The sequence below is a fragment of the Gossypium arboreum genome, chromosome 12 (genome assembly GCF_025698485.1).
Source record: "Gossypium arboreum isolate Shixiya-1 chromosome 12, ASM2569848v2, whole genome shotgun sequence".
Taxonomy (NCBI): domain Eukaryota; kingdom Viridiplantae; phylum Streptophyta; class Magnoliopsida; order Malvales; family Malvaceae; genus Gossypium; species Gossypium arboreum.
Window position 1 is genome coordinate 96184254 of NC_069081.1, and position 72089 is coordinate 96256342.

Here is a 72089-nt window from a genome sequence, read left to right on the forward strand (position 1 = left end):
TAAAAAAAAATAACCAATTTATAAAATTTTCAAAACATCGAGTTAAAGTCATAATGTCAGGGAATTCCTCGTTGTGATGCAACATATTGTCTAGTCTGGTCACAATGACTAAAGTCTTATGTTGCACAGTGCCATGCCATTTAAATCTCGTTGCAATGACGTTTAAACGACATCGTGACATCACATATTGTTTCTACAATTTTTATGCACATCAATCTGCTATTTATTTCAATCAAACTCTAAACACATTCAATTCATATTTAGCTAACATGTGCAACTCTCTAACATTAATTGAAGTACTTTAATGCCTTACTTAACTTTATGTAAATGCTTTGTCAACTATAAGCTTAATACCTATTGAAATACATTCAATTCATAAACATTCACACCTATTTCACCAATGGCATAGATATAACGACATATCATACCATTTCAAACCAAACTTAAATCTTTTTACAAGTCGTATTTAACTAACCAAATTCATATATCAACCTTTTGAACCAAAATGCATGTAAACCAAATGTGACTCAGCTTAGGCATATGCCGTATGACTAATGCAAGGAAATACACAAAAATTATTGAGTTTGGGATCCTTTATTGGATGTTGATTTCGATGCTTGTGATCTTGATATGTACCTAACCTGTACACGAAAAACAAACCATACGCTGAGCTATAAAGCTCAGTGGTATTTTTATATTTCAAATCAATACAACATATGAAATACTCAATTGCATACAAATTCCATGTATATACAACCAATCAATATAAATGAACCATATAACCAATCTTATTCAACACATCTATATATGTATATATCACCATTATGTCCATACTTAAGATGAATTACCTAAACATTTTATGAACTTGTAACCTATATAAATATTTCATACTATTCTTAAAATACTATTTAAATTTGTATAAATTTTCAAGTTGTAACATATAATCATGTTTCATTCCATTACTAAGTTAAAAGAGTCGTTTCTTATCTTGCCGAATCGGCTCTCCTACTTATTAACCAGTTCGCGTGATCTTTTACATACTTTCGACAATTCAATGTCGTATATAAGTGCCTATATTCCAACTTTGTAATATTTAATCTATCTCAATCATCATTTAGTGAATTAGTCTATTAAATCCCCTATTAACATGACTTGCACTCGAACAAATACACAAATCCAACCAACACACAAATTCGATACCCAGTGCCTCATCAGAACGTCTAAAATAAGTAAATTGCGCCTAGTGCTCATTGGTTTAATCAAGGTAGTATTGTGCCTAGCACTCTTCAGAACGTCTGAAGGAAAAATGTGTCCAAAACTCATCGAAATATATTCAAAGAAACTCGTACTCAATCTATCTTATGGCATGCCAATTATATCCGACTCTGTTCGAATAATTAATAGGGTAACCAATTATCCAATTCATCATATAGCTTAAATTATAGTTCATTATTTTCAATTCATTAGCCAAGTCATCATTTCAATTCATAACATAACATGATTCAACCCAATTCAAATCTAATTTCATAATTTCATCAAGTTACACTAATTTCAATTCTATTCAATTTAGTCCTCTATCTCGTTAATCAATCACAATCATACCAATTCAATTTAATTAACCATTTTCAACTTACCTCAATATCATGCCATGTAAACGGTATGATTATGCAACAAATAAAGTGACTTGAATCATAAAAATACAAATCGAAGACTCGAGTTACTCGTCATCGGCTCTCGCCTTTTCTTTCCCTCTCGACGACCATGTATCATCTTTAATAACAAATAATAGCCCAATAATACACAATAATAAATTCCAGCTCAATTCACAATCAATTACAAATTCACATATATTTTTCAATTTATTCAATTTAGTCCTTAAAACTAGGGCAAGCATAATTTTCAATTTAAAGCCTCGAATTAAAATCTGATTTCACTAAAGCTCATTAGGGATCCTCTATTTCCTATTTCTACCAATAATTCATGATAGTTTTTCATTTTATTCAATTTTCAACGTATGAAACTAACAATTAAGTTTTACAATTTAGTCTTTTTCTTATACTAGGCTTAATTTCTAACAATTCAACACCAAAATCGTTCAATTGCCTGCCATGGAAAATTTTTAAAACTTTAAAAGTTTTGCAAATTAGTACATAGGTTAGTTAGACCAAGCTCCCATGACTCAATTTCTATAAAAATCAAAGAAAAATGGCTAGGGACTTACTTGAAATTAAAGCCAAAATGTTCAAAACCCTTGGCTATGGTGTTTTTCAATTCTTCTTGCTTAGAATCAATTTGGGGAAGATGATATTCTCTTTCTTTCTGTAGCGAAGTAAAAAAAAAATTATTTGTTTTGGGGTAGCTAATTGTGGCAATTTATTGAGAACTTTAAAACTGAAGTTTGATTTTTTGAAACATAAACCTGAAAAAAGAAATAAAGATGGGAGTCGCCACCGATCCTTTTTATAGGTATGATCGGACACCTAATAAATTTATTTTTTTTAAAAAGAAGGCCGAGTTTAGGTCTACGTTAAAATCGAGAGAAAAGTAGGGTTCGGAGTCGATTCTGCGAGGAAGGTATGAGCACCCTCGTGACGCCCAAAATTGGTATCTTTTAAACATGTGTTGTCTTAATTTTCAAAAATGCTAGTTCAATTTAAATTCCAATCGTGATCCAATTTAAAAGACGAGAACTTTCAATTTTGATTTTTGAGAAGGATATACCGTTTTAACACGAGCCGACAAATTCCATCCAACATAGCGATGAAATTTACGACTTAACGTTAAATCGTGTATTGCCTCGACTAATAATTAAAACATGAAAACTATTCATGAAATAAGAATTTGAAATAAATCAAATATGCAAACAATGACATTTTCAAATGAAAAATATTAACATAATACTAGAGCAAGAGCAAAACAATAATAATATTTAAAAGAGAAATAAAACCAAACATAAACAAATATAAAGTACATTTAGTAATAGTAATATAAGGTAATATATACATAAGATAATATGCAAAAATATAATATATGACATATATACATGATGTATGAAAATATAATGCCTAATAGACATATATATGCAATATTACTAAATATATAAATACTAGATACAAATACACATAGTATAATTCAACATATACAATAATATTAGGAATACTATGGACAAGGAAAATACATTTATACTAATAATAGTAAAAGATATATATACACCAAATAATAATATAATAAGTAGCAATAGGAAAATAATAAATACAAAATCAATAATGCAACATACACAAATAATATAAATAAAAAAAGGTATATACATACGGATTATAAAATAAATGTATTAAAATTAATAATAAATACAATATGGGTAAAATAAATATATACATGATATATACATAATGTGGTACTAAGAAAAAAATATATATATATATATAAATAATAGTATTAGAAATCATATAGTATATATAACTGATAATATTAAAATATATACATAATATTATATATGAATTATTCATATAATATATATTAAAAAATTGACTATTAATATGTACTAAAAATATATACGGGGTAAGCGGCATACACTAATAAATATAATAATAATAACCATGTAATACGATACCAAAAGGTAAATATAATAAAATGATATTAAAATAAAAGTATTAAAAACAGTAATATACATATGTATACACCTAACAAGGATATATAATAATAATAATAATAATAATAATAATAATAATAATAATAATAATAATAATAATAATAATAATAATATTGAAACACAAAAGCCATTATAATAAAAATATTAAAATAAAGTAATAGAAACATTACTACATATATATATACATACATGAAGATATACACTAATGTATTTCAATAACAATAATAATAATAATAATAATAATAATAATAATAATAATAATAATAATATGAAATGCAAAAATGTAATATTTAATAAAGAAACAAAAATAAATAAAAATGACTAAAATTGAACAAATAACAAAGTTCGGGGCAAATATGAAAAGAAATAAAGAGAAAAGGGCTTATTTGAGCGCACAAAACAAAAGGGGACCAAACAGCAATTATTCCTCCCATTAAAACGCAGACATTAGCGGGACTAAATCGAAAAGCGCAAAAAATTATGGGGCCAAATTGAAAATAGAAAAAATGACTTAATTGCAAAACCTTGAAAAGCGGAAGGACAGCATGCATAAATAACCCATTCAAACAAAACACGCCGATCCTCCCAAGGGTCGGGTCGGATGGGTCGGGCATGGCCAAAACGACGCTGTTTTGGGCTTAGTGTAGCCCCAAAACGACGCTGCTTTGGAGGCTATATAAGGCCTAAAATAACCAAAAAAATCATTTGGGAGAGGAAAGGAAAAAAAGAAGAGAGAGGAAGAGAGAAGGAGGAATCCGGCCAAGGGCGTCACGGACGACCACCGAGGCTCGTTTAAGATTGTGGCCACCCACCGCATGGCCGGAAAAAGGTAAATTTTTTTTGTATATTTTTTGTATATTTTTTATGTTTTAATATATATAGGTTAAAAAAACTTAAAACCGAATTTAAAATAGAAAGAAAAGAAATCACCTTAGGTTTTTTTTTTAAGCTTTCAATCCTTTGATCTTGGTATTTTTATACTTGAATGCTATTTCAGTATTTAAACGCTGATTGAATCACTATATTGAATCGAGATTGGATGTTTCACTTTCTTGTTTTTGTGCTCATTTCTCACTGCAAAAATGAAAGAGAAAAAAAAGAAGAAGAGTCCCCTTACAATCTTTTTCATTCGGCTTTTATACCTTATTTACAAACTATTTTTTTTACTATTTCTACTATTGTTGCATGTTTGCTTCCTTCCTCTGTCTTTGCAAAAGTGCGGTGGGAGTGTGTGATGGTGTTGGTGGCGATGCATGGGAGAATGGGAGTGGTGCTGGTGGCGATGAAGATGGGAGAGTGGGAAGAGGCAAGTGGGAGTCTAGGGTTTTGGGATTGGGCTTGGATGCTGGGCTAGGTTAATTTTAGGTTTTGGGTTTGAGGATGGGTTAAATGGTTTAATGGGCCTGGGTATTTTGTAAACGGGCCAAAATTGGCCTACAACACTTTCCATTGAATTGTTATATATATTAGGATTAAATTGTAAATTAGTTGAATTAATTATGTTTTAACTAAATTAGCCTTAACTAACTTAAGTTAGTAGCTAATTAATTATACCGTCCACTAACTTATAACCTAACATCGTATAATTTTTGTTTTCAACCTTTTTTTAATTGCAATTTAAGTTCCCAAGCCATTTACTAATTAAAAATCTACAGCAATTGGACTTTATAATTTAGTCCTTAGGCCTTAATTAACCATAATTTAGGCTAAATTATCTATCCAAATTTCAATTCATCTAAATATTAACTTCATAAATACCTCTAACTAATACTTACGAACTCAATTTATAGAAACAAGGTCTCAAAACCACATTCTTTGACACCACTGGAAACTGGGTCGTTACATATCCATTAATCTCTTCAATGCAATGATCAAACCATATCAAATCTTCAACAAAATAGTCATGAGTAAAATATGTAGTATTACTCCCCATTATTCTATTCATCCCTAATCAGATTGCTTCAAGTTGTTTAGAGGGGATGAGATTAGAATCTACTATGTTAACAATAAGGGTTGTAGCTCATGGAACAACAATATCCTTTTCCATGAAATCTAGATGGATTATATCTAATCTTCGATATATCTTCAATATGGTCAACATGAGTTGCAATCTCATGCTTCACACGAGTAAGAATTAAACGCTGATCTTTATAACTCAAATATGGTTTATCCTTCCTCACCTAAATATTTCTATGTTGTGGTTTCCTTGTCCCATTCACTATCCTAACAAGTTGTGCATCAAATATGAACTTCTCCTAATCCCACATCATTTTAAAACAATAGGGGCTAATATATCATCCGTTCCCACAATAAAAACATGTAAGTCTTCATTTCATCTTGTTACATTTTTGTTGTTGTCTAGTATTAAATGTTGCAACATGCTTTGCATTTCTCTTTCGATCATTCATCAACTTGTAATAAAGAGATCTAGTATGCCCAGTCTTTCCACAAAGATCCTTTTGTTTGTCTCAATAGAAGAAGAACTCACTTATTTAGTTTTAAGAGAAATTGTAAAAGTTTTAGCCTTTTTACCTAAATTGATGCAACCAAGTCCATTATGGTATGGTTCTAATCATCTTAAAGCCAAAATATCATCAAACTTCTCACTTTGGTCTCCAAACTTCTTCAAGATAGTCTTCGAATTACTTGGCACCTTCTCAATGGTTTCTAAAACATAATCAATTTCTTGAGCCACTGTTTCAAGCCTTTCATTTTCTCCTTTAAGGATGATAACTTTTCCCTCAAGGAATTATTCAATCAGTATAATATTTCCATTTTTTTTATCGTATGGTAATATACATATTCAGTTGATTCATTTGGCTCAACATCATAATTTGATTTCTCTTCAAATCCACAGTCTGTTGGAACATGCGTTAGGGCAAAGGAAGTAAAAGTAATATAGTTGTTGAAATCTTATTCCAAATTAGTAAAATCAGCAAAATCTTCATCACTCCCAACAAGTGACTTTTGCTTCTTCTTAATGGTGTTAGCACATTCGGATTGAATGTGACCAAATCTCTTGTAATCATAACATTTAACCAATTTCTTATCGGGTTCAAAATTATCATCAATCACATGGATCTTCTTGATATGGTTACAGCTCTTTTCAGCATCTGAATTCATTATCTTTTTAGAAAAAAATTTAAATGCCATGGTAAGTGAAGCCAATTGCTCCTATCTTATTGATAGATTCCATGGTTGTGAATCGAACACTAAATCACATTCACATACGTTTGAAGCCTACTCTGATACCAATTGAAAAAAGCCTTTGATTTGCACTACGTTCCAACTATTGTTCAAACATATAACTTCGTTGGCTATAAAACAATTTCTTTCTAACAAAGATTGGAACAGGATTGAATGAAACAATTAAAGGCAGAGTAAAGCAATGAACAAAGTAAGAAGAGAAATAACATGCAAATTTGTTAACGCAATTCGAATTCGCCAATAGTACTCTGCAGAGCCTCGCTCAGAGAATAATTTTATTCCACACTTCGTTCGAATCAACTATTGGCTAGAGTCCAAACTATCCTTACATCGACAGATATTTACAGCCTCAATATCGAACCCAAATTGTTATAAATCACTCACCCAAAAACCTCACAACACATTCAATAAAACTCTTAAAAGAATACCTAAAAGAGTATCATAAATTGACCAATAAAATAGCAAAATACAAATGCTAAAGATACTCAAAAGCTTCACAATAGTGTGCGACACAAACAACCTATTTCTAGGCCTCTTCAATTGATCAACCGGCAGTGTTTTGATAGGTTTAAAACACTCATTTAAAAGTTGATTTTATCCTTTTAATTGTCTTATGTATTTATCACATAAAAACTTTCATAAACAAGCTACTCAACAATTTGAAATACTCTGAAAGATAAGGATAAGGATGAGTATCCACCTAAGTTCATACTCCTTTCCTTCTTCTTTAAAGTTAATTAATTAGATGATGATCATATTATAATTTATCGGAAATTCCCTTATCATTTATTGTTAACTAATATTAAAATACAAGCCATTAAAAATCAAGTATACCATCGCAAAGAAAAAAAAATAAAAATTCTAACTATTATTTGAGCAAGAGAATTGAAGTTTTCAACATGATTAACCCTTATATCCATGACCTCCAACCATACGAAGCTTGTTTTCATTGCCATTATTATTAATTCTTTTACACAATGCCGTAGCTTTTATATTTTGACCAATGACCACCAATGCATGCTCTTTTTGACAAAAATAAAAGCTCCCAATTTCCATAACATCCATACACCGACTACCCCTACTCTATTTTGACTTCACTCTACATACTATGCTATGCTTATCTATCTCTCCTGTTTTATTTATGTCATCATTATTTGCGTCATCTGATGTTTTACGCAATTATACATATATAAACTTCAGCTGCAATTCGTATACCAATTGAGGTAACCAAAGAGTTTCATATATATTTTCAGATTAAGATTGATGGTGACATCTTGAAAATGAAAAAACGAAAAACATATAAAATGGTATTTAAATATTTTGGAAGACGAAACTCGTGCTCTGTGTGCTCTTTGTCTTGCAATTCAAAAGGTAAATTACTATTAGTTAGTCCCTGAACTTTAATGAAAGTTGTGGATTTAGTCCTATACTTTAATCTGCTCTTTTTTAATCCATGTGCTTTTTGAATTATAAAATTCCAGTCCTCATCAAATGTTAATTGTTAAATTTTATTATTTTTAAAATATGATACATAAAACATATTATCGTATGTGTAATGCCATATCGGCTTGTTATTCTCATATATTACTCACTAAAAATTAATTAATGAATTAACCACTATTATTTGTGTCAAAACATAAATTTTAAAATTTGAAAAATATAGAGGCTTAGAATGATTTAATTGAAGAATATTGACTAAATCTACAATTGTACGCATAGTATATGACTTGCAATTGAACTTAACTAAACGGATTTAACTTCTACTATTAGGATCAAGACTAAAATTTCAAAATTCAAAAAGTAAAAAGACTAAAATTAATCAAATTAAAGTATAGGGACTAAATCCTCAACTTTCGTAAAATACAAGACTAATAGTAAAATTTAACCTATATATTATATATACGGACAAATGAGCATCCAATATTTGAGTTTAGACTAAATTTAATATCTTTATTTTAAAAAAATATTGATTTGTTTAATTTGTCTAAATTTTGAATTCGTTTATTATTTTATTACCATCTAAAATTGCATTTTATTTAATTATCAACATCCATGGTCAAGTTTGTGGAGTATATGGAATTATAAAATTAATTAAATATGTAAATAGACATTGAATTTGTTTTCTTTACAAATAAGGTAATCCGATGGTACTGATTTTAGCAGCACCTTTTTTTAAACTTTGCTGATCAGTTGAGATTTGACAGTTGTATGCTTTTACCAAATTAGTGAAAGTGTTAAAAGGTTTGGGCAATTTTAATGTGGAAATTTGCCTCTGCTCTCAACCACTTGTAGACACTAAGTTGGATCCAAACCCAAGTCATTATATTGAATGCCACGAGCACTTCTAACCTTTAATCATGGTTTCACCAGTATGGCTTTTTCTGTATAAGCATATCTATAATTGTGTTGACAGTTTTTTTTACTAAATGCAATTACTTGATGTGGCCCTCAGTAAAATTTTCATACATACTTTGACTATGATTGTTTTACCTTCGGCCTTTTATCTACGACATTATCTCAAAATCAATATCTTAATTGGACCTCAACCAATGAGGTCTAAGGTGGGGAATTCGTTGTCCAGTTACCTAGGTTAGCCTAAGCTCATAATTCAGCATAAAAAAAATACAGTAAATACTTTTCTTTGTATTTAATTACTCAATGAATGATGATACAAAAGAGATTGGGGAAATATTCTATTTATAGTTATAGCTGAATCCCCAACAACACATGAAATTTAAAGATTCAAGTCCATCTATAAGATAGGTTCTGATAGAATTATGAATAAATTATACTTGAGGTCACTAACTATTAGTAAGTTTACGTCTTGATCATTTAACTTCAAAAAGTTACTAAATAATCACTGAATTATTAACAAATTTTCATTTGATTCATCGGGATGTTAAAATCGTTGCTTTATCGCTTTCACTGTTCATACCGCTTACTCCAATTAGAAGTTCTCATTCCCTTTCTCATTTACAGTTCGAGTATTTTTCATGAAACATCTTTGAAAATCATGAATTTGTGAAGCAAAATCCAAACAACTTTCTACTCATTGATGGGTACTAGGCTATCATACCGATTGTCAAATCGTCGTTTGAAGCTTGCTAGTTGGACTTTTTAAAAAAAAAACATAATAGTCTAGTGACTTGAAAACTTTTAAATAGTTCAGCGGCTTAAATGAAAAGTTTTGAATAATTTAGTGTAATTTATCCTAAATTTAAATTGTTTATCAAGCTGATTTCCGGAAGTAATGGTAACTATAAGTTACTGGAGCATTTATTGAACGTTCAAGCTTCCTGTAGATGACTTTATAGAATATTTTAGGATTAAATCACTATTTGGGGTATGAATTTTGCAACAATTCTAATTTTGGAGTTTCAATTATGTTTTGGTCTAAGTTAGTTCTTAAACTTGGTAATTACTCTTATATTAGGGCCGGAACTAGATAAATTTTCCTATATTGGGGCTTGAATTTTTTTTAACTTATTCTCTAAACTTAGCAACTGTTCCCTAATTGGGGATGAACTTAGCTAATATTTCCACATCAGGCTTTGAATTTTAAGGTTTTAAGAAAATGTTAAGGATTAACTTGAAAGAAAAAACTTAAGCCCCAATGTGAAACCTTAATAAGACGGGAACAATTATTAAATTCAATGACTAACTAGAATCAAAAATAATTTAAACCTTAATATATGAATAATTACCAAATTCGAATAAAAAATATTTAATCTAATTATCTAATAATTAAATATATTTTAAAAAAATTAAAGGCTTTTTTAATGCATTTTAAAAATTTAAGTATCTAATTGAGTGAAAAGATATAAGGACTTAATTACATTTTCTGAAAAAAATTAAAGATTTTTTACGCCTTATACCATTTTTATTTTATGTGGAACTTGGTTTTGGGTGTATAAAAGTTTGTAAATCTACAAAGAATAGTTGGGCTTCATTTTCTTTTTAGCCCAAAACTCAAAGCCTAAAATTGAAACCCTCAAAAACCCTAAAATGAGAAATCAGTATATTTATTAGGTTAGACTGGCGGACTCCTAATTTTACCATCCTCACCGAAACAGAGCTCGGGTACTCTCATCTTCAGCCGCAGCCATGGTACTTCCCCGGGTTTGTTTTCCTTTATCTTCTGGGAATCCATTTTGGATCTACTTTTTCTTTCCATAAAAGTGTTTCAAAATGGAGTTTATCAAATAGGATAAAGATTCTATAAGAACATTTGGGTTGGGAGAATTGGGATGAAAAGTTTGGGATTTCGTTTTCATTTTCATTTTCCTTTTTCTGAGAAAATTTATGGTGAAATTATGTCTATTTGGCATTTAGCGTAGTCTTTCCCATCGATATGGTACTTAAGTTATTAGTTTTGTATTGTTTCCAAGACATCTCTTTTAAATATCTGTATTTTATACTATTTTGGTTAATCAATGATAACTTTAGGATGTTTCAAATCTGTTAGTTAATAAGGACTTCAGCATTGGGTTTCTCTTAGAAATCCTAATATGAAATTTGTCGATGAGGTTGCAAAGTTAGGGTAAATGTTGTTCGTGGCTGAGCTGTTTTTTTCTTTGTTGTCAATGAAGTGTAATCTATGTATTTATTGCAGAAAGGAGTTGATAAATTTATTACATTTGGATTTTATTTTGAGAATACGTGTGGCTTTGTATTATTTTAGGTGAACGTACCTAAGACGAAGAAGACCTACTGCAAGAGCAAGGAGTGCAGGAAGCACACTTTGCACAAGGTTACACAGTACAAGAAGGGCAAAGATAGTTTGGCTGCTCAAGGGAAGCGCCGTTACGATCGCAAACAATCAGGTTATGGTGGTCAGACCAAACCAGTGTTCCACAAGAAGGTAATTCCTCTTCCCTTGTCTTTTGTCTCTTGCTTGGTGATTAGTTATATAACCAAAATATCTAGAATTCTTATGCTGCATCTTCTGATACTAGTTAGTAAAGGATGTTTAGTTATTGCTATTTCTCGATACGCTGAGAGAGGATCTAATATCTTATTCTGCATCTTCTGGTACTAGTTAGTAAGGAGTGTTTAGTTAACTCATTTTGTCATTCTGATCATTGCTATTTCTCAAGACTCCTAGCATGTTATATAATATTAATGGCATTGTATGGTTTGAATAGGCCAAGACCACCAAGAAGATTGTGCTGAGGCTGCAATGCCAGGGTTGCAAGCATGTATCCCAACATCCAATCAAGGTTTGTGCATTGAGAAAAACCCTTTGTTGACCAATGTGTTTGCTTGATGAGCTAATGTGTTGGTGTTTGTGTCTTGTGTTGTTGCAGAGGTGCAAGCATTTTGAAATTGGTGGCGACAAGAAGGGGAAGGGAACATCTCTTTTCTAAATGGTGTTTATTTATTTCATGTCATGTCATGTTGTTGGGAACCTTTTAAGACAGTATGGAATTTTTGTTTTTCTAATGTAATGTTTTCCGAGGGATATGGTGTTCTTTAAGCACTTAATAGTTAATGGCATCGTTTGATCTCATTGTCGCCATTTGTTTTAAATACTGTATTTTAATTTAATTGTTTTTGGAACTTCAATAATCTTTGCTATATTTTTCATGAACGAGGAATTGAATTTAGCACTCTTGATCCATTTTAGCTCTGGAAATTGAAAGATAAATAAGATCTCAACGCAAAACAATCTGATTAATTAAGTAAAACAGTTGGATATTTTATTTCTTTTTGCGGAGTTAGATCTTTTTGGAATTTTTTCACATTAAAGTTTGATTATTTTTCGGTTTAATTAAATTTGACAATTTTTCTTGCATTAAAAGTTTGAACTTTTTTCTTTATCTTGAAAATTTTTCGGATTTGTACCATAATATTTTTAAAAATTTAAACTTTAATATGAAAATAACTATTAAGTTTATGATTTAGTATGAAAATAATTGACAAATTGAAGGATTAATTTGAATAAATAAAATTTAAGCCTCAAAACAGTTAAAGTTTCGCTTTTTTAATACTAGGATAGATTTATCCTTGGCATAGGGTTTTTGAGGGATCATCATAGATATTTAGTTTAGTTTTTATTTATTTATTTATTTAACCACAACTGTTGTTGTTGTTTATTTTTGGGTTTGAGATTAACTGGATTGGAATTGGTGAAGCTGTTTGAATAGTAAGTTGGAATTGGGTAATATTCAAGCATTGAGTAAATTATCCAGATATAAATACGCATATAATCCATTTATGAGCTGCTGGCTGCTGCAGTAGCATTCTTCTGATAAACAAAAACTGAGTGAATAGTTTGGTTGTGCTTACTATAGCAAGAGAAACCTATCTTAATTTGGGCATCGGTCCTTTGGCGTTTTCTAAAATCCCTAGCCCGATCTCCTGTGGAGGCAGCCATGAGGACCCTATTTTCAACCACCAAACGCCTCATTTCTTGCACTAGCGCCACCGCCGTGGCCACCCATTCCCGTTCCTTCAGCTTGATACCCATGGTGATCGAGCACTCTTCCCGCGGCGAGAGGGCTTACGACATTTTCTCTCGTCTCCTCAAGGAAAGGATCGTCTGCATCAATGGACCCATCAACGACGACACCGCCCACGTCGTTGTGGCTCAGCTCCTCTTCCTCGAATCCGAAAACCCATCCAAGCCTATCAACATGTACCTCAACTCCCCTGGCGGTCAAGTCACTGCAGGTCTTTCCTTTTTTCTCACTTTCCAATCTCCAATAATACCCATTTCTATCACAATTCTCCATAATATTTTTAGTGTTGTTCTTGGTACAGGTCTTGCAATTTATGATACGATGCAGTACATTAAGTCTCCAATCAACACAATCTGTTTGGGGCAAGCTGCATCCATGGCTTCTCTCCTTTTAGCTGCTGGAGCAAAGGGTGAAAGGCGGTCCCTCCCCAATGCCACCATCATGATTCACCAGCCTTCTGGTGGATACAGTGGGCAGGCTAAAGATATGACCATTCACACTAAGCAGATTGTTCGCGTTTGGGATTCATTGAATGCTTTGTATTGCAAGCATACAGGGCAATCAATTGATATAATTCAGAAGAATATGGATAGGGATTATTTTATGACCCCTGAAGAGGCTAAAGAGTTTGGGTTGATTGATGAAGTAATTGATCAAAGGCCAATGGCTTTGGTCACTGATGCTGTTGCTAATGAACCCAAAGATAGCAAAGACAGCAAAGATAAAGGCTCCAATTAGGATTAGAGGCAGTAAGCTCTTTCTTGATTAATTGTTACTGTTCTTCAATCTTATGGTTAACTCTCTTTTAGCTGTTGATTGATGTTATGCTTCTGGAATTAATTTCTGAGATTTAGGTAGCTTGCTAGCTAATATTTCAATCAGTACTTTCTTTTTTTGAGATCATATGCATCAAGTTTTGCTCGAAAACGTTTTTATTTGAGTAAGGGATGTGCACTTTATTGGAAAGTAGACATGACTGAGGATTATATCTATTGGTATTGGATGCATGGTCTTAATGCTTTAGCTTTGAGGCTATGTCGATGGTTGTCCTGTTTTAATTTCTCTGAATGTAGATAAGCTTCTATTTGCACAATAAGTTGGATTGGAAACAAAAATGAATGTTTGATGTCTCTAAATATAGGCATCACATTTCGTGGTCTCTAAATACCTTCAACATGATTAAAATATGTTTAGTTTCCACCTTCCCTGATTGAACCTTTGTCCACCCATTTTCTCTCTTGCAGCTCTTGTTGGCTTTGAAAATATACTCTAAATTATCTGCTTACCCTGGAAATTAAACCATTAAGTGCACACAGAGTTTTCCTTGTCCTCTTCATTTGATTTAGTGAATGAATCTCTTTCTCTATATACGTATTGTTGTTTAGATGTGTTGAGCCTAATATAAGCCAGGATCTTGACCTGTTCACCTGCATTTTAGTTTCCATGTCATGTGTGATGAAGCTTCTACTGGTTGTTTATCTCTGGATTTATATTTTCAATTGCCAATTACTTAGGAGAAGATCTTTCAAGGACATTATGCAGTAGGATAAAGGTAGGTTAGTTAGTCTGAGATATCTTGCGTTTCTTAGCTTCTTAGGTTTCCAAGTGAAAGAGAAACATCTTGAGGCAGCTAGTAGGCAAGAGTATAATGTTTCCGATCTTCTTGTGGGCAAGCACTATGTCAGACGCAAGAAACGGACAACAGACGAGGGGATTTAATTCTAATTTTGTTGCCTAGAATTTCTTTGTTGGTTTAAATAGAACTTTCCTAATATCAGGATACCTTGATGTCATATTTTGTTTTCCTTGTCAGAACTTGAAGTTAGGATTTTGGCATCTTATTCCCCAATTTATAAACTATAGATGAAAATTATTTATGAATAAAACAAGTTGAAATTTCCAGTAAATTAAAGCTAGGCAGTTCCTTTAGAATTCCAAGAGGCATGGCTCCTTTGAACAAAGTTACACGTCAATTGACTCGATCCTAGACTCCAGCCAAAAGAATTTGGCATTAGATCCTGGCACCATGGACAAGAAAACTTTTGATGAGAAAATTCGGAACTTGCTTCGTAGGAAGTGACGAGTTGATGCGAAGCTGGAGCTAATGTAGGCCTTTGCTTCACGAGTTCTCACATGGAAAACAGGCAAAAACTTTTAACCAAGGCATTTCAAACTGCACAAGCGACCAGGTTGCAGACTCTGGTGTTGGTTCCAATGGTAGAAGTAGCAGTGGGCATACAATGGTCCACGATGGCAACATGGGTGGGGGGAATAGTGCCAAAAATACATCAAAATTGATTTCCTGACATACAATGGATTGAATGATCTCTTTGTTTGACTCCATAGATATGAAAAATTCTTTGCCAACTAGAATACTGTCTTTTAGGTGCCTTCTTCCACGTGTTAGTGGAGGCACAGTTTTGATTTTATCAATTATGTAAACATCGACAAAGACGCTTCTAGACACACAAACTTAGGCTACATTTGCATCTAGTAATGCATTTCTTTTCTTCGTTCGAGATGATGTGCAAAAGGCCTTTGATACAATTGTGATTTGTTGTTTGTGTCGAGCCATCGATGCAAAAAGCTTTTCTAGTTGAAAATAGAGAATACTGAACCGAAAGTGGTACCAGAGGATACGAAGGAACCGCTGTAATTGTTGGTTTAGTGGGTTGGCTTAATGATAAATTTGGCCATTAACGTTTGCATGTTTAGTTAAAATAATCTTAATTATATTTTTGAGCCATTTTTGGCCATCAATCTTTCGTTCTTTTTTCAATCTGTTTTTCTTAACAGATTTAATAAATAAAATGTATTAATCTTTCATATATTTGTCTCTGAGAAAATTTTCTCTTGAGTTAATTTTTTAGATAATTAAGTTTATTTTATTTAAATTATGAGTTATTTTTAAATTTAATGTATTATTTATTTTATTATTTTTCATCTGTAATTATTTTATTGGTTTATCTAAAATATTCCACATGAAATTTCACATCATTGCCGTTAATTTTTTTAACGGTACTCTCATTAAATCTATTAGAAAAAACAGATTGAAGAAAAGAACAAAAGTTAATGGCAAAAAAAGACTAAAAAATACAATTAGGGTTATTTTGATAAAACATATAGAAATTAGTGGTTAAATTTATCATTAAATTGAATCAACTTCCAAAGATACTTTTCACTTCAAAATTGAAAATTGCTGTTTTTTTAAGCAAGATTTTTGGGAAGAAGAAAAAAAAGGTCATCCGATGTCCTTGTGGGCAAAGCATCATTTAAGAAGCAAGAAGAGGGTACTAATTGAGATTTTGTTTTCTGTAATTTCTTTATTAGTTTATATAAAACTTCCCTGATATTAGGGTACTTTGTTATCCTTATAAGAACATGAATTTAGGTTCTGCGTCTTATTTTATTTTCTACTTAAGAGGCAAATTGTGTTGATGAATGGAACAAGTAGAAATTTTCAGTAAATTAAAAGAAGGCAACTTCTAAGAGGCGACAAGCTACTTCATTCACACAATCATTAGCAAACAAGAACCGAAATAACGTTTTTCTTAAAATCTGATACTTATGCGGTGACTCATTTCCAAATAAGAGACCGTAATACTTGGGAGATACTCGAGTTTCTTAAATTATACTCAACCAAGCCATATCTCAAGCTGAATGATGCCAACTCTTCGATTTATTTATAGGGCTAAATGCAAGTTGGCATGACGGATTTCCGCATAATTTTCTCGGTTCTTGCTAATGCTTTTTTTTTTTTTTTGGGTCCCATTCTCGTTAGGTTGATAATACATTTTCCATGAAAATCCTCCATTCCAAAGTTATTCCCGACTACAATAACACACTACTTAAGACATTCACTCAATTTCAAGACTCTAGATTATTCTGATGTTAGCTAATTGCATATAAATAGTAGTGATTAAATGGAAACAACGTTGTTAATTGAATTTGAATTTTAATAATGTGGTTCATCTGAAATGGTTCACACTGATTACAGAAACATGTATATATATCCACAATTTAAAATAAACTGAAGGTAAGTATTTCTGTTGTTGGACTTTGTTTCTCTTTCTATGTACTCCACAGGATGTAAGTGCGAATAGAGTCCTCATAAATTGTAGTATGGGATTTGATATGTAAATGGGAATGTATGATTGAAAGGAGGGACAAGGGAAGCTAATCAAGCGCAGCTTTGCTTTTACGAGCCGACATTGGTTTTGGCAATCCATCAAAAATAGCTATTGTATTGCCTACCGTTGAAACTCCTTGCAAATCAGGCTTAAGACTCCATTTGGATGCAGCTGGCCACACTGATGACAAACTGCTGCTGCTATGGTCTTGATCTTGCAAGCTAGATGTACTCAATGACTTCCTCACTGTGGAGAATCCAGCAACCACAAAACCATCTCCAAGACCTGTTGGCATGGGATTGAAACCGGCAAACTCAGCACCAGCTCCTGATTTAGTACGGTTAACAGCTTTGGTTCTCAGTGCCAAGCCTTTTGCTATTATGGTTGAATATCCTCCACCATTGGTACTGTCCTCCTTCAACAGCCTTTCAGGGGTACGAGCAGTCAAGTCTGCCTCAGATTTCTGCCGTCTTTGGACCAGTTTCTCATTTGCTTGATCAGGTCCACCATCTTTGGCTTCTACAGCAGACATTATATCTGCTATCTCATCATTAAATCCATTAGTTATGCTTCTAAACTTCCAGGGAAGCTCCCAGGGAGGGTTGGAAGCAGAGGAGGGTTTAAGGAACGGACCATCCTCCAGATGATGAGCTTCTCCTTTCCTGTATACTGCCATCTCAAAACCTTCATACCTGTTCTTTTTTTCTGTTGCTTCAAGGCCATAGTAACCTTGTAACGAGCTCATTGTTGAGGAGAGCCTTCGAGGACTTGTCTTCAGTCTCAAAGACTGGAACAATTCAGGAGGCAAATGATGCGCTGGGGTTATGTTGGTACTGCTTTGCCTGCAAAGAGTTGTCAAACAACTGATCAAAATTCGGAATCACATAACTAAGAGATGCATCTCATAGGATTTTACAGATGAGAGAAATTAGAAAGAACTTCTTACATGCATAACAACTCAGCTGAGACATTGGCTATCAATTTCTTAACAAGCAGCCTCTTAGATAATATTTCTAAGGATGCCTTTAGGGTATTAAATCTAAAGGACTATCACAATCTGAAGCCATGTCACAAGAACATAAGAGTTCTAAAATTACTGCTATGGGAACAACATAGAAATAAAGAGTATTTCTAGGCTAGGCTAAGCAGGACCATCAGTAAAATCCTAGATTTCAATCATCCAATATTCTTGAAAGCAGTTACCATAATGTAATTAACATTTGGGCAGTAATTACACTGAAATTGCAGTATGTTTGAGCAAGAAAAAGTTGTTGGATGTTGGTCCTGATGTGAAAGGTCATTACCTTAAAAGCAGTTACCATAATGTAATTAACATTTGGGCAGTAATTACACTGAAATTGCAGTTTGCTTGAGCAAGAAAAAGTTGTTGGATGTTGGTCCTGATGTGAAAGGTCATTACCTTAAAGAATTATAGAACTACTAAATCACAACATTTGCTGGAATGAAACGATTTAATAAATCCTTAAATATTATCAATTTAAATAGTTTAGCAACATTGCAATAATTCGTTTGCTAAAAGTTCTCAGACACGATAAGTGAGTGCACTTCATCAATATTAGTATTAAGATGATCTAACATAAAGTTCTTACAACATTACCATACAAGAAAAAAACATAAAGAGCATCAATTCTTCAAGTAAAGTTAGAACAAATCCGAAAATAAAGATTCAAGGCATAACCATAAGATGATACAAGAAGGCATTTCCAAAAGAAAATTTCAAGTTAATAAACTCATAACCATAAGAATGCATCGCTATAAAGCATGAGTTTAGCTGACTGTTATAAGAAACCCACTTCCTCTTGAATTAGACTAATTCTTCCAAATTGCGCTCTAAGTTAAGAAGTTCTAACATACACAGGTGCGGACTTCTGTTGTAACGAAGTCTTGGTTGACACCAAGTCCCATGTCCGATTCTTGGACAACCCCTTCCCCCTCTCCTTATCAAACAAACAAAATAAAATACACAAGTGCTAATATGAAAATGCTTATTATTTTAGCAATACATTTCATGGAGAAGAGGTTTATGTTAAAGTTCACAAGCTGGAAATGGGAAAACAATTAGTAATTGTATTAAAGAAGACATAATATATACCTCAGTGTATCAGAACCATTTGTCGAGCATGGTGATGGCGGATGCCGCCCTGTTAAAGGGATCCGGAGTGACTTAAGAGCAAACATTTGATGATCTGTAACAAGACCATTCATCTTCTTTATGTCAGCTACCTGATTATTCCACAAACATAACAACAACAACAACAATTAGTCAATTCATCACAAACCATAAACAATAAACAATAAAACACTCCAATAAGTGATTAGATTCAACTCTTAATTTACCATTACTCAATTTCTTCTTAGAAAAAATGATTTGAGAATCTTCAAAGTTCAAATATTAATTAAAGAAATAAAGAGATGGATAATAGTTACCTCAACGTCGTACTTGATAGCGACACCAGAGAGAGTGTCGAACCGGGAAATGAGATGTGTGATGAAACCGGCACGGGGTGACGACGAAGAGGGCAAGCTTTGTTTCTTTTCTTTCTCTAAAACACTGTAGTCATTGGAAATTTTACCATAGTTTTCATTCATTCGATAACTGTAGTCTCCAAATGCAATGCTATCCTGTCTCCCACTTTCCATCATCATATCCTCGTTTCCTTAAAAAAGAGGGGAAAAAACCTATTCCTTTAATTGATCCCCTCTATTTGACCTCCGGTTATGGATTGTTTTCTTTTGTTTGTTGCATCGAAATTTAAAAACTTATTGAGTATTTTCTTTCCCGATCAAACCCAAATGAAGAAGTTAAAAAAGAACAAAGAAACTCCGATTTGATGCAGACCCATTAGTCAGATAAGATAAATAGATTTAGGGAAGAAATTCCAGAGAAAAGATAAAGAGATTGCAAAGGAGAGAAATTTGATAGCAAAAGTGATTACTACTTGTCACCGCACATACATAATTTATAAACAAGACTGGACCAACTAACAAATATAATTAAAAATGCCACCGGAGGTAGTGTGGCAACATGAAAAACAATAAGCCAAATGAAGCATAAAAGTAACAAAAATCAACTAACTGAAATAGGCTGGAAATAGTTATGCATCACCATTTTATAACTAAAGAGAAAGGAGGAGGAGGAGAGGGGGGAAACGGTGAAGGAGAAAATTGTAAAATGGAATATTTTCCGGGAATATGGTTGGAACTTTGCTGTTTTCCGGAGAAAAGGAAAAATGGGAAACAGAAAACTGAAAATATCTTCGGGTATGAAAATAAACAAAAGAAATGACTTTTTTTTAAAAAATATTTTTTATTGTACTTCTTTTAAAAAATTTGGTTTGCTATTAATTTTTAAATATATTTTAATATTAAATTATTTCAAGAAATGGAGGTTGACATGGATAATTTTTAAACATAAGACTCACATGGAATCTTATTATATATCATTCTAGACATAAAAAGATATGGGTATGATCTCGGAAATTTATATTTGGATTTAGATTTGAAATTTTTAGATTTTCAAACTCATGATTTATAATTTTTAGATTTTGGAAATTATTAGTTGAGTCACCAAGTATAACACCCCTCACTTGAACCGATGTTTAATACAAATAGGTAAAGTCATAATGATTTAATCTTAGCGCTTACAAAATTTCTTTTAACAAAATAACTATTTGAACCATTTAATAATAGTCTTGTAAAACAAAATTCCAACCTTTTCAAAGGCTTAAAGATATTTTAAAAACCATATTGAATCATCTCCTAGGTGTTTGAATATGACAATTACGTGAAATGGACTTTCAGTAACTTAACATGTAATCAATGCCCTTTTGTACTATTCAAAACAACCCTGATGCCTAACAAAAAGCTATTTCTACCATCTAGATGACATTTTTGAAAAAGCTCAATTGTTTGGACAATTTTCCCTCCATTCGGAGGGCTAAAATCTATTATTTGGATCCTCTAGCTACTGCTCGAAATATTGCTAAGTAATAACACTTCATTTGTAAAATTTTTAAGACTTATGAAAATTATTTAAACACGTGAATAAATCACATGCTTAATATACACGAACCACCATTTCAAACCAATAATCCAAATTATCAAGTGATTAATAAGAATCTATATCAATTTAACTAACATCAACCATGGCACTAAGGCTAGCCATAAGTAATTCCCCAAAACAACTATCAACAACATCCAATGCCAAATATTCATATAGTAATAAAAACCTAATTTATACACAACATAAATGACTCTTTAAATACAAGCCACTAAGAGTCACAACTACATATACAGTAGTTTCATACTCTTTAAGACTAGTAATGGCATTGATGTGATCCAAGAAAGTGGGTTGGCTTCTCAAACTCTTTTCAAATCTATGCGCAAAAATAATGACACATTAAGTGAATTGCTTAGTAAAATCTCAAGAAAATAAGTTCTCTTACCTTATTACCAAGTATGAGGTGTAAGTAATTGAATTAGTCTAGCATATATAACATTAGTCAAAATACAACAAATAAGGCATGTATAAGAAAAAATATACTCAATCACAAACACATACCCATTAAGCTCATGAAAGAGAATCACATTTCTTTTACTTAAGTAATTTTCACTTAAGTTTCTTTCAATACGATTTTCATTACAGGTTTAATTGTCTAAAGAAATAATCTTTCTTATAACACATTAAGTTCACTTCACATAATTGTTCATTAAACACAATAGTGTACATATTAAGAATCATAGCCTATCAACCTTAGTAAAATAAGATTTGGACACACGGGATTACCAACCTAACTCCTTATGTATTGAACTTAAAAGTGTATCCACTTAACACACCAACACATACACATAAAAAGGGGTCTGCAATGCACATAAGTGCTATGCTATAAGACACTACATCATCATTCCAAAGCGCGTAAATCTAATTCCTATTGACATGCCAATTATATCCTAACTATTCTACCAAGTTTACAAAGACATAATTATTATTAACATCATTTTCACATCATTAAATATTCACATGAATATAATTAGTATGCATATACTCACATATCATATTTAATTTACTTAGCGCTAAAACAAGCCTCATTTCCACTTCACATGTACTCACTATCATATAACACGTAGATACTGGGAAGCACAAAAAAGTTACAGCTTGTTGCCATTTCACTTTGCTATATTACAATACACCATATTGCTCATTTAACTTAATAATAAGTCGTACTTTAATGTTAACAATGCTTAAGTCACATGGTTACTATGATTAGCCTTAACTTAGATTAACTCATTTTCTTTTGTTGAGTAAAAATAACACCTTCATTAAATCTTATTTCATGTTATCAACACAAACTTTAATACTTATTAGTACTTAACCATTTTATTGTTATTACATTAGTAATACCATCATTATAAAGTAAGAAAGTACTTGTAACATCCCTGACACCCCCTAAAAATGAGAACCCTGTCAATTCGGGTTTACACGTGTTAGAATTCTTTGAAGTAGATGAAGTAGATAAAATAGTAGTTTTTTTTATAAAAAAAATTATGAAGAAGGTAGTTGGATATTATAAGAAGTTAAAAGGGTTTTGAATTTAGGGAAATTAATTCAAGGTATGGATTAAATCGTAAAAGTGTAAGAAGTGTTAGGCCATAATGTAAACATTAGAAATAAGAAAAGACTTGAGTAGAAGGATGAGAAAAAAAAGAAGTATTAGAAGGGTAAATTGACCATGAAAATACATGGAAATGTGGATGAGATTAAGAGTGAATAGCTACCATTTGTTAGTAATGATGATGAGTTGATTTTTTTAATTAATTATTATTAATAAATTTAATAATACAAAAAAAAAAGAAAGAAGTTTATAGATATTTTGTATGGAAAGATGTAGAAAAGAAAGAAAAAGAGAAGGTTAACCTTTGTCATCTTTCATTTTCTTTCCTAGTTTGTCTCTTCCATTTCTACCAAGTTTAATTTTCTTGAATTTAGTCCCTTTTCCTCTATTTCTAAACCTTTCAAGCTTTAAACTTCAAATTTCTTCATAGATTTTTAGTGAAATCACAAGAACAACTTCACGACAAGCTAAGTCTCTTGTGAAGTTAGCTAGAATACATATTTGAGGAGAGAGAAGAGAGAAGTTAAGGATTGAGAAAGTAAGGTAAGTTGATGAAGTTTTTTTTAGGGATTTCATGTCAATCTCATTATAAGTGCATGGAAATAGTATGTGATTATTGTTTTGATATTAAATATTGTGTATATGTGTTGTGTTAATGAAGAGAAAGAGAACAGAGGTGAAGAGCAAATTGTGGATAAAGGCAAGGGAATTTTAAAAGAGTGAAGAAGAAGAAAAATGACTTATTCCAAGTGTTTGATTGTAAGTATATTAAGAATTTTACTTATTCTAATTAAACCCAAAATGAAAACTTGATAAATTGGTTTATTGATATTCATAGGATTTATGTGTATATGGAAATGATGAGATGTTTTATGAAATTTATTTGAAACTGAATTTGTATTCTTATAATGCTTTGAAAAGTGTACGTGTAATGAAATTAGAGAAAAGTGACTAAATTGAAAAGAGTGTAAAAGTTAGATTGGTGAAATGGTTACTGATATAAAATATTTAAGGGAAATGTTGTGTTGATAAAATAAATGTCAAAGTGTAATTTGATAATTGTTGGTTCTATATAGATAGGGACTAAATTGTAAGAATAGTAAAGTTTGAATTGTTTTATTTGTTGAGAAAATGTAAATAAATTGTATAGTTTAAATGCCCTTGTAGACAAAATGAGAATTAGTAGGATATAGATGACATTCCATTAGGAAACATTTTATGGGTGCAAGTGTTAGTGGCACTACGGTGCAAGTGATAGTGGCACTTTAGTGCAAGTGACAGAAGCACAATTGTGTAAATAACATTTGCACTCTAGTGCAAATTATCGACTTTTCCATATATTTTGTATGTTCTATTGAGTTTACAGTTGGGCATTAGATTTCAAGGTAATTAAATTTAGTATTTAAAATGATAAGTGATTTGTGGGTTGTTTTTTTTTTTTTTTTGATACCTTATTATAGATGCTATCTAAATAAGTCTATATATATGGAGGTAATAAATCAGAAGTTTAGATACTAATCTATTGTAATTTGATATGTCAAATTAGGCTCTCTATTACATTTGACGAGCTTATTCTTAAGCAGTTTAAAGGTATTTTCTGTGTTTTTACTTAGTTTTAATCCTTTGTTTTAATAAGTGAATTAGTGTATTTTATGCTACTTTTGAGACCCGAATAGGCCAAATGCGTCATAGGGGCCCTAACGGTTGGTTGAGTGTTGTAGAGAGTCAATGGTGGCCCGAACGTGAATGAAAGCACCACCTAGAATGGGGTATCACAATATTAAAGCATAGAAGTCGTGATACCTCTAACAGTGCTGAAATAAAGAGGATTGATGCCATCTAAAGTGGTATCAAGATACTCGACCTCCCAAGGCTTTTCCATTTCAAGACCGACGTAGGTATCACGATATCCTTAAAGAAAGGAGACAAAAAAAATGAATGCAGGGGTAGTCCTTGTCCAACTCTATTACCAATAAAAACACACGCTGAGGGGAATTTTGGGTACAATTTTTTAGGTTGTAATCAGAACAAAAAGCCTTCTTTTGGCCGAGTGAAAAGAGACTTTACACATTATTCAACTTTTAACATCTTTTAGGGTTCAAGCTTTTTCTTTTCTAGTTTTATGTTAAGTTAGTTAGTTGGTTGAAGTTACTATAGCTTGGTGTTAATTGCCTTTTAATACTTCAACTTTCTTTGTATTCACACCTTAATCCTTGGTTTAATATCATTCGGCTTCCTTTCATTTTATTTGTTAAAAATAATTTCTTTAGTATTTTTATTCATCTATCTTACTACCATTGTTGTGTTCTCCTAGCTTTTGCAAGAAAGCTTGAGTTTTTATTACTTTGCTTTTAGTTTAAGTTAATGTCATTTTTGTTTGATTATTTTCTGTTAGTGAGTTTAGATATGAGCACGAGTAGCTAAATCCTAAGCGGTTTGTTGATGAAAATGTTGGTTAGTTGATTTTTGGGTTTAGGGACTAAATTGTAAAATTTAGACCAAATCGAATAGAATTCAAAAATTAGGATTGACGCCCCTAAGATAAAATTTAGATAAGTGAGATCACAAGGAGATCTTATCAGGTATAAAATTGATCATCCCATGTTAGTTTGGTGAGGTCGAGAGATAAACTGGACTAATTTGTCTAATTTGGTAAAATTGGGCCTGTGAGGTAAAATTGAGCCAATTTAAGAGTATTAGTGATTTAGATCCCCAATCCAAAGGTTAATTGACAACATGGAAATCAACCAACCGCTGCCTGTTATTGAATTTGTTAATTTCATATGTTTGCCATGAATCATGTATTAAATGGGCCTTGTGGGTTTATTCATTTATTGGGTACAATTATACATGTTATTTAGACTTGTAACTAACTCATATAATTTCTCCAACCCAATAATCAATTTTCTATTTCCAAAATATTATTTATTTTAATTCACTCAATTAAATTAGTTCCTCAACCCAATTCTAATTATGTTAAAGTCATGACGACTTTATCGTACTAGAACCTCTGAGTAAATAGATTTAATTGTATTGTTCAATAAAATTATGATAACTAAATAATTTAATTTCCAATTCAAACTTAAATGATTTAATTACAATTAATTGAATGATAATTCAAAGAAATTAATTTAATATCTAAATTATCTCTTGCTTTTAGCGAGAAAACGCATTCACTGCAGAAAATAATACTATCTAAATATTCGTTTTCATTTATTCATCACATCAATTGAACATATAAAATTAGGGCTCAAATAATTTGTAATTAAATACTGACTCCAAGTCTATTAGTTACAATATTATTTAGTCATAAAGTTAATTCACTAAAAGTATCATAACTGAACTCTCACTTATTTTATACCATTATGAAAGCAAATTTAATATATGCTCGTTCATTGAACTTGTCATATGTGTGGTACCCTCATAAGATATCCTTAATCTCTTTGAGTTAAATTCATTCACGCAATATAATTCTATTTTATCTTATGGCCATGTTACTTTTTTATCAATCATGTAATGCTAATGAGTGGATACCTTTTACCCTTTATTAGGCTAAGAATTATACTATTGTAAATGAAGTCATGCCATGCAAAAGTCGTATACCCAACATACCAGCTTTCGGTTCTATTACAAACTGAACTCAAGTTTTCAATACATCAAAATGTACGAGTCACGTAAGCATAGTTTGTCACTTACTTAGGATTGAGATAAGTCATACTATAAATGTCACAAGTAATTAAATCCATAAACGAGCTTGTTTAATGTATTGTCATTCCAAACAATCACATTTATGTCTCTATCTTTTAGGAGTTATCCGCTTGATACCCAAGGCAATGTATCTCCCTAATTGAACTTGATAGATGGCATAATAATCCTTGAATCGATTTGCTTAATTTCAATTTTGTAAACTATGGACCATTTAAATTACCTACTAATATATGTTGTCTTCTTGTATTATGATCCGACTACATGGTACAAATTAATATTAATTAAACGTTAGGTAAGTAGTGAGCCAATATTTTTGCTTATTCATTTTGCTTTGCATGCAAAAACCATTGTGGAAAAATACGAATTATATTAATATAAATGGAATTTTATTAAACCATTATGTTCAAAAAATTACTCACATATGACGGGAAACTACACTAAGGGCACTATATCCTAATAGCCATCACCTAATTTTTTTATAAAGTCTAAAATATATAAAAAAAAAAAAATTTTCTAAAATTCAAGTGATGACATAGCACAAACTTAGAGTGCTCCGTCATCATACCTTAACAGAATCCAAGTTTGATGACCAATTTGAGTAAAATTGTCAAGTTCCTGGACTAATGTAGATAAAAAAAAGTTTAAGGACTAAATTGAAATAACTAAATATTACTTTATCCCTAAAAAATCTAAGAAAAAAAGTAAAAATTTGCTCGAAAGTAATAATTAGAAACTCATGATTTCGAGTGAACATTTTTTTTGATCAAAACCAGGGTATTCATCACCAGTAGCATTGACTAGTTCCCTCTTTGCGAGTGGTTTTCGAAGAGGTAAACGGATGGATATAAAATGTACTTCATTCCCATTCGAGTCAACATATTTAAATTACTACAAACTTAATTATATTTATGTATAATGAATATTATTGCAATTAATTATAATAAATATAAAGTAAATAATAACATTAGTGTCACATGCAAGTTGCAACTCCTATATGATTAAGATTCAAGACCCTTTGATAGCAAGATAAATTCGCATTTTTATTATATTTATTTTTGGCTAATTATCGAATAAAATGCTATTAAATTTTGGTTTTTTTTATCAGGAATAAAATTGGTATGCTGAATTCAAACTCTTACAAAAAATGGCTAAATTGGAACAAAAAACGGCTAAATTGAAACAAAAAATAAAGAGGAGGGCTTGATTGAAATATTGAAGATTTAAAGATGGTTGGATAAAGATTGAATGATTGAAGATTTTTAAAAGAAGTGACTGGATAAAGATTGGAGGATTTTTTATATTGTTAAAATTCTGTAATTAGTTTAAATTTAATCTCTAGTTTAAATTTGATTTTTAAAATTTTGATTTATTTAGTAAAAATATTTAGGAAAAATCTAGCTAAATTTTATCTCACTTGGCTCCTAGAAATTAAATATAATTCTTTCTTTTTTTTCTTCCTGCGTCTATTCTATTCTGCATTCTCAATTTATTTCTTTTACTTTCAACAACTTTGGCTTATTTGACTCCACAAGTCCCCTCCCCTTTCCACTTTCCACAATTCCATTTAATCCATTTTTTTCAAACATGATTCTTTTGTGAGATATGAACCTACACTAAATACTTTATGACTAGGTATTCGCTATCTGTCCGGTATATGGGATAGTACAAATTCGTCCCTTAAAGTTGATTCGATTTCAATTTTAAAAGTACGCGTTGGGTTGGAATTGTTTGGCGTATAATTAGGAAGTTGAGTTGGTCGTGTTGTATTCAAAATCCCTCAAACAAATTCGTGTGTTCAATTGGAAAATTTTAGTTGGATTTCGTCAAGGGAGATAAAGATCGGATTTAAACGACCCAGACGTTTGAGGCCGTTAATTTGAGTTGGGCTTTTCAGATCGCAAGGCTGTCGGAGTCTTAAATTACGGGTATGTGCCACGTGGGTAGAAATTCGACAAGGGTCGATTTGCAGGTCGTACCAGAATCGATTATGAGAGGAAGAGTTAGTGGTTTGAGGCGTTCTCAATTATTATAACCAACTTATCGGTTGAAAGAGAAAAAACTATTTTTCAAGGATCGGTTCAAGTTCGGAGTATACCGAGACTAAGTCTAAGCTTTAAAAATATTTAATTTACCAATTTATTTTATTTCGCTTAATTAATTTTCCCATCACATTTTTTTTGCTTTATTTTATATACATATATACATTTCTTTTAATATTATTATCTTTATCAACTAAAATCCTCTTTTATTTTCCAACATTGCAAACGCACAGGTCGTGGGCACGAATGTTACCACGATAGTAATTCTGATCATGAGAAAAGGCAAAATTAGATAACCAGTCCCTATGAATTTGACCCTACTACTCTATATTTCCATTTACTATTATTTTATCGTAAAAACCTATATTTAGTGGTTTCGTCGCCCGTCACCCGCTAACTTAAGTTCCTTCAAAATCACAGTCACATTAATAAATAATGACCAAACCTAACCTATATTTAGCACTTTTATCTTCCTACTCATACTTGTATTTTATTTTTTTTTCCATAATTATTGAAATAAAAAAATCATATAATATAGGATGTTTCAAATATAATTATATACATGAAGAAAATACATAGAAGAATGATCAAATTTGATGAAAAAAAGAAAAGACAAGTAGCCATTAATAATGACATCAAGACTGAAAAAACCACAACTCAACTGAAATAAAACAAAAACTAGCAAAACTAGGAAAATGAAACAAATGGGTAGTTTACTAAAAAATGCCCATTTCTAAAATTATTTACAAAAATGGGCCAATTTTTTGCTTATTCATCGGAAAGGTCTAAATTCCCCGAAAGCGCATCCACGTCAGGGCGAAGTCAGGGGATGTGTCAGCAAAACACATCCCTGGGGGAGTATTTTGTCCATGTTAGCACAAAGCGCTTCCTTGAGGGCACGCTTTGTGCTGACGTGGACAAAACGCTCCCCCACGGACCCGTTTTTCCCCACTCCAATGGTCATTTGACCATTTGACCTCCAACGGTAAAAATATATATATATAAAAGGCCCCCTTTCATTTTTTCAGACAAAAGTCCTCTCATAATTCTCTCTAAATTCTCTTAAATTTCTCTTATATTTTCTCAAAGCTCTCTTTAATTTTTGCAAAAAAGCTCTGTTTAAAATTTTTTTGAATTAATTTTTTTAAATAAAAAAATATTTGATCGTGTTAGCAAAGGGCGGAGAATTAATTCGTCTCGATAATAAATATATCTCCGTCTATCAAATGACAATGGTAAATGATAATTTTAATTAATTTTTCAATACTATTTAATTTTTTTATTTATATTTATATTTTATAATTTTTTATAACAGTCTGTAGATCGGGTGTTGCAATGCTATATCTGTCATATGTCTGGTCCTCCATCGCCGTTGATAGAGAATTACCTGCGGGATGCAGGTTTTTGGCACGTGGCCACGATAGGCCTGGGGTGCAAGTTGGACTCGAAACTAATCAGTGCATTAATAGAGAGGTGAAGACCCGAGACGCACACTTTCCATCTTCCATGCGGAGAGTGTATTATCACTCTGGAAGACGTGCAATTGCAATTGGGATTGCTGATAGATGGGTACGCAGTCATCGGGTCCACTCAATCTGTTGATTGGGGAGCCGTATGCTACGAGCTTTTGGGTGTTATTCAGGATAATATTAACGGAGGTCGAATCAAGATGGGCTGGTTACGAGACACATTCCCAGAGCCGAATAATGATTCAACTGAACTAGAAAGAATACGATATGCTCAGGCATACATTCTTGAGATGATTGGAGGTTATCTGATGCCAGACTTATCACGAAACCGATAATATCTGAGGTGGCTGCTGAAACTCATTGATTTTAAAGCACTTGGTGAATTTAGTTGGGGGTCTGCCGTGCTGGCAACATTGTATTGGGAGATGTGCGAGGCGACGCGACCGAATAAAGCCAAAATCGGAGGTTGCCTATCATTATTACAATCATGGGCACGGTTTCACTTTTCATTTTTATGTCCTCGAGTGAACCACCCATATACATTCCCACTGATAACGATGTAAATTTTATATTAGATTTTACAATTATCACGTAGATTTATAATATAATTGTATGCTAAAAATTTATTTAATTAGGTGGAACCATTCGACGAGTTATGTTGGAATGCTCACCTCTCTTGAAGATATACAGCTTCTATTAGAGCAACAGTCGGAAGCACAAGTAAGTATTAAATAAAATATATATACATAATAAAATAGTTGTTTCGTATTTAGTATTTAGTATTTAGTATTATGTATATAACTAATATTTCTATCATGTTCATATAGTTTCAATGGACACCATACGAGGATCCGGTAATTCAGACAATAATTTCGGATGAATTTTTTTAAAATCTGAACATTTGGCATGTGAAGGTCTAATTGGTCAACTATGCTATCGTGGAGATGCACCAGTCAGATAGAGTATTGCGGTAATTTGGATTTCGACAATCAATTTCCGTGGAACATTAGGTGCTCGATGATGAGCAAAAAGTCGAATTACGGCTATTGAATATGGATTGGTCGAGATACTAGTCAAAATATATCGAAATGTGAGAAAATTGGTATGATTTTATACCTACTCGGGAGCCGATCATCGTTCCTGAGTTAGTGTGCGTGCCAAAATACATGCCATGGTTTAGGATCCATGGCAAGCCATATTTACTGTCGGAAGAGGAGAGGCGACGGCAAATTTGTGCCCAAAGAGAACGACGAGGCCTTTGAAGTCCAAGAAGAAGGGATGACGATGCGGGCCTTTTTTCTCAACAGCGCCCACACAGTCACCAAGCCCAACACTTCAACCGACTATGCCCATATCACAGCCTTTTCAGATTATGCCAGGTGCATATCCTAAGCCTTATATGTATCCTAACCCTTATATGTTTCCTTTTCCTATTCTTATGGCAGGTTGGAATGCATGGCCCGGTTCATCTCTGTTCCCGATTACTCTAAGTCAACCTTCGATCAATAAGCCGTCGTTGTATGAGGGATCGCACGAGGCACCGTCGGGGAGCCGTTCTTTTTACCAATCCCCATCGCCTTATGGGATTCAAACACCTCCACATTTATTATTCTATCAAGATAGTCATCCTCCCAACACCCGCAACCAGATCCCTTATCGGAGGAACCACAATCCCCGCCGGAGCAACCACAACCCCCACCAAAAGCTAAACCAATGAGGAATCCAGTGCGTAACCGACGACAACCCCCATGTGGCACTGATTCCGACCAACACCAACATTTATTTTTTTTAATATATTTGTACAAAGTTTTTTTATATTATTTCATTTAATAAAATAAAAAGTTGTTTTTAATATTTTAATTGTAATTTACTTTTTATAATTTTAATAAAATAAATGTTCTTTTGAATAAGACAATATTTTAAATATTTTAATATTTTTAATAAATTATAAATAATGCAACATAATTTTATTACAACAACTATCAGCTATTCCGATTTGGACATGATCGAGTTGTATAGCCTGTGTTCCTATACCATCCGCACAACTTCTGTTGGTTCGTCGTTTATCGGATATCCATATTGTTACGTATTCTAGTCGAGCAAGCCGATCATTTGGTTTGCGATGCAATTCTCTATCTAGTAATAGCTTAAACAAACTAAGCGATACAGACGACCACTTACGTTCATCTGGGACCGTGGGAATACGTGTCTCCACACGGTGTACATGTATTCTATTTTGTACACTTCGTTGACATAGCTCATTGGATCCAGACGGAGATTCTGACAAGCTGCAATTACATGAGCGCATGGATAACGTAGTGCGTCAAACGTCCCATAGTCGCAGTTCCTATTTTTCAAGTGTACCTTGGTTCGGTCTATTAAACTCCGTCACATGAAACCATAGGTTGTCATGATAGTGACATACTGTGTGCATGGTGTTGGCACGTGCCTTCGCCTTGTTAATTTCTTGCAATACCTTCGCGCACCATACATGGCCTCCCTACATTTGGCTTTTATAACTCGCAGCTTGCTTTGGAAATAGTGCCGCTAAACGAAAATATGTCTCTCGCACAACCGATGTTACTGGCAAATGACACGCTCCTTTTAGAACAGAATTTATGCACTCAGTCAGGTTTGAGGTCATATGACCATATTGTAGGCCGCCGTCGTATGCTTGTGTCCACAGTTTGAAAGGTATGTTACAGAGGTAGTTTGTGCCTTCTTCGTTAACTGAACGCAAAACCGCCAACATCTCATGAAAACGGTCCTTACTTATTTCATACCTTGCCAATATAAGTTGATAGCGAAAATTACATACCACTCTTCCATTCAGAATAAATTGAATATTACAAATGAAATTTTATTAATAGAGATTAAATACCCATGTTTATCACTTGCCGTCGTTCATTTGTAGATCGATATTACCTGTAGTAGTTAGACGTAATGTGCCTTAGGCAATACCGATGGTGTGTGTGATGCCATTGGCTTCTCTGTCGCTCAATTACGGCTAGTATTCCAGTGTTTCGATCTGATATAACGCAGATATCAGGTTAAGGGCAGACATGCCTCCTTAACCTAGAAAGAAAGAAATCCCAGTCATCAGCTGACTTTTCCAGTGTTATTACAATCACAATTGGAAGGATTCTCTCACTGTCATTCTGTACCATAACTAGCAATAGCCGATGGGTATATTTACCATACATAAAGGTACCGTCAATTTGTACCAATGGCTTGCAGTATAGAAATGTGTCCCGACATTGCTTAAAGCTCCAGAATCGATGCTTGAACACTTGGCATCCATAGAGCAATCGGTCGTTGAAGTACACAGGTGCCGTTTCAAGGTCTATTATGCAACCTGTGACATATCTCTCCAGCACCTGACACTACTGCCACACTTCATTATATGAAGTGTCCCACTTACCATGCATCTTTTCCAATGCCTTCGGCTTAGCTATCCAAACCTTGCGGTAAAAGGGCGTGTACCTCAATTGGCGACAAATATTGGCAATTAAGATCGGCACCGAAGTCTTAGGATTTGCCTTCACTGTCGGTAGTATTAAGCTAGCTAACATATCTGAATCCATCTTGGGATGATCTTGTGAAACACCTGTCAACGAAGTACGTTAAATAATGCAACATTACGTAATAACAGTATTATTCAAAAACTCTAAACACCTAGTGACACTATACCGCCAACATATGTATGTGGACCTTTGTACTTTTTTATCTTCTACAAGCCTGTCCTTTTCCTCAACGAGACCATGATTTTCCATAGACATGTACTGTCTTACACTGCACACTTGGCCTCAAACTTATCGAATTTGGATTTAACCACGTTGTAGTTAACCTCGTTCATAATGCTATGTTGTTTCAATGCATCAAGAAAACTATCCTTATTGGAAAACTCCCTACCAACTTCCAATTCAACCGAATCCATTGACGAACTTGTACGGTCACGCCTTCTGTGTGGTAGATCTGGAAACTCTAATGCATCATCTTGAGATAGATTGGTATTATGCATGTGGCTGGAGGTGAGTACGCCTTGAATCATAGATCTTCTTCTTCTTTATCTGAACCCCCTTCAACATCTTTAGGTATGGTTGAAACAAGCTCCGGTTCAGAAAATAATGCAACTTCTGCACTATCGCGGCCCGGCTCTTGAGGTGGATCCACATCGGACTCATCATTCAACCCACCATCATTTGCAACGAACGAGGTCCCCTCGCTGGTGGATGTCGTAGGGAGTACATCATCCCTTTTTGTAGACGTTTCATAACGTCCCCAATCAGATGTAGATTTCCAACCACTAGAAGTTGATGTCATTCCCCAGTACGTATTTCTAGTATCAAACATCGACCTACCGAGGTGCATGTCCCATCCACTAACAGAGTGTCGTGCAGGGGTTGTGTATTCCATACTACTACTAAACAGGGTGCTTTCGTGTTTTGCCACCCTCTAACGGAGTGTCGAGCATGGGTTGTGTATTCCTCTCGAACAATAGTAGATGTTGAAGTGGCAAATACATCATTTGGTGATAAAAATTGTACATATAACTCAAGATAGGGTGATCCACTAGCAATATGAGTCTGCACCATTACTTTCAAGCTACGAGGACCTTTGATGTCGAATGAGTCATATCTCACGGGATCAACCGAAGCACAAAATTGATACTTAATAGACAAAACTTTCATTGGCATCGTTTCGAAGATTTTACGCCTAATTTTTTTACGAAGTTCTGTCAAATCTATGTTCTGGTTAAAAACCAGTCGCGCTGTGCTCTCCGATAAAAAAATAACGCCATCCTTCGTGTCACGGACCTCACCATCATAGTAAATAACAACACTAATATGTTCACTCATCTTCAGTTTCTATTCTACGTTAGCCTCAATTTCTCTTGTTGTAACTTATGCAACCTGAGAATGAAATTTGACTTATTTATAGTCAAGGCCAAATAGGAACTACTGTAGCAAAAGAGCATCCACGTGGGAGTTTTTTTCAGTAATTTTGCTGACAATACATCCTGCTTGAAGCGTTTTGGACATTATTTGTTCAGGAACGTGTTCTCAAAATTATTTTTTCAGATACTACTGTAGCAAAAGAGCGTCCACGTGGGAGCTTTTTTCAGTAATTTTGCTGACAGTGCATGCTGCTTGAAACGTTTTGGACACTATTTGTTCAGAAACGTCTTCTCAAAATTATTTTTTCAGATACTACCGTAGCAAAAGAGTATCCACGTGGAAGCTTTTTTTAGTAATTTTACTGATAGTGTATTCTAATTTAATTAAATAACCCTAAAAACCTTAAACCTTAATTTAATTGATTTTTTAAATTAATAGTTAATTTAATTAATTAACCATAAACCCTAATTTAATTAACCTAAAACCCTAAAGACAATAAACTACTAAACTCTTAAAATCCTAACCTAAACTTTAAAACAATAAATCCTAATTTAATTAATTAACCCTAAAAATCATAAACCCTAATTTAATTAATTTTTTAAAATTAATAGTTAATTTAATTAATTAACCCTAAGCCCTAATTTAATTAGCCCTAAAACCCTGAACACAATAAAATCCTAAACTCTTAAAACCATAACCTTAAACCTTAAAACCTTAAATCAAGCACAAAAAATCTTAACCCTAAAAAAAAGGGCAAAACGCTCCCCTAGGAATGCGTTTTGCTGACACATCCCCTGACTTCATGCTGACGTGGACGCGCTTTCGGGGAATTCGAACCTTTTCGATAAATAATCAAAAAATTGGCCCATTTTTGTAAATAATTTTGAAAATGGGCGTTTTTTAATAAATTACCCACAAAGCAAACCAAAAAAAAAATTCATCTTTTTCTAAGCCACGTCCAAATTTAAAAGAGCAAAGGAACTATTTGATGAATTCCTACCCATTTGAGTAAAATTAATTTACTTTAAAAAATTAAAAATTATTTGATTTTTGAATAAACTCGAATAAGTAATTTTTTCAATTTTATTAAATTTTTATAACTCAAAAATTAAATAAACTGAAAAATAAATCAATGTAAATATCTTTAGGACTTGTTATTTCAAAATAGTAAATGAGCATAAATTAAAAAAATAACCTTCAAATCTTTTAAAAATTGGAAATTATATAAAATTTTAAAAGATTATATAAAATGTTAAGTTAAAAATGTTTAAAGTTTTTTTTTCAAAATGATAAATTTGATATGTTAAATAAGTAATTATCAAATCTAAATTATCATATTAAATTATTTTTCTTATTATTTTAGTTTGAAAGTGTTTTCAAATATTAAGCCAAATAATTTTGAATTCGAGCATTTAACATTTTTTTAATTTAATTAAAATTTCAATTCACTCTAATCGATTTGATAAATTTTAAATTAAATTAAAATTATAGAATCTGACTCAACAACTCACACATATTTTGCTACAAAAATATTTAAATTATGATACAATATCAAATTTCATATCAAATCAATTGTAAATACAAAGTCACACATATTTTGTAATTGATTCATTTTAGTCCCTAAACTCAAGATAAACATAACTTTCGATCTAGAGCTTTGGATTAAAATTTGATTGTACACATACTCATTAGGGATCTCCTACATTCTATTCCAATCGAAATTTCATAAAAATTTTTGTATTTTATTCAGTTTGGTCTCTAATGTATGAAACTAACAATTAAGCTTTACAATTTAGTCCTTTTCATAATCTAAGCTTAATTTCTATCAAATTCACATCAAATTCATCCATTTCTCAAAAATGGAAACTTTCAAAAACTTTAATAGTTTCACAAATTGGTACATGGACTAGCGAAATCAAGCTTTCATGATTCAAAAATATTTTTAATTACTAACTCCTTTATTTATATAAATAAATTAATAATTATATAATTATATAATAAAACATATTTTTTATATTTATCATTATGTTAAATATATTTTATTTTTAAAACATCAACTAATTTTTATATTTTCTTTATATATAATATTTATATGTCAAATATTTATTTTCTCCACCTACATTGTGGGTATGGTGATTTCTAATATTATAAAATCAAATAATTATTTCAAATATCATTATTAACTTTATATGTAAATAAATATTTCACATAAAATTATATTTACTAAATATAATGATATTTGAATTAATTATTTGATTTTATAATATTAGAAATCACCATACCCACAATGTAGGTGGTGAAAATAAATATTTGACATATAAATATTATATATAAAGAAAAATATATAAAAATTAGTTGATGTTTTAGAAAATAAAATATATTTAACATAATGATAAATGATAAATATAAAATATATAATTATTTTATAATCATTATTTTATTTATATAAATAAAAAGTTATTAATTAAAAGATAAATTAAAACAAATAAATTACAATAAATTTACTAATTACAATAATTAAAAACTTGAAACAACATGATATAAAAAATACAAATATGCTTTTAAGAGAAATTGAACTTGAGTCTCAAGGATGAAACAACTATTATTTGACTATCTAACCGAAAAGCTAATACATTAAAAGAAAACGATTTTGTAAAGTGTTTTTAAAAAAATGTTTTTCCTAGGACGCATCTTCGGTTTCTCTATCTAAAATAACTTATTTTCCTAAATTTTAGGAAAAAAACCTAAAACCCTCATTTCGTTTTAAAATCGACATATTTACATAATTAAACCAATAAATTATAATATATTATTATATTATGTATTAGTAATTGGGAAATTATTTGATAAACTATCAATGGAGTTTTAGACTCTACAAGCGAGGTCAAGGGATTGACAAGTATCTCATAGAGTATAGTAAAATATTTTTAAAAAAAGACATAAGTCAATTTTTAAGTTTACTTAAGGAATAAAAAAATATACTACTAGTGTATTAAATACTCACCATTAATAATATACTAATTTAGTATATCGTTTAAGGTTGGATTAGGTAACCAATTTCAATTTCAGTAATAGTTATATAATATGTTATTATATTGACTTTGAAGTTCAATTTATAGATTTTAATAATTATTAATCTGATAATTGCTGTCCAAGAACCATAGGGGAGTAGATTAATTAATAAAGTTTATTATGGTTATTTAGTTATAAAGTTGAATTTTTCATATTTTAAGTCAAATTTTATCAAGCTTAGGCTAGATCGATTTCGAGTTCGAATCTGTTATAGGCTCGAGCTTTCTCAGGCTCAAGTTCTGTCAGGTCCAAACTTTCTCAAGCTCAGATCTGTCACCAACTCAAACCGTTACGGACTCGAATCAACACATACGAACTTTTCAGCCCGAGCATACTTTACCAGCTCTAGAAAAACAATGATTTAATATCATTAGAAAGAAGAAAAACCATAAAAGCGGGTGAAAATGTTTTTAAGATAAAAATGAGTTGTTATTTTGTTTTTTAAAATGAAAAATGAACATTAGGAAAACGAGAGTTAAAATTTAAATCTCTTAAGTTTATTTTTATTTTTTTACATTTCTTTAGACTCAGATGGTCATATTAACATTACCTATCACAGATATAGAATTATAGAGAAATAAATGCTAAAAGATGAATTTGCGTGAGCTCTGCTGCGAAAAACTATTTTACAGTTCATGAACTTAAAAGTAGCTGAAATAGAGTTTTTGGGATTAGCTTGGATAAAAGATTGACCAAGTCAAATTCAATTTTTAATAATAAAAATCATTTAAATTCAAGTTTAATTATAACAAATAAAATTAACATAAAAAATATTTTTTATTAATATTTTATCAACACATATAAACAGTGCAGTGAATCAGGTTTGACCAAAGAATCAAGATGATTGATATACATTAACGCAAGTATTCACATTTAAAATTTCAACTCGACTAGTTTGTATTTTTGTTAATATTTACACAAGAAGCATTACACAAATCATACAACATATTCAGTGGATCAAATCCCCTAATAAATGTCACAACTGAGATTTTGCAGCTGTGTTTCTGAACCAACCTCATTATTGCCTTAGATATCAGAGGGTGAAGAAACTATACCCGGCATTTTTGTATTTATAGGACTTGAGGACATAAATCCCATATAACTTCTTAAAGCACTTTGAGATCATCATGGCCGGTAAATTCTGATCGTTTTTTTGACCTCGAGCCGACAGAATGGACATCGTGAAACTGCAGATGAGCATCTACGACAAAGCACATGGCCACAAGGAGCTATCGTCATATCAACTTCATTGCTCAAACAAACCCGGCAAAGCCATGCTGCTTTTGCTGTATCAGCTTCCTTTACAGCTACATCAAGCTTTTCCTGCAAATTTGGCGGCAACATTAAATACTCATCTTCTAATACCACCACTCAAGCACCATTAGCTATAGACCATGATCCTAAACAGGAACCATAAATCCCTACATCGACTGTGTGCTAAAGTTCAACTCTGAAATGTTCAGACTGACAACCATGAGACTCAACGGACCAAAACAAGCAATACGTGTGGATGTGATAAGATACATGGAGTTTTAAAATACAAATTATGATGCTGGAATTTGCAAAACCACTTTAACATAGAAAAAATTGAACCTGTTCAAGCAGAAGTGCTGTTCGTGATTCTTTTAATTGTTCTTGAAGGGTTATAGTTTGCTGCAGTAGTGACTGCTTCTCCACATCCATGTTGATTCCAGCTGCAGACAGCATCTCATTAACCGCCTGAACCAGTTCTGCAGCCGACACTCGACCATACTGGAGCTCTTTAATAGGCTGCATTGAAGATAAACAAAATCCGATTAGTTGCTGCTATACAATAAAAGAGAACAGTAAAGTCCATTACCACTAATGATTGCCATGGAACAAGGATACAATTTGCTTAAATCCCATATGATGCCAGAATTATTTGAATAAATTTGGATATAGCACAGAGATATCTAAATAAATTTAAGTTCCAAATTGTAGCATTTTATCTAAATTACTCTCCTTTTCTTTCCCTAGATGGATTTAAAAAAAAAAAAATTGGTTACAAGAAGCAAAGAGGCTGCCACTAAGTTGCCACAACAACTCAAATGCACCTCCCCCCGCCCCCCTTTCAAACACATGTATATAAACTATTAGCCACCTGAACCACTCCATCAAAAAGTTTATAAACTACCTGGCAACTCCTTGGGCAGGAGTGCTCAAGTTCAGTATTCTGAAGGAGCTGGGATATTACCAAAGCGACGCAAGAGAGAATACGAATACAGAATCCAAATGGCTTTTTGTAATTGGATTAAGCAACAGTTATTATCATATTTCAAGCATCACAAGCGCAAACTAATAAAAGCATAGAAGGTAGCAACACAGAGATCCAAACCTGAGAAGATTTAGTTCTGCCTCGTTCAGAACTTTCTGGCATCTCATTGTGAGTCCTGTTGTCAGTTATAACAGGATTATCCTCAGGCAAGACTGCTGAGGAGGCACTGTTTTCCATCGATACACTTCTAAATGAGAAAACCTGAGAAGAAAGAAGAGACTCAGTCTTTCCTGGCACTGTTTCTACCTTGAATCTATAGAGGGCTTGGCCTGCTGAAGGTCTGACATCCTCTGGAACTCTACCATATTTCAACTTCTCTCCATCTTGAGTCCGCCAAGCCACTATTTCTCCCCTATAAAATGGCCTCAATGGGTGAAGCTGCACTTGAAGAGCATCTTGAGGCATTATCTCTTTGCCGATCAAATTGTCACTAGTGGTTTCAATTTCTTCTCTCTTGTCAGAATGAAGTTTCAGAATATCAATAATTGCAGCCTCAGATCCTTCAGGACATGAAAACAAAGATCCTATAGGCAATGGAATGGGGGATCCTAAAACCTGGCTTACAACAGTTGCAACAACATCAAGAACAGAGATATAAGTGGGAGGCTCAGCAACCAAAATACAGCCTTTAGACTTGTTAACGAAGTAAAGAGTCCGATGTCTAGATTCATTCTCCCACTCTGGAATTACAGAATCCTTGGATACAAAGGTAATATCTTGAGATCTTGATAGGAGCCAGAAACGGGTATGAAGGCACTTAACAAACTGCAACTTGTCTGCAATAGATTCCAGAGAACTATGTATAGTTCCCAAATCCATATTGTTAATTCCTGGAAGATAACCAGCTATACTATTTACAAGAGTCCACACAGCACCCTGAAAGGATCTGCTTAACAGCTTCTCTCTGATAATATCTAATGGGATGGAGCCAATACCATCCAAAGTCTCTAAATTGCCTTCATTATCAAGTTTCTGCAAACACAAGCATATAAATTAACACAGATGCTCTAATATTTTTCATTGTACGAGACTATGAAAAAATCACTAAAAAGTTCAACAGAACAAGACCAAAATACCTCTGTGACAACTTCAGATAGCTTTTTGATGCCTAAGACTCTGCATATTCTCTCAGGAATATTCGGGTGAACAAATCTTAACCTAGAAGTGTCAATATGCTTAACAAACCTAGAGCCATATGAATCAATGTATATGCAACTCTTTGCATGAACGAGTCTGCAACCATCATCTGGTAATACAGCATCTGATTTCCAGTCAAGCCTATCAAGCATATTTGCCTCAACAGTTCCATCACAGACAAAATATAGAATTTCCATCACAGCACGGAGTTCATTTGGATTTAAACGCTGATATCCACATGCTTTCTGTAGATTTAACAGAAGCTCTTTTGCAGAAGCAACTGATAGCATGTCCTGAAGTCCCAAATCCTTAAGAATCTTCATGAAAGGAAGATAGAGAGAAGGAAGCTCAAAAGAAAATGGAGCCAAATTAATGGTCAAACGTGCAAAAAGAGAGTTAGCTGGCACCAGGCGTGTTCCATTTGCAGCAGGCAGAAATGCCACTCCTTGCAGCTTTGCTATATCTGCATAAGCCAAACTTCCGTTGCTTTAGTCTTCTAACCATATAATTCCACAACTGTGATGTGCAAAAGGTAAACTTACATAAACCAAGATTCAATGAACTTGTCAGTATAATTGAACTAGTATGAAAGTACGAACCAAATAGCTATAGTAAAATATAAATACAGTGATGCTCTCAAAGAAACTAAAGAAATTTGAAGAGTTGCTGTAAACCCATTCCATTCTAGAGATAGTTGACAGCAGAGGAACATAGCAACCTGAAGAAGAGAGGGAGCCCCATATTTTATCCAAATATTTCAAAACTTCATAAGTAGCATCATCTATGGTCATCATGCCTGATGCAGTAGGCCAGTGAGCAAGAGTGTCTTCACCACCATTTTTCCCGATAATCTGTCAAATTCTTGTTAGTTGTGTGTTTAGACATAAAGCTCTGTTGAATAAAAAGAAGGCAAAGGTGAAGTTTCATACCTGTAGATGTTTTAGTACTGTAGCAAAGGACGGAGGACTCCTCAAGTGCAGTGCTCCCCATGAATATTCAGGAGGAATAACATTTTGCCTAGAGAGAATAGGAGCACAGCTCCAAGCCAGAGGCCAGTCCTTCAATAGAATAGCTTCACCATAGGAAGCAAGAACTCTTTTCACACCCACATTTGGCAGGCCTAGTTCAGCTGGTACACAAGAAATATCTCCTAGTAGATTACAGAAGTTATTTCCATAAAGGACAGCGAAGTTTGTGAGCACAGCTTCAATAACAGACCCAGCCAAAGTCCACACTTCCATAGAGACTTCACCACGACAGCGGGTCATATCTGTCTCAAAATCATCAAAATCCCCAGTAGACTTCATGCACTCACTTCCAAGAAACTCAATCCTTTTAGCACATTCAAGTATCACATCAGCTTCTGTAGCAGTTCGAAGGCCTACTTTCCGTAGAATACGGAGCCACCCTTCTGTACTAAACCTTTCACCTGGAAATTTCTTCCTCTCACCTGAAAATACTGATGCTAGTAAAGCATCCCCAGGATCAAACAAGTCCTTAGGCTTGTATACATCAGATGAAAATTCATCAGCATTCCTAACAAAACTAGTTTCCCTTAGAGCTTCAACTACAGAAGAATCAGCTTGGAGATCTTGCCAATTCGTATAAAGATAAATCAGTATATCTTCTCGTTCATTCTGAGGTTTTTCTTCAAAACGAGGCAGACCAAACCTCACCAGAATTTGTTGATCATGCAACTGAGGGATCCCAAGAGCATGAAGTAGAGAACATTCAATTGAATCTGTTGAATACGACAGACAGTGCTCATTGCATGGTTTAAGGAATGAATTTGACGAGATCATACAATGTTCTTGGTTGTTTAAACCTGTGAAAGAACCCAAAACTGTTCTGTAGATGGGCAATGAGCGCAACACTTCAAGTTCATCTCTTCCATATCTGGGCCCATTATTAGAGAAATCAAGAGCAAAAAGATTAAGAAGTTCATCTCGATCAGCAGCAGAAAACAATGTGAGTTCAGGGAAAAAGCCAGCACGTTTAGTTGCGACAAGCTTGGAGGCAATAACTTGCCCTAATGACTGGCTGGATGCAGGAAGCAAGTTGCAAGAGATAGCACAATCCATGAAAGCAAAATCAAAAACAGGGATATGGCATTGATTCAACAATGATACCAACCAGGGGTAACGACTTTTAGATATTTCAAAAGCTGAAATGTACCGTTGAATTGAATCAGATTCAGAAGTTTGATCGACAGAAACTCCAGTTAGATCATGTTGTGTTGCAGCTGCATCCATGACACCATTCCCAGATATTGGATCTGTTGGAGGTGGAATGAAGACCAGATGGCAGTCCCTTACACGACATAAAATTGGCCTACCAAGATATGCAGGAATTAAAGGCCAATCAGAAAAGAGAGAAAGGTCGTCTGACGATTGACCAAAGCTTTTCCAAAAGGTTCTTACCCATTCAGGGGAAGGACCACCTTCACCACCAGACCCTGACGTATTCTCCCAGGAAAACCAGGGAGCCAAGTTTGATTCCATAACATGATTGACCCAGTTATCATGAAAAAGCAATCTCATATGAGTAGCCATTAAGTGAAATGAGAAACTCTTTAGTTTAAGTGCTGTTTGAATGGCATTTTTTGAAAAAATATCTTCGAAAATGGACCTATCCAACACCTTTGAGTGGACAAATTTAGCTGCTAATGGCCTCATCAACATCTGATGCTCCTTGTTTCCTAACCAAAGTTCAGTCACCCCCAAGCGTGCTAAATGATTTGTAGCAGTTGGACATGGTAAGCGCTTGACCTCATTGGCTATCGATAAAAGTCTCAGGTCTCCATTACCATTCCTGCTGTTACTGCTACCAGCTCCATCATCCCTCTGACCCAAGGTTCCAGCCCTACCAATATCCTCAACAACACCCCGGCCAAAATCAAATAAAGCCTTCCCCAAATTTGTTACCATTTCAAGTGCATCACCTGAAATGGCTGCATTCTGAGAGGAGCCTTGATAAGTTCGCGCATTAGACACTGATACGGAGTCCGGTCCAATACCCACTTCATTGGTGACTCTAATAAAAGCATTTGGGTTAAAGGGATCTACTAAAATATCATCTCCATGAGAATTTGATGATGCTGGGAATTTAATGTCAGACAAGCAGTACTCGAGAACATCTACAAAAGTATCAACAGATCGAAGAACAATAGAAGTTGATGGCGCCTTCAAAAGTTCACGGACCATTTTAGGTTTAATTTCTCGAACTGTAATTCCCACAGAATGGATTTCATTCACCAACTCCCACGGAACTGAAAACACCTGATAATGTTCCTTCACAAAGCTACAAACAGTAGCAGGAAGCAAATTACCACCGACCCCATTGCCAGGCTGGGAGAGAAACATACCTTCATCAGCCTTGACTAAATTTCCTGAGTACAGCTGCCAAACCGGTAGGTCAACCAGCCGGGTGTAGAAAGGCCTTATAACCTGTTCCACCAGGCATTCCCAATCAGCTTTAAGCACTTCAGCTGACGATACTTTACTATCATCATCAGCTCCATCACTCGGTACATAACCATTAGACCTTGGCCAAAAGGAATAAATCTGATCTCCATAAGCCTTCAAAGACAAAGCAACCGCCTGACTGGAACTTGAATCAATACTAGAAGTTGAAGGATCTCTCCTTAATTTCTGCATTTCCACTACCAATTCTATGTAGGAATCACGAACACAGGACATAAGTTCTCTGTTCCAAGCTTCAATCAACTGGTCTCCAGCATCAGGCTGCACCTCATAAAATCCTTCACTATTTTGGTATTTAAAGAGATAGCGACCACCGTTGTGGCGCACAAGGAAACATCCAAGAACAGTGACTGGCAACGTTACAACACCAGAAAGAGGAAGAGGAGTCATTATGGAGCTTGTATGATGACCATTAGTTGGATGGCCATTGCGGGATATATGAGCAGCAACTCCAGCAACTGGTGTCAAATTGTAGGCCAAATAGCGCCTAAGAACAAAAATGATGACTGTTAAAGAACATCAAGAACACTGCTGATATTTCTTAGGGAGAAGAGGCAAAGAAAAAGAGAATGCATGTAGAGAAAATGCCAACTTCTCTTATTTTGAATCAAGAGAAAACATTTTGAACTATTGCAAACCAACAAATAGAGCACAACATATTTATATGGATTTAAAGTAGTCAACAAAGTTTGGGGAAGAAGGGGAAGCAGGTGTTGCATGCCATTCACTAATCAGAGAATAAAACCCTTCAGCATACCTATCAAGGGCCATGTTTCTGGTCTGCCCAGATCCCAGGCTGAGCACAACGAGCCATCTATCCACAAATCTAGTTCCTTTTTGGAATAAGTTCACATCAATCACATGCAATTTAACAGCAGCATTTGAGCTGCTAAATAACCTGGATATTTGAAATTTCCTCCACTTTTTTTCAGAAAATGGATTCCTCAATATAGCTGATGATGGATCAATAAAAACAGAATAATCCTGACAAAGCTGTGTACTTCCTTCCTCCCATGTTGAAAATGACACCTGGATGTTTGAATTTAGATGATAATTAATGCTTTAAAAGAAAATGGTACAAGCAGGTAAATTATCACATAATTCCTTATTTCTTCCCTAACATAAAACAAATAAAAAAATCATACTAAATAGATAGACTGGAATGATGCAGTGGCACTTGGCCAAGTAACTACTGTCCCAAGCAAAGAACAGCTCGAGTGCTTTGAAACTCCTGATTGGGCTTCTCAGGCCATCAACTCCATGAATAAACAAAATGAACAAGGAAAGTACAATCCTTGGATAGAAATGTCCATTGCTTTAGTTGAAAAATGGAATACAAAGACAAAGAAACTTTACCTGCAAAACTGACTTTAAGGAAATAAGAATCCTTGATGCCTGCTCCAAAAATCTGTCAATTATTTTATTTACTCTATTCAATCCCAATTCAAGTCCATCTTTCAAGCATTCTGGCGATAGAGGCATGCGAATGATTGTAGAGTCCGATGATGACCATGGCATCTTTTGATCAATTAGCATCGGAATAAACTGATCACGAAATCTTTCAGACAAACTGGTACCTGCAAATCAGAAGTTTGCATTTCAAACTGCTTGCACAGATGGACAAAGATAAAATGGTAAAATCTCAGACGGCATCCAAATCTCGGGGAGAGAATGCAGTCAAAGAAAGGAGGGAAAATGGAATAAGGCAAGGGTCATCATTAAGGCTAACCCCATCATTATGAAATAATTAGCCCATAAATCTTCATCCAAATAACATACTGTGCTTACAACTAAATTGTTCTTTCTCGATAATGAATGACATATGGTAGTCAAAACAAAAATCAAATGATTTCTATTTTCTGATAGCAAAGACATACCAAATCAAGTATAAGCGTGACAAGGTAGAAAATTAATAGGAAAGGAAGAACAAAGTTACCAATCAAAGAAAACATTTTTGCTGCCGGAGCCTGGCTTGACGATACAGAAAGTGCTACACCACGAGGATCGAACATATAGAAATAGCCACCAGAGATGATAGACAGGACATCACAAATGAAGTAACAGCTTAGCAATCCCAAACCATAGTTTAGAGTATTAGCACGAAGTCTCCATGGAGGAATCAGCTGAAGACCACTTATCTCCTCTCTGTTCAAGCTGGCCCCTTCCAGAATAGCTACCAAGGCAGGCCCTTGAAATTCAACTACGCTCGTAAAGTAAAACAATATTCAGAATACCATTCGGTTGACAAGCAAAGACAAAGCTGGGCAGGTTGTTACAAAAAATGAACTACAAAATACAGAATACGAAAAACTCACTGAAGGAGAAGATACTCATTACTTCCAGTAGAAAAAGTTGCACCTACCATTTCAGAAGTAAATGACTTTGTAGAGACAAGTTTGCAGCGCCATAGCTCCTTCCAAGCATGTTATAAATTAATTTTCATTTTAACCTGTGGGTTCAATGATCTATGCAACACTTGCAACCACACAAAAATCTACCATAGCCTAATGTACCAATTCTGAGTAGTGTGACCAAAGAAACATCTAAAGGCAAATTCCATCATATTGAGGAAAAAAGTCCCATATCACATATTCAACAACAAACTTAGAAAAATTAAGAGGTATCACACATTCATTACCTAAGTTGTGCTGCAGCAAAGACTGGCGAGGATGCTCCCTCTTGTCAAATATTAGGTGCAGATTCTTAGCTTTACAGCAATCTGCCAACTCAAGTAGGTCAAACAACAAAAATTCATTGTTGCCATAAAGAGACAGAAGTTCACTGATTCTTGCAAACTCCATGCACGGGAGATCTTTAGTCATATCTTCGCTTACCAAAGAGAGACAGCGGAGCGATTTTACACCCAACCTATTTGCTAAGTCATTGTTGATACTTGGATGTATAAAACGTTTGCCAACCAGGGCACTATTTTCAATCCATGGTGCATCATTATACACCAGCTCTCCAGCAGACACCAAAACACCACATGAATCTGGAATTAGCAAAGGAGAATTAGAAGCCTCAAAAAAGGGTTTGTCTGATGAACAGTCAGCAATGGCTTCAAGGACACAGTTGACAAAACCAAATTGATCAGCTGACAAAGAAAGCCCCTTCAAATCATTCTGTAGGCGTTGTAGAACATGGAAGTAGTCCCAAATATCAAAACTGAGCCTGACACCTAATTCCAAGAGTAAGTCTCTAAATTCTGCTAATTCAGATGGGACAACATACAAATAAGGAGTAAATTTCACAGGAGAATCAAATGCAAGTGCATTTGGAGAAACAAAATCATCTCCAATCCAAACCCAGGAAACACCATCCAAAGAATATTTCAGCACCATAAAATCATCAGTACCAATATGTTCTTGCAATTTAGAGTAAAGCATTGGGATGCCTTGCTGCATTGCAGCATCAAAATCAGGCTCCACCAAAGAATGTGACTTCAGATTGCAGTAGGACTTAGACAGCTCTATTAATTGTGTGGAAAGAACATTTATGTTCAGCTGATCCATCCAACCAAGTCTTTGTTGTATGTATAATGAGTCACACTGACCATCAAGAATATGCATAGTTGAGGACACCATCCACATCTGTGATTTAGGTCTCACAGTGCTCGAGGATACTAGATGGCTAGTAGGTTTCAACCATGGGAGTCCTTGAAAAGGGGGATTAACACAAACTGGGCACCAAGCAATGGTTTTCATTTCAGACCAAAAATCTTCTTCAGGCATATCATCCATCGAGTTGCCCATAACATTTTCAATGTCTATATCATCCTTACAAATGGTTTCCTCCCTTTTAGGGAAGTCAACAGAAACTGCATCACGACATACAACATCACTATTCAGATCAATTAGGTCACCTGGCATCTCACTGCCATTGCCTTCTGATGCAGGATAATTTTCAGGAAGCTTGTTCGAGATGGCCTTCTGTACATCACCTTCTCTCACAGATGAAAGCTTACATGCAAGAGCATCTAAATAGAGAAGCAACTTCCTACCATAAGTTGCTGCTTCTGGGTCCCCAGATTCATGCAGGGTGGAAATAGATCTAGCACAATCAAGAAAACCAATGAAACCCAAAGTCCTTCTAAGTCCAAGGCTGACTAAAGTGTCTAAAGTTTCAGGATCTGAGAACTTCTCAGAAGGAAAGAAAACATCTTTACAGAGCAACTTTTGTAGCTCAGGGACTTGGGGATCATAAAGCCTGCAAAGAACATCACAGAGAGAAATTGATAACAGGGAATTCTTCAAGTGATGCTAAAAAAAAAAAAAATCATTGCACATATGGGTTTCTTGCAGAAACAAAAGCCTTTTTAAGTGACTAGGTGGAAGTAAACTACGGTAACTTTGCAAATTATTTGGCCTAAAGCTAACCTTGCAAACTTGCAGCAGATAAGAAAATTAAAGATATTAATTGGAAACAAATAAGAAATTTAAATGTATCAACCTGGATGGAGGTTGCCAAGAACCATTTGCTGCTAGAACAAAAGGTGTCGTAGACAGTGCAGATCTGATGGAGATGTCTTCCTCAACTAGCATCTTCACATCATGTAAAATGGCAGGAAAAGCTCCCTGCTGTGAAAGGAATTCTGACATGTGATTAAGAACATAACTTTTATAGAATTCCACCTTTGATGGCTCTGTAACATCCAAATACCTTGTAAGGATGATTCTTTCTCTTTCAGATTCTGCACGCACAAAATCATCATTTAGCATATCCTCGCGGATGCCATTGGGTTTGAGCCATTTAACAGGCTTTTTTAGGCTGACTAGTTTTCTACTTCTATATGACTCAAACATAGGAATATGCTTAATGATGTCAATATGCAGGTCTGTCATCTGCTCTTCATGGAACCACTTTGACTGCAGAATATAACTACGAAGTTCATGCAGCTCCCCTTCTGATGCATCAGCGAAAAGCCCCTCAATGCTCTCCATTTTTCCATTTCCGGCCACTGCTAGAAATGCATTTAGTATTCCACTTGCTGTTGGAGACTGGACAAAAAGTTCTAGCTGTGGATGTTGTATTCCTATGTCTTGCCTTAAAAATAAACAACCAACTTTTAGCAACAAAGTAGACATGTTCTCACTCCATCCATCATTTTTAATCACATTGGAACTTTTAACTAGTTGCAAGAGATAATTATCTTCAACTGGCAGTATAGGCCACTTGAAAAATATTGAGAGATCATCACAACATGAATTCAAATAGCTCCACAGCAACTTTATCCATTCCAAACTTGGGTGTCCTTCATGACCAGGAACCCAGCTTACCTTTTTTGCAAGTTGCCAATCAGCTGGAAGCAATTTCAAAAACAGCTTCTCAAGCAAATGGCATGATAGAAAAGAAAGATTTGATTGCTCACTTTGGGCCATATCACATAGTTTGCTATGAACCACTTCCAAAAGTTCACAATAAACCAATTGTTGCGGAAGTAAATCCTTGAGAAGACCATACTCATCCCCCCTTGCTATATAGATTCTTTCACCAGCTCCATTCTTCTCAAATGTTGTAACAGACTCATCCGCGAGAGGTAACAAAGGTAAACCAAACAAACAATCAGCTTGAACAGGAATTTTTAAGTCAAGCAAGCAATATTCAAGGGTCAAGATCACTGCATTCCTGTCCTTCAAACCACGTTTTCTCCTAGATAACAGAGATCTTAAAAACTGAGGTGTTAGATAATGTAATGATGGACAGACATCCATGAATCGCTCTACTACTGGTTTGGGAACATTTGCAACAGGTAGACCTGCGTCACATAATGCTTCAACCAGCTCGTGAGCTTTATGGAAGGTAAAATCAGGAAAAATAGTTTGTTTTGTTGAAATCCACTGTCCCCCTCTAGCTTTTGTATACAATACACGAAGACCGAACTCGGCAATAAAACTATAAAGTTTCCGTACCACAGATGCCCATGGCTCCAATCCTCCTGTTGTTGGCCAAAAAGAAAAGAAGAACTCAGACGGACCAACCAGTGAAGCAATTTTCTCAAGCAATTGCCCATATGCAGGAGCAACAACATCTTCAAGCAGGTAAATATTCCAGTCTGACCGTTTTTTCCCACCGCCAGCCATGTCGTTACCAAACCAGATATCCCTACGATTCGATGACAACTCAAAATATGCATTAATGTGAGTTGGAAGACCAGTGCTGATTGGCAATGGCAAAAAGCAAAAGGCACGCCCCTCAATGTTCTTCCTATCTTGAACGGAAGCCATAGAAAGTTGAAAAATATCACCAGCACAAGTGTTTTCCCGGCTAAAGACATCACATATTTCTGCATCCACCTTGACAGACTGTATATGTGCAGCAACACAAGCCCAGGGAATTGATTTATGAATCTTGTCATCAGCTACTGAATGGTTGGTTTTAGCTCGTCCACTGCCTAAACATTCAACAGTTATCCAACAATGTGACACAACACCAGATGAATTCTGTTCGGTCACCACAATCTTCTGACATTTATGTGGCAACTCTCTATCTATACACTTGCTCAATTTCTTCAACAGTTGGTCTTTATCCATTCCACCGTGTCGTTTTGCATCAATAAGGCCAAACATTTGATGCAAAGCATCAGAATGCATTTGTGGCTCACTAATGCAGTTTCTCTGCACACGATGCATAAGCTGCATTTCATGACCAGCTCCCTCCTTCACAAAAATGGAGATAGACTTCACATTACGAAGAAAAAGTAGAGCATCCGAAACAACAGCAGAGAAAGAAGAAAATAGAGACATAACATCGTCAGGGGAATATCCTTCTTTTTTAATCTGGCTTCGTGATGCAACACTAGAACTTCTAAGAGGGAAACGGAAAAGAGTGCCTGGAAAAAATTGCTGTAAGTCACAGCCAAAATATAAAAATGGAGAAAATTGATCAGGGAACTGTTCTAAAACCTTTCGCCCTACAAATTTTATTCTCAGTCCAGGATGGGATGGAGAGGTCCCTGGCAAATTACTAGCATGAGGATCAAACATTACGATGTTTTCCCCAGAAACAAATGTGGGAATGTCTGTGAAATGATAAACACAATTAAAGCCCAGTCCAAATCTTCCAATTGCAAAAGGCTTTTCAAGTTTGCTTTCCTGACCAATACGAGATATTGCATATAAATCTTGTGGACTAAATACAGAATCATTAAAACAATAAAGGGCAGGGCCTTGCCAGTCGGCCATTTCAGGAGAGAGAATAGAAGATGTTCCATATTGAGTTTTATCCAAAAGGAAGGTCACTTCAGAAGCTCCTGAATCCTCAGCGTTTTGAACCAGCTCAAAGAGAATTCCAGGACCATCTGCATACATTTCAAGTATATGTTTGAGCCTTGTTGTCAAGGCTTCATGCTGACCGAAGGCTTCAGCAGCTCCAGATAAACTCAAATTCATAGAGTCAGCACTCTCAGCAAGCAAGATTCGACGAAGCGAGCAGACACCAAGCTTCTCTGCGACCTCATTTGATATGTTTCCATGAACAAATCTCTGAGTACTCCTTGCATTCAAGACTGCAGCAGATCTGCCACTAAATAAGGTATCGGAGTCATCAGATCCGAGAAACCAGGGGGCATCATTATAAACTAAATCACTAGCAGGGTGTAGCCTCGCTGATGCATCTGGTAAATAGATCTTAACTTCTTCATGAAACTGAACTCCTGAAAGATGCTGAACAATCAGTATTGCTGCCCTGATTTCGTCAGCATCAAGTGGAGAGGAACCTTTTCTGGCAGCCATTCTACCTAAAATATTAGCATAATCAGAAGGCTTCAAAAATTCTCGAATACCAAGCTCCAAGAATAACTCCTTGAAAACTGCTAAATCCATTGGTATAACGCGTATATAAGGAGTCAAATGAAGTGGACCATCAAGAACTACCTCATCAGAAGTTGCAAATCCATCTCCAACCCAAATCCAGCGGCACCCTTCCAAAACAGCCTTTACAATGTCCATCTCATCAGCACCAATCATGTTCATTAATATAGAGTATATCCTCGGCATTGCTAGAGCCAACTCTTGACGGAGCACCTGTTCATTCACAATCTCATTGTTTTTTCCAAGCTCAAGTAACTGGGCAGCAATTGCACTCCCCCCGGGTGGAGTTAGCCATCCAAGGTTATAGGACAACGCTGTTGAAGAACATTCACCATCGAGTATTCGCATGCTTGCAGAAATAAGCCACAAGTCTGTTTGCAACCTTACAATCTTTGGGGGAGCAACCTTGGATGATACAACAGGCCATGGTAAAGCTTGAAATGGAGAAGACACTAACACTGGACACCAGCAAATCATACGGAGATCACTCCAAAACTTTTCCAGGTCAGATCTCATGTTGCGAGGCCTAAATGCAGTTGCAGCTCGTGAGAATATTCTGTTTACAGCTCCTTGATCATCACTTACTTGATTAGGAAGCCATTTCATTGCATTTACTTCTAAATAAGAAAGAAGTATTTTACCTCTCGAATGCACCTTGTGCTGATCTTCGTGCATCATTCGCTCAATTTGTTGAGCACTTTCTATGACTGTTTCAGGAGTTACAGATGTCCTAAGGCCCAAACCCTGCAGCATGTCCAAGATGCCAGATTCTTGAAAAGGGCCAGATGGGAAACTATCAGAGTCTTCTAGCAAAGCATATAATTCTTCATTACGAGGATCATAAAGCACTGAAGGACATTTAAGTGCACCAGTAGAGGTAGGCACAAATTCCAAATTTCTCAAGTAATCTCGAAGAGATGTATCTTCAATAGATAACTGCGGCAGGTTTTCTAGAACAGAAAGCATAACACTGTCACGAACTTCATTATGCATTTCTTTTATTCTATTTAACACTTGCTGCCTGTAAAAACGAGCTTTCCCCATTCTCTCAACTTCATAAAATCTTAACAAAATCTCTTCTTCACTATTTGAAGAGCAAAGAATGAATTCACCTCCCAAAAGATACTCAGGGATGCCAAAGGGTGGTAAGTACTTTTGAGGATTCTCTAAGTCGGAAAAACAAAAATTCTGAGCAGATTCTGCAGTGTGGACTCTATAAATGGGCAGTTTCTTGCAATTTTTTATTCTAGAACTATTAATAAGTTCTCCCAGATACCATTTTGGATAAAGAAGAAATTCCCGTAACTCATTCTTCTCTTCAGCTGTCAAGTTACAGTTAAATGTTTGTATTATGTTGCCATTTGAAGAGGCAATATCAAAAATGGAATCCAAAACACCTGAAAAAGTGGAATCAGATACATAATGAAACAAATCAGGATGTGCAACTCCATAATCAGGGTCCAGTATCTTGCATCCAATCTTCACAAGGATGCCTTGCATTCTAGCAGAAAGTTTCTCTGCCTTGATAAGTTTCGACTGTCTAGAAGGTCTATACAGATGCCCCGAGGTTGAAGGCAAAATGGGCCAATCTCCAAATAACAACAACCCTTCACCCTGATTCTGGAGATATTGCCAGAATAGCACAAACCAGGATTTAGTTGGGAAAGTACAAGATGACTCTGGTTCCCAGAGAACCTTACTTTTATATCTCCATTCAGCAGGTGCAAATCTAGGAAATAATTTAACAAAATGCTGAACACTGAAAACAGCAAGATTTGCTTTTGATGACTTTGCAATAGCAGAGAGCCTGCTCAGTAAATTAAGGGGAATGTCGCGATCAACTATTATATCAGAAATTTGTTGAAGCAGCATGTATTCCAACTCATTACAAACAAAATAAGAAACCCCTTTTGTGCCTTCAGAAAATATACCGAAGTCACCATTTGCCAAAGGAATCAATGACAGGTTATTGGCATATGCACCTACATCAGAATCAATCAAGTCCTCAAGACAATATTCCAATAATACAAGTTTAAAGGATTTGCTCAAGCTCATAAGTGTTGTGCATGACCTAAGAAAATGGCGTACTGTATCAGGAGTAACCACTTTTTGCTGAAAATCAGTAGCATATTTCAGAAACATATCAAACAGGTAACTTGGCAAATGGACAATAGGCATTCCTAGCTGCAACAGAGCCTCAGCAAGTTCCTTACTCTTTCCGAACTCCCCATCATGAAGAAAAGCTTCTACTGGTGACACCCACTTTCCTCCTCCAAGATCAGAATACAGAACAGCAGAATTACTAATATTTTTATATATGTTCTCAACCAAAATGCTCCATGGCTCTTCAAAAGAACCCTTGGGCCACAAAGAATAATATGAGTTTGTTGGACCAAGCAGTTCTCGCACACCCAACAGCATTTGCATAAAAATAGGAGCTATAACATCTTCCAAAAGAAGTCTATTCCAGATAGAACGGACTTTTCCACTTCTGTCCATATCTTCTCCATACCAAATGCCACGACGGTTTGAGGAGACCTCAAAGTACGCATTAACTTGAACTGTCAACCCGGTTCTCACTGGCAACGGAAGAAAGCAAAATGCTTGACCAAGCTTCAGAGCAGCATTCTGTTTAAAATGCATCAAATTAATATAAGATTTTAGTAAGACAGGTATGAAGTTTGAAGTAAGAGGTACTAAACCAGTCAAACCAAAAAGGGCACTTTGCTTGCTGCTTTAGAACTTAGATATACTTATATAGAACATGCAAGACTAAGCAATTAATATAATAAACAAATATTCTCAGTTAAAACCAAACTATCTTCAAAGATAGAAAAATGATTTCAGAAGCCCAAATAAACAGTAGTTAGGAATAGAATTCAAATTCACTTGAAAGGATAACTGCTAGAGCACCAAAAAACTTAATAAAAAGTAAGGAAGGCAGGTGTGCACAAAAACTTATATACCATGATAGACTCACGCTGATATATTAGTAACGGCTATTTTACACAAACATCAGATACTTTAACTTGCTGACTCAGGTACTCAGCCACTCTTCAACAGCAACCAAAATTTTATAAACACTTCCACACCAAGGCACTGGCATCCATAGATTTTTAAATATGTTCTATTAAAGTTTGCTGCTTCAGGTCTACAACAGTATAGGCAGTGCAATATTTAAAGCAAAAACCTGTGAATAGAAACCCAGTCTATAGAAGTTCTTTAAAAAAATTTATGCAACATGCTGGTTTCTTCACTATTTTATAAACATGAAATACAAATCCTTATAAGGTTGACGTAAAACAACTAAAACATGTGCTTTTAGGTAACCTATCTAGGATTATAACAAAGGAAAAATACAGTTCCTGTCATATTTCCCCAAGAGCTATAAAACAAACTATAGGCTGGCCTGGCCATGTAAGCCACTACTCTTTACAAATTGGTTTCTAGTAAAACCAAATGCCTATTATGCTCCTACGCTGAATCAGAAACAAGGTAACCTATTGTAAGACATAAGCTCAGTGCCAGATGTTTCGTGTATAGATCACCAAAAACCTTGAAATTCAGTCCATGTTGCGATGGTACCATACAAGAGAAAATTAGTTCAAACAGGATAAAAAGCATGTCAGGCTCCCTAACTTATAAGGCCGTGATATCAAGCATGTTCAGTGCCCTACACAAGCAAAGATTTATTACCATTAACCAAACCAGCATAAAACTACAAAACATAGCGGACACATTATGAAATTGACAACTCAGGGCATATGATCTTGAAGAACAAAAAAGAAAAAAAATTCAATAATACTTTAAAACAAAAATAATACACCAACAAGGGTAAGACATATTAAGAGCGGCAAATTACATCTGATGAACTGTCTGATATACATGCAGCAACAGATGCCCAAGGTAGCAGATGAATATCATATTCTTTGGATGCAGTAGCAGCAAAAGAACCAATCCTACTAGAAGCAGAAGCCATTGATTGTACAATATAAAAAGTATCAATTCTTTTTCTACATTCAGTCCCCGCCATCGCTTCACTCAAGAATTCAACCGAATAAGCATCAACCTCATTACCTGTACTGTTAACAACTGATTTTGACAATCTTAGAAGCGCCTGCCGGTGCCAAATAATTTCATCACTGGGAGAATTAACAGAGCATGAGAAAAGCTTTTTCGGCTCAGATTCTCCAGCATCCCATGTATACATTTCTATACAGAGCACACTTTTAAGAAAAAGTAACGAGAAAACCCCTTCCTCAAAAAGCTGGAAAAACAAGGAGGAAATATCGTCTTCCGAATAAGCTTGTCGCGAAAGCTTACTCCGGCCAGCTTGATCAGAATTCCTCAAGGGGAAACGGAATAAAGTTCCAGCGAAAGAACTTTTCATATCACAACCAAATACACGATAAGGAAGGAATTGATCATTGTATATTGAAAGAGCTGAAGAAGAAACAAAGTCGATTCTTTTTCCAGGATTAGCTGTTGACACATTGGGAAGATAAAAACCCTGAGGATCAAATAATACTACGTACTTGCCGCTCACGAACGAAGGCAAATCGGTCAAGTGATAAACCGAATTAAACCCAACCCTAGAAAATATTCCAACAAAAAAAAAAAGCAAATAAATATATAGAATGCAGAAAGAGGTAAGAAGCTGAAGATCAGTATAAAGCAATCTGAGCGAGAGGTTACCCGAATCGGCCAGTTTTCCAGGCCTGGCCATGTTTACCACTCCCTCCAATTCTAGAAATACTAACGAAATCTTCTTCTGTAAAAACCGCGTCGTTGTAAGCAAGTAGAGATGGTCCTTGCCACTGCCCCAAAGAATCCGACAGCAATGAATCCGTCCCGTGCGAGCGGCGATCAAGGCATAGACGAACTTTGGTGGCGCCGGCATCGTCGGCATTCTGAATAAGTTCCTTTAACACGGTGGTGCCCTCCGGGTAGTTCAGTAGTACCTCCCTAATCCGCCGGGTCAAGTCCACTTTCTGCCCGAAGTCTTCTAGAAGAATCGAGTCCCTTGCCGGCAATTCCATTCTTTATTTTTTTTTCTGTTTCGCCGGCGATATCCTTTGTTTTCTTTGTTTTAATTGTATGAGAGGAATTCGGAATTAAGCCATGCAGATGGATTTATTTACGTGTAAACCAGAAAAAAAAAATTTGGTGAGTTTTATGGAAATTGGGGGTGAGAAAAGAAAAGCAAGGAATTTATTTGTGCATAAGAGAAAAGTTCGCGAAGGCGGTGCGAGTTCTGGTTGATGTAAACCAAAATTCTAAAATATAAATAATAAATTGCCGTCTAGCTTCTGTTTGTCGTCGGTGAGCGTAAATTGTACGGTCAACCAGCCAGACTTTAGACTTCAATTCTTTACTGTATGAATTGCAAAACGGGGGGCTCGACCAGAAAATTCATTATTTGACCAACAAAAAATCAAAACTTCCATCAACTTTTACCAACAGACAATACTATTTATTTTAACATATTACTAAATTCACTTTTAAAAATAATAATAAAATTAACTATTATACATTTAAAATAAATTATAATTAAATAAAATTATTACTCAAATACAACTCTAAATTACAAAATATAAAAATTTTTATAATAATTAAAATTGATATAAAAATAATCAATATTAGAATATTCGATGAATTACAAATTTAAGTACTCAAAAAATTAAGTAATTAAGTACTGAATTTTTATTTAATATTGTTTGATATATTAATAAATATGCATACGAAATAAAATTATGTTCTTTGATAAAATTAAATATTAATTTTTAAAAGATTATTTATTTTTATTTAATTTAATTAATATAATATTTTATATTATTTTGGATGAATGATAAATTTTGTAATTCAACTATTTATTTTTTACAAAAAATGATAATTTATTTTAATTTTTAATAAAATAAAATCGACTTAATAATTTCTAATTTAAGTGACAAGCAAACCACCTACCTACAATGAAATGAAAATTGTATTCTTCATATTCGTTTTACGATCCATGTTTGGAATTCATAACCATCCCTCCTAACAATATTATTTGCACGGTTCAAACATACATCTCTACTTAGGAGTACAATATATCTTATTACTGCACCAGTAGTTATTATTTTGAATAATGTTATTTTACATTAATTACATGAAGTAAAACTATATTATAAAATTATAGGGTAAACTACACCAAATGCCACCAAACTTTAATTAATTTTTATTTTTTGCCTTTAAACTTTAAAAACTTACAAAGATGCCACTAACATTATTGTATTATTACAAAAATACCACTTAATTGTTTACTATCGTTATTTGATAACATGTGTTTAACATGGCAGTTAAATGTGCCACGAGTTTTAAAAAATTAATATTAAAATATTTATTTATTCTTATTTTTCTCTTTTTTCCCCTTTCTTTCTTCTTTTCTTTTCATCTTATTTCCCTTCCCAACAAACCTAGCAACCATCAATTCCACTACCGTCGATGGCTTCCCCGAACACCAAACCCACCAATGGATCTCCCAAATGTTGTATTTGGTGCACTGAGTGTTGTATATTCATTTGTAAACTTGTAATTTTTTGAACAGATTGGTTAATAAAACAAATTCATTGATTACATTGATATACTTTCTATGATTGTCCTCATGTGATTTTTGCACGCAAAGCAAAATGGAAACAAATGTTGCTCATTAGTTGTCTAATGTTTAAAATAATACTAAGTGGTATTATGTAGTCGGATCGTAATATAGAAAGACAACTTATATTAGTAAACAAACCTAAACATGTCATTAGTCTAATCGGAAATGAGCAAACTAATTGAAAGACTAATACGTCGACTATCAAGTCCAATTAGGGAGATGCTTTGTCTTAGGTATCGGAGTGAATGATTCCCAAAAGATAGAGATGTAGATATGACTGACTGGACTGCAGTACATCGGGTTGAACCCAATAAGAATAGATCCAAAATTTGTTTATGGATTTATACACTTGTGACGTTCATATTGTGACATACCTAAATCCTGGGTGGATGACGAACTACGTATATTGACTCGTACACTTTGATGTAAGTAAAAGTCTGAGTTCGAATAAATAAGGAATTGAAAGTTAGTGCATTGGCGTATGGCTTTTGTAGCATGTAGTGTCATTCATAACAGTGGAATTCATAGTACGAGACATAGGTAAATCATATTCTCTCATTGGCATTACATGGTTGATGAAAAGTAAACGTGGCCACAAGTCGTTTGTCTTTGTGATGAATGACTTGATCACTATTTGATAGTGATTGACTTTTCATGAAGGAAGATGTAATGGTTATCATAAGATAAAAGAAGATCATATTTGGAGAACGGATATTTTTCTAAATAGATTAATGATATCCTATGAAGGTAGCACTGTAACGGCCTAATTTTCAGTGGTGTCGGAAATGGTGATTTGAGATCACTAAATTCGACAAATAAGATTGAACAAGATAGTAATTTAATATTTATGAGTCAAGTAAGAATTTAGAAGAATTTGTGAAATGGTGAAATTAGTGAATTAAAAGAATTTATTAGGTCAAACGGGTCAAAAATGAGGTATCGAGACCTCAAAGTTGAAAATCGAGCTATAAATATTTTTATAAATATTTATGGAGTGTCATTGAGTTAGTATTAAAGTTTCGTTAGAAAATTTTAACGTTTGGATGGCTAATTAATTAAAAGGACTAAATTGAAAATAGCGCAAAATTTGTTAAATTGTGAGTAAATAGCTTAAGTATTTAAAAGATGGATTTAAAGAGCAATTAGACCCAAAGGTTAATGGCTGGACGGTTTGGGTATGAAATAAGCAAGAAAACAATGTGAACAAGGGGCAAAATTGGAAATAGCATAAAAGTTAATAGTTAAATAATGATGTAATTGAAAAATCTAGACATTTCTTCATATTTTCTCAGCTAAAACGCCATAGAAGGTCTGGAGAAAGCTGGTTTTCATATTTTACATCATGTGAGTTTAATTCTTACTTTTCTTGATAATTTTATGTTTTTATGACTTTTACAATTAGGTCCACTTGTAGAATTCATTAGTTTTTGATTTTATGGGTGAAATTGGAAGTTACCCTGGATGGATAAGGGAATTTTATGATGAATTATTATGAAATTTAAGTTCTAATTTTATATTAAGGTGGTTTTATTAAGTGATTTTGATAGGAAATGATATTTAGGACCTAATTGTGAAAAAATTGTGAATTGAAGGTTTCTGTTGAAATTAAGAATATAAAAGGTTTTGAAATAGTTTATAATGATAAAATAAAGTGTTAATTGAGAAAAATTAGTTCAATTGATGGGTGAATTGAGAAGGACTAAATTGTGAAAATTGTAAATTTTGGGGTAAAAGTGCAATTTCGAAATTTGAACAGCATAAATTGTGAAGTGAAATAGAATTGAAATGGATGCTAATGAAGGAATGATTTTATAATTATAGATCAAGAAAACGAATCGAATCGTGGAAAGGAGAAAATTCAAGAATAGTCCCCGAATTTCTACGACTTTTACAAATTAGTCCGTAAGTTCATATGGCAAAGTTCAATGTTTTGATATGAAAATATTATGATTGTTAAAGTATTTTATTGTTGATGAATACTATCAATTTGCATTAACTAATGAATAATGTGTAACTAAAAGTACAAATTAGTAGGAACAATGGATTTGAGTGCTTCTATTCGTGACCTCGATGAGTTGATGAAACATATGTGACAAGTGTGCCCGTTTAAGACCATAGCTGGGCTATGGCATCGGTGCAATGTGATAATGTGACTCAGATAAGACCATAGTCGGGCTATGGCATCGATATAATGTGATAATGTGATTCCGTATAAGACCATGTGCAGGATATGGCTTCGGTATGATATGTGAACCGTGTAAGACCATGGCAAGGCTATGGCTTCGTGTGTGATGCGTATCAATGTGAAAGTCCATGGTTTACTATGGCAATGTGATAATGAAGCACTCAATTCCTTATTGTTCCCTAATTTGACAATGAAGTAAATGAGAAATGGGCCTAAGGGAGTTAAATTGTGAGTTGCCATATGGAAATTATTCCAATGAGTTATTAATGAAATTGTGATTTGGAGGATGAAATAGTTAAACTAATAGATATATGATTGTGTACGATATTTGATATGATTTGTGTTTATATGCCTATGAGCTTACTAAGCTTCAATAAGCTTACTTGTGTGTGTTTAATATTTTTATGTAGATTGACTTGAAGTGAAGTGGGTAGATCGGATCAACACAAAAGGGCACACTATTCAGATCAATTCCGGTAGTTTTTGTTTTATGTTTAAAGATTTATATGGCATGTATAGAGTTTGAATGAATTGAAGTAAAGATGTTATAAACTAGTTAACAATATTTGTACTAAAACAGTTTTCGTAAGTAGCAGTAGTTTGACTTTGAAAAATCACTAAAAATAGTAGAAATGGAATTAAATAATGAATAAATTATGGAATCGAATCTTGATGAGTCTATTTTCATATGGAAGAAGCAAAACAGGTATATGAGCTATATTTTATGAGATGTTTAAATTTTTGTGAAACAGGGCCAGAGCGATTTCTAGATCCCCTGTTCTGACTTTGGAAATTCACCATAAATTTTAAAAAGATAATTAGAAGTCATACTTTATATGTACAGATTCCTTATTGGGTCTAGTTTTGTTAGAGACAAACGGCATAGTCATTGAAGCTCTGTACAGAGAGATATCTGATTCGTAATATACAAAGGTCAGAGTAGTCAAACCCTGAAACAGGGGAGATTTTAAATAATAAACTGTACTAATTGGCTTGACCAAAAATTCTAGAAAAAAATTGGTAAGTAGATATATGAGTATAAATTCAGAGAAAATTTACGGATTTGGATTTCGAGTTTTATAACTCGAGATATGAATTATTTAGCAACTATGACACAGTTGGACAGCTTGTCTGAAAAGTATTATATAAATTATCTAAATTTGGTTAAGTGCTCAAATAAGTTTAGTAGTGCCTTGTGCTCGACTCCGGCAACGGTCTCGGGTAAGGGGCGTTACAAACACATTCATAACAAGGTCATTAGACGAGCACCAATCACGTTGCTTTCATAATGGTATGTCGTTAGGGAGAACTCAATCACGATATTATAGTGGAATGGTTTCGTGACTAAATGATTTTATAATTAATAAATGAAAAGCTGAAACTTAATTATAAATTATTTGAGCCCCAATTGCATATGTCCAACTAGTCCCTCCTCTAGCTCGTTGAAACAAAAAATGAATTGCATATTGAATCAAATGAACAAAAATGCTGAAATGGAGAAATATGAAACATTTGGAAATGATTAAGATTTTCTCCAAAATGAAAATGAAAATGGAGAAATAAAATCATTTGGAAATGAATATTGTTTTATCCAAAAGGAAAATGACCTAAAAAATGAATTTATGTTTTTCGAATAAATGAAGTTCAAAAATGAAAATAAATCATTCGGTCATAGTGAATCGTTGAATGCAGAAATACTAAATATATATTCTCATAGATTCTTTTACGGTGAAGTTGTTATGATTTTAACGAAATTAGAATTGGGTTGAGAATTTTTTTTAATTGAAAATATATTGAAGTTTATTTTTGGAAAATAGAAAAAAAAATATTGGGTTGGATCAAATTATAAAGTATTGGGTTAAAAGTTCGGAAAACACTTGTAATTGGACTTGATATAGAAGAGACCCAAAAGCCCCTTATGTAATAAAGGGGGACTACAAAGCCTAGTATAATTAACTAGGGTTGTCACCCCCTATATCCTAGTTGAATTAGGATTTTGTTTTTTCTAGTTGAAATAAACTTCTCTAATTCAACAAGGGTTTTACTTTCTCTCCCTATAAATAAGTGACACCGGTAGGGCTATTAACGCAACTTTTACATATTATTATTTTGCCCGAAAATAGAGAGACTTTTATTTTCTAAAAATTAAATATATTTTTTGGAATAATGATTATGTCGATTTCTATTTGAGAAAAGAATTTTCATTTTCAACCCAAATAAAAGAAATACTATTTCTAATTTTTATGTTTGATTTGTTTTGTTCAAGCCCACACTCGAAGCAATTTGTGGTACGAGAATAACGAAGAAGATCATTTGGTTGAAAGCCGAGAACGACAATGATGCATCTTGTAACAACCTGTTTTCAATGGAATCAGAACAATGGTTTTAGGACCACAAATCCAAGTTAGAAAAAATTTATTTTAATATTATTTCATGAATTGCATTATGATAGAAATGACCTATGAAAATTTCTTTAAGAAAATTTTACCGATTTCATATTTAATTGTGGAAATGACCAAATTGCATAAAATGAAAAAGTTGAGTTCTAATAACTATAAGCATCAAATAGCTATGGAATTCAAAACTTGAGGTCTTTATATGGTAATTAGACCATTAATAAAAGTTAGTAGATATTTATGATGAATCATCCACGGAAAATTAGAAAAATAAAAGGACTAAATTGGAAATTAGGAAAAATAAAGGATAATATAATAATTAAATAGAAATAACATATTGTTATTATCATATTTTCCCCAAAATACATGGAAACCCTAGAAAAGAGAAAAGCATTCAAGCAAGCTTTCATGGTTTAATTGGGTAAGTATTTTTGTCCCGTTTTTAGTAATTTTTATATTTTCGAGTTCGGAATAGCTTAATCTATTTATTTTGGGGATTAATTTGCAAAGTTATCAAAGAATGAAAATTTTTCCCTAGATGAATATGCTGAAATTTTGAAATTTATGGTAGAAAATAAAAAGTTGTTGATAGATAAACAACTTTTACAAAAAGAATTTTGATGAAATTATGATCTAGGGACTAAATAGAAAAAATTGTAAAACCCGTGGAAAAATTATGATTTTTGTGAAATTCATGGGCTGTTATTAAGACATGTAAAAATCGATTAGGCTTGGAATAAGGATTAAATTGCATGAATTTTATTTTTCAAGCCTAGGGATAAAATTGTCATTTATGAAAAGTGTAGGGGCAAAATGATAATTTTTCCTAGGAAGTGAATTGAGTTCAATTGAGTATGAAATGGATTAAATTGATGTTAAATTCATTTATATAGATACGGAAAGATCAAAAAAGAGTTAGATCGAGGAAAAGAAGAGGTGACGGATTAGTAGATTATCATACAAGAACAAATGTCGAGGTAAGTTTGTGTAACTTAATTATGAATATTAATATGTTGGAATTGAATGTTGTGTTTGTATGAATTGTATAAATGTTTAATGTATCAAATTAATCACATGCTTGATATTGCTTGATAAATGATAAGTCCCGTTTGAATAATGAAATACGATGGATACAGTATTTTCCTGTATTGATTATAGTCTTGCATATGTTCTGGACAGAATCTTTTTATAAGCCCTCTCGAGCGTCCTGTTATATAGTTCTTGCGAGCATCCTAATCTATAGTGATCCTGCATGTGTTGCGCACTACCATAGTTCTTTGTGAGCATCCTGTTACATGATTCGATCGGTTGTGGTCCAACATTTATTACGGACACAAACGCAGCTCTTCATGAGCGTCCTGATATAGACTCTTATGAGCTTCCTGACATGGCTCACTTGAACTCTCTGTTATGCTATCCGGAGCTTCCTGTTAATAACTCTTCGGAGTTACCTGTTAAGCTCAATGAGTTTCTTGTTCTAAACTTTTATGAGTTTCCTATTTAGCCCGAATAAGCATATTGTTACATGGCTCATCTAAGCATCCTGTTATACAGCTCGAGAGTGTGCTTCCTGATTATATGCCCTAAAAGGTACCCTTGTATATGAATTGATGGGTCACTGATTTGTATACCTTGAGTATACTACTTGGGTATCCATCGATATTTCAATGATTCAATGGATAAAACTCCTGATGAAAGAAAATATGAGCTAAATATAAGTTATCTTTCAGATACCCTAAAATACTTGGAATTTTTATATGATGAGCTCATTTATGTTTTTCTTGATATTCATGAGAATTATAAGACTAACTTGTTTGATGAGAACTTGTGCTTAGGCATTTGGCTAAATTGTTTTGGGATTAGAGGTGTTCATGGGCAGGGCTACCCGGCCCAACCCGAAGGCCTGCCCGAAATATGGGAGGGTTTAGGCAAAAATATAGGCTCAAAAAATGGGCTTGGAAAAAAATAAAGCCCGTTTAAAAATGGGCTGGGCCTCGGGTAAGGTATTTTTAGCCTGGGCTAAAGGACAAAAAAATCTACAATTTTTTTTTATTTTTGAATATTGTTTTCTTGTTGTTTTCTCCCTATTTTGCAGCCATTTTACTATTATGTTGCTACTATTATGTTGTTATTGTTTGGATATTGTATAAAACTTATTTTATTGTTAATTTTGTTATTATTTTAAAGGCATTTGTTAAATTTTTATTATTTTAGAGGCATTTACTTGTTAAGTTGCATCTATCTTAGTGTTATTTAAGTCTAAATTTTTTTAAAATTTATTTTCAATTTGTTGGGAAATATTTATTTTGATGTTTTTAGTATTTTGATGTATTATATATATAAAAAATAATATAAAATTAATACTGGCAAGCCGGGCCGGGTTCGACTTTTAGTATTTTTATTCAGGTCGGGCTTGGGCAAAATTTTTAGGCCTGTTTTTTGGGCCCTGCCTGGCCGAGGCCCAATAAATGGGCATGATTTTTTAGTTGGGCCCGACCCGGCCCGACCCATGAACACCTCTATTTGGGATGCATGATATATATTTATTTATACGAGTATGATTGGTAAGTTAAATTCTTGTTATACAAACTTACTAAGCATTGAATGATTACTCTGTTTAATTTTCATTTGTTTTATAGTGCCCAGAAGCTCGCTAGGGTTGGAAATCGGTCAAAGCATCATTAGACTATCCTTCATCCCGTTTTGGTATAAATTGCAAAACTTAGTTTAGTATAATGACATGTATAAGCTAAGTTAGGTAAAATGATAAAATGTTTGGTTGTAACTAGCCATTGGAATGGCTAATGGAAAGTATATTTTGATGTAATTATATAAGGCCATATCATGTTTGATGTGTGTTGGAATGGTTAAATGGTAGAAGATATATATAAAACAAATAATAAATAGATTTGAGTTAGTATAATTGAATAATTTGCAAATAAACATAAATGTAATTGTGGGAATTTAAACATTTGATCATATGTGTTAATATAACATACATAATATACTTGTTTTTGGCTTGGTTTATATGTACCAAATTGGTTTGAAAATATGTCGAAATGTTCATGTAGGTACAAGGTAAAAAGGGTGAAAAATAAGGCTTGGAAAAATGGTCTTATTTTGTCCACATGGGTAGATACACGAGCGTATGTCCTGGCTGTATAACCCTTACACCTAATTTTTGAAAATTAAATTGTCCACGCGGTCTAGTACACGGGCGTGTGGTTGGCCGTGTGACCCAAGTCAAAGAGTTACATAGGTAAGGACACATGTTGGAATACGGCCGTGTGCCTCCCTACACAGCCTGAGACATAGGCGTGTCAATGGCTATGTGAGCCACACAACCTGGTCACACGGGTGTGTGTCCACTGCACCTAAGAAAAATTTTGAGATTTTGCGAAAAATTTTATGTGATCCAGTTTTGTCTCGACTCGATTCTAATATGTATTTTGGGCCTTGAGGACCCATATAAGGGACATTGTGATTGATTTTCATAAATGAATAGTAAATGACATAAATTAATTATAATTGAACTATAAACTCTGGTAATGCTTTGTAACCCTGTTTTGGCAACGGATACGGGTTAGGGGTGTTACACGACTATCTAAAAACACATGTACGATGTCGGTCTAGTGTTTATTGCTATAAAAATCACATATCGAGTCGATTTTTAAAATTTTAAATTTTCGTTGTGTAAGAAACTGTTTTCAAACCAGATTTTTTTCAACACTAAAGCTTTCCCCAAAAAACCCTTTTTTCATCATCAAAGCATTTCCACTAGTGTGATATTGTCCACCATCTTCATCCATGTCCTTCCCAACGTCATTGGAAACTTAACATCTCATTGCCTTAATGAAAGTCCTTAGGATAAGTTTCAGTTTGCCAAACTATTGGCTATGGCTGCTAAGATTAATACATTGATGGTTGATGTGTTTAATACATCTCATTACACCAAGTCTCACCTTCATAAAACCCATGAGAGCAACTATGCTGATGAAAAGAAAACACGGGAACACAAAATTCATCTCCATGCTCATACTCATGCTACTCATGGCCATGCTCATGGTTTTGTTTCTATGCTTGAGTATTCTAATTCAGCTCAACTTCTTAGACACTAATTTTATTTTGAATCATATATATTGTTGTTTTATGAAGTATTTATATATATTGTGATTTTGTTTTTTTTCAATATTTTTTTATAATTAACTCAATTGTAATACGAGTTCAAATTATAATATGAAAATTGATATATGTGATTTCTTTTAAGATATTGGAACTAGGAATAGTAGTACACTTTGTAACCATAGAGATATCATTGGGTGCTTCTGAAGGTCCCAATACTATAAAACTTTTGGTGGATGCACTCACATTTCATCGTTCTTTGAAGGGAGTGGATGCATTTCCCCAGTAATACACACACGTGTTTTAGGTTAAACTCCTTATTTTCTATTCAATGTATTATCTTTGCCATGACTTAGCTTTGAATGGTTTTATAAAGGCTAAATTTCAAGGTTGAGCTGTTGCAATCATAGGATTAAAGATTGGGGCTGGACTTATCGGAATCAAGGGATAGCTTGGAGATCCATTGATTGGTTTAGTGTCCAAGAAAGCCACCGATGGTTATGGAATCGATGGCTGCTAAGATTTGTTGGGAAAGGAAATAAGATGAAAAGAAGAAAAAAAAAGAAAAAAGGGAAAAAAATTATTGAAAATTAAAAAATAAAAATTTTAACACGTGGCATATTGAACATAACATACCACGTAAACCACATGTTATCAAATAACAATAACAAACAATTAAATGGTATTTTTGCCATTGTGACATCTTTGGCAGTTTTAAACTTTAGTAACAAATAAAAAATTAATATATTAAATAAGTTAAATTTATTGTAAATAAAAATGCAATATTTAAAAAACTAATTAAATATTAAACGTACAAAATAACAATCAACAAATTTAATTGCTTACAACTCATTTTATCATCGTGCCTACTTTCTGTCCATTTGCAAGGAAAAAGAAAAATCCAAGAGAAAGATACGTTGATTTGTATTATATTATGAAATTTATAGGCCATATGGTAGTTCTGATAAATTAACACTTGGAGACTAAAGAGAAAAATGGCAAAATAATAATATTAATAATAATTAAGACAACAAAATGGAGGAGGAAAGCCAAAATTGTAAATAAATAACAACAATTGTAACCTACCAAAACAATTACTTCTACTTCAACGGAAGCAGGTAGACAAGCAAGGGTAAAAGGAACCCTCGAGTAGTCGAGTCCCACTTCCTTAATCCTCATCATTGAAAGTAGTCTTCTTTCCTGCATTAATTAGAACACAAAATAATATGATTAAAGAAAAAAACCAGGAGCAATCACCCATTCATTTTATCTCCAATTAAGATGTTGAATAAAATACCTGTGCCAGCAGCACCAAGATTTGGCTTATTAGGTGTTCCACGTCCTCTACCACCTGTACCACCACCAAATCGACCACCCCACGCCGACCACCACGGCCACCACCACCTCTTCCACTGCCAGGTCCATCACGGGAATCACCTTTCGGTTTTGTCTCATTCACGGTCAAGGAAAATTTATTAAGTTCTGACCCATCAAGTTCTAGAGCTTCGTTGAAACTATCCCCGTCGTTGAAATCCAAATAAGCATAACTGCAATTGATTGTACACTGTCAGAATATGGCATACACTCAAAAATAACAAAAATTACACTATTAAAAAAAAGACATTCCAATATTCAAGACTTCAACCAAGGTTAAACTTTAGATACCAAGCAGCAATCAACTAAGTTCTACTTAGCCCTTAAAATACTATGTCTAAGCTTATCCACAATCTTAGGGAGGCTTCATCTTCAAACAAGTCAATCAGTTAAGAAGAGGCTAAAAAGGGAACAACAAAAATCACTGCAACAGGAGATACATACCCTTTCACACCACCAGTTGCCCAATCTACTGGTATTGCAACCCTAGAAATCTCTCCGCAAGAACCAGAGTGCTCTTTCAACGAATTCTTAATCTGTGAATGTTTTCAACAGAGCAGATAATATAATTCCAAACACAGTGGAGAAAAGGAGAGATCAACAAATGCAAAATTTCAGATAAACAACTCACCTCATCCTGACCAAGAGACTGATCAAATCGGACATATTGTTTGAACGTTACCTCTTCCACCTTTCTGGAACGAATTGTTCCCATTGCTGCAAACGATCATTCAGGAAATTAAGTTCAAAAAAATAGTCCAATAAAAAGGCAACATCTAGATCGAAGGCTCAAAAGTTAAATATCCATTCACAAATTGAAATAGTGAAGGGAAAAAAAGACCTGCTATGTGGTGTATATGCACCCCTTACACGCGCCAGATCAAGTCTAACTGCACGGTTCATCAAATATTCACCATTCAATTCTAAGGCCTGTAGTAAAGTAATACGTTAGCTGATAACTTTCTAACTTCTTGTTCTTGACCTAAGAACAAAGAAGTGTGAAGCAAACACATGTGCAGTTCCCTTGAAGGTTGTTTAATAATGTGTTAAAATGAAGATACTTGATTACAAATTTTACAGAAATGTTCATAGAATATTTTAATATTAATCAACATTTACTAGAGAGATACAATTTGGGTAAGTCACACATACCACTTCTATGAAAATTCAAATCAAAACCTATTCTGTAATTAATTTTCATCAGTAAAAATCAGTTCACAGTAGGAAAACAGAGTTTACAGATTCAATTCGATATTTCAGCACTTCATTTCTCATAATTGAAGTTATTATTTCATTAACCAAAAAAATTAGAAAAATAAAGATTGATATGTTGCCTACAGTTATTCTATCTCATACTAACGGGCAAACAGTAGTCAAATGCTTGCCAAATCTATTATCACATAAATAGTCAACAAAAAGATATTATTTGATTACTTGAAGAAACAAAAGAAAACTAAACTATTTTATGAAAGTTTTCAAGAGAGCATAATTCTCTTATTTTAATAAACTACCTAAATAACTTAAAATATATCCCAAATAAGATTTATTTACCTAAATAACTTTAAAATATATCCTAAAATATATGGGTTTCACATATTTCAACACCTTTTCTCAAGTTGGTGCATATATATCAATCATGCCCAACTTGTTTACAAGAAAATCAAAACTTATCTTAGAGAGCCCTTTGGTGAGTATGTCAGCAATTTATTATTTCGAAGGAACAAAAGACATGCACACTTGGCCTTCTTCAATCTTTTTCTTGATAAAGTATCTATCAATCTCAACATGTTTCGTTTTGTCATGCTGGACTGGGTTGTGAGCAATACTAATTGTAGTTTTACTATCACAGTACAACTTCATTGGTTAAATTATTGGTTTCTTTAGCTCTTTCATAATTCTTTTTAACCACATCATTTCACAAATTCCTTAAGCCATTGATCTAAACTCAGCCTCTGTTTTATTTCTTGCTACAACATTTTGTTTTTTGCTTTGCCAAGTCACAAGGTTTCCCCAAACAAATGTACAGTATCCTGGTGTAGATCTTCTATCTGTTATTGAGCCTGCCCAGTCTGCATCTGATAAGCTTCAATTTCTCTTTGTTCGAATTTCTTGAAGATTAATCCCTTTTCAGGTGAACTCTTCAAGTATCTCAGAATCCGAAACACTGCTTCTTCATGTTCCTCCATTGGGAAGTGCATAAATTGACTCACTAAACTCACTGCAAAAGCTATGTCTGGCCTTGTATATGACAAGTAAATTAACTTACCAACTAATATTTGGTACTGCCCTTTATAAACTAATCGATCTTTTTTATTTCTGAATTTTACATTTGGATCAATTGGTGTGTCAGCTGGGCGCAACCACTCATCCCAGCCTCTTTTAAAAG

General features: G+C 33.8%; 5 protein-coding genes across 6 annotated transcripts; 2 read left to right on the plus strand and 3 right to left on the minus strand.

Annotated features, from left to right (window-relative positions):
• The first annotated feature begins 10803 nt into the window (after positions 1-10803).
• LOC108478075 (60S ribosomal protein L44) lies at positions 10804-12424 on the plus strand. Its single transcript, XM_053023581.1, has 4 exons — positions 10804-10963; positions 11538-11717; positions 12001-12075; positions 12163-12424. Exons 1-4 carry the CDS (start codon positions 10961-10963, stop codon positions 12220-12222), a joined length of 318 nt encoding a protein of 105 aa, XP_052879541.1. The 5' UTR covers positions 10804-10960; the 3' UTR covers positions 12223-12424.
• A 499-nt stretch (positions 12425-12923) lies between these two features.
• Positions 12924-14283, plus strand: LOC108476855 (ATP-dependent Clp protease proteolytic subunit 2, mitochondrial). The gene is made up of 2 exons (XM_017779217.2): positions 12924-13528; positions 13619-14283. Exons 1-2 carry the CDS (start codon positions 13231-13233, stop codon positions 14053-14055), a joined length of 735 nt encoding a protein of 244 aa, XP_017634706.1. The 5' UTR covers positions 12924-13230; the 3' UTR covers positions 14056-14283.
• Positions 14284-17252: 2969 nt separating this feature from the next.
• Positions 17253-20749, minus strand: LOC108477459 (uncharacterized). Its single transcript, XM_017780008.2, has 3 exons — positions 19896-20749; positions 19561-19691; positions 17253-18289 (listed from the first exon to the last, which is right to left on the minus strand). The coding sequence occupies exons 1-3, from the start codon at positions 20112-20114 to the stop codon at positions 17494-17496; spliced, it is 1146 nt and encodes a 381-aa protein (XP_017635497.1). The 5' UTR covers positions 20115-20749; the 3' UTR covers positions 17253-17493.
• An 18275-nt stretch (positions 20750-39024) lies between these two features.
• On the minus strand, positions 39025-58441 carry LOC108479150 (uncharacterized). The gene is made up of 13 exons (XM_017781574.2): positions 57685-58441; positions 56852-57581; positions 49631-55617; positions 47820-49387; positions 47118-47381; positions 46538-46758; positions 45939-46210; positions 42629-45668; positions 42418-42550; positions 41639-42162; positions 40623-41534; positions 39860-40036; positions 39025-39589 (listed from the first exon to the last, which is right to left on the minus strand). Exons 1-13 carry the CDS (start codon positions 58026-58028, stop codon positions 39392-39394), a joined length of 14370 nt encoding a protein of 4789 aa, XP_017637063.2. The 5' UTR covers positions 58029-58441; the 3' UTR covers positions 39025-39391.
• A 10788-nt stretch (positions 58442-69229) lies between these two features.
• Positions 69230-70783, minus strand: LOC108479033 (uncharacterized). Of its 2 annotated transcripts, XM_017781465.2 has the most exons (5): positions 70545-70783; positions 70335-70420; positions 70148-70239; positions 69627-69876; positions 69230-69529 (listed from the first exon to the last, which is right to left on the minus strand). In XM_017781465.2, the coding sequence occupies exons 2-5, from the start codon at positions 70416-70418 to the stop codon at positions 69299-69301; spliced, it is 657 nt and encodes a 218-aa protein (XP_017636954.1). In that variant the 5' UTR covers positions 70419-70420; positions 70545-70783; the 3' UTR covers positions 69230-69298. The 2 variants fall into 2 exon arrangements, with proteins under 2 accessions (XP_017636954.1, XP_017636955.1); XM_017781466.2 differs by lacking the exon at positions 70545-70783 and having other exon boundaries at positions 70335-70529.
• Positions 70784-72089: the final 1306 nt, after the last annotated feature.

Excerpts from the sequence above, each read along its gene's own strand:
- LOC108476855 (XM_017779217.2), top strand. The coding sequence starts at position 13,231 with ATGAGGACCCTATTTTCAACCACCAAACGCCTCATTTCTTGCACTAGC. Across the intron at positions 13,529-13,618 it reads TGGCGGTCAAGTCACTGCAG|GTCTTGCAATTTATGATACG; the intron begins GTCTTTCCTTTT and ends TTCTTGGTACAG.
- LOC108479033 (XM_017781465.2), bottom strand. The coding sequence starts at position 70,418 with ATGGGAACAATTCGTTCCAGAAAGGTGGAAGAGGTAACGTTCAAACAA. Across the intron at positions 70,240-70,334 it reads AGTCTCTTGGTCAGGATGAG|ATTAAGAATTCGTTGAAAGA; the intron begins GTGAGTTGTTTA and ends AAACATTCACAG. Across the intron at positions 69,877-70,147 it reads GCAACTGGTGGTGTGAAAGG|TTATGCTTATTTGGATTTCA; the intron begins GTATGTATCTCC and ends AATCAATTGCAG.
- LOC108479150 (XM_017781574.2), bottom strand. The coding sequence starts at position 58,028 with ATGGAATTGCCGGCAAGGGACTCGATTCTTCTAGAAGACTTCGGGCAG. Across the intron at positions 46,759-47,117 it reads AAAAATGTTTTCTTTGATTG|GTACCAGTTTGTCTGAAAGA; the intron begins GTAACTTTGTTC and ends TCTGATTTGCAG. Across the intron at positions 42,551-42,628 it reads CAGTACTAAAACATCTACAG|ATTATCGGGAAAAATGGTGG; the intron begins GTATGAAACTTC and ends AGAATTTGACAG.
- LOC108478075 (XM_053023581.1), top strand. Across the intron at positions 11,718-12,000 it reads AACCAGTGTTCCACAAGAAG|GCCAAGACCACCAAGAAGAT; the intron begins GTAATTCCTCTT and ends TGGTTTGAATAG. Across the intron at positions 12,076-12,162 it reads TATCCCAACATCCAATCAAG|AGGTGCAAGCATTTTGAAAT; the intron begins GTTTGTGCATTG and ends GTGTTGTTGCAG.
- LOC108477459 (XM_017780008.2), bottom strand. The coding sequence starts at position 20,114 with ATGATGATGGAAAGTGGGAGACAGGATAGCATTGCATTTGGAGACTAC. Across the intron at positions 19,692-19,895 it reads CTATCAAGTACGACGTTGAG|GTAGCTGACATAAAGAAGAT; the intron begins GTAACTATTATC and ends TGGAATAATCAG. Across the intron at positions 18,290-19,560 it reads AATGGTTCTGATACACTGAG|GCAAAGCAGTACCAACATAA; the intron begins GTATATATTATG and ends AACTCTTTGCAG.